This window comes from Salmo trutta, chromosome 37, assembly GCF_901001165.1.
Source record: "Salmo trutta chromosome 37, fSalTru1.1, whole genome shotgun sequence".
NCBI classification, from domain to species: domain Eukaryota; kingdom Metazoa; phylum Chordata; class Actinopteri; order Salmoniformes; family Salmonidae; genus Salmo; species Salmo trutta.
Window position 1 is genome coordinate 21725012 of NC_042993.1, and position 70289 is coordinate 21795300.

Below are 70289 nucleotides of genomic sequence, written 5' to 3' on the forward strand. Positions count from 1 at the left end.
AGCCGAACCACCTAGCCTCCACTCTCCATCGAATCGTGGTATCTACACTGTTTCATTCCTACGCTGTGAGCTCTGAGCACCAGAGCTGTCTGTCCTCAGAAGACCCCTTCCAGAGCAAGGGCGAGGAATCAGACCACTAAGCCAAAAAGGACACTGACATCGTGAGGACAACCAGAGAGTTGCGCCGGAGAAGTGCATCGTTGAGAAGCCTAAACGACCCACGCGGAGCTTCCCATCTGAGACCTCCAACACGTAATTACATCATTATATTCTGACCCATAAGAGCGGCAGTTCGGGGCAAGGCTAGGGTTAAAATAAGCCTAGCTGACAAATGCACCCAAATGTATATTTCTCTCGTGTACTTTCTCTTTTTCGCTCTCTTTTAAATCCCCATTTTGGGTAACACGCGCCATAGTGTGTTGGCCCGTTATACTAAGTTCTAATCAATAGCCTAGACTGTGTTTTGTGTGTGTGTATCTTTTATCATCATTTTAGCTTTCTAGTAAATAAATAATCAACTAAAATTGGTGTGGTACGAACTCATTGGTGGGACACGGGTCCGTGCAGATTCCCGGATTATGCGACGTTCAGAATGAGATTGTAGAGGAAATTGATTAATTAGCACAAAAAAAATCGATATTCTGATATTCTTTGAGTTAATTTGGGAAATAGAAACTCAATAAAACTAATTTTCCCATGGTGCCCCAGGTTAATTAGTTAATAATTGCTTGATTCATTTAATCACGCAATTAGAAACCTTTAATCATTCGATGAGCAACAGTCGTCACATTAACTAATACAACGTCACGACAAGAATGTCGTCGATATACACCACTACACCCTGCCCATGCAGGTCCCGGAAAATCTCGTCAACAAAGGCCTGGAAGACTGATGGAGCATTCATCAACCCGTACGACATGACGAGGTACTCATAGTGCCCTGAGGTGGTACTAAATGCCATCTTCCACTCGTCCCCCTCCCGGATACGCACCAGGTTGTAAGCGCTCCTGAGATCCAATTGTGTGAAGAAGCGCGCCCCGTGCATTGACTCGATCGCACTGGCGATAAGAGGCAGCGGGTAGCTGTACCTCACAGTGATCTGATTGATACCCCGATAGTCAATACACGGGCGCAGACCTCCGTCCTTCTTCTTCACAAAAAATAAACTCGAGGAGGCAGGTGAAGTGGAGGGCCGAATTTATTCCTGCCCCAGGGATTCGGAGACATATGTTTCCATAGCCGCCGTCTCCTCCTGTGACAGAGGATACACGTGACTCCTGGGAAGTGCTGCGTCTACCAGGAGATTTATCGCACAATCCCCCCGTCGATGGGGTGGTAATTGAGTCGCCTTCTTCTTACAGAAGGCGAGAGACAAATCGGCATATTCTGAGGGGATGCACACGGTGGAGACCAGGTCCACCAGCTGGTCCAACGTGAGGGTGGTGTCTCAGCAGGCCAACTCCTGACGGATGTCCTCGCGCAGTCTGCACCGGTAGTGATCGATCAGGGCCCTGTCGTTCCATCCCGCGCTGGCGGCCAGGGTCCGGAAGTCCAATGCAAAATCCTGCACGCTCCTCGTCCCCTGCCTCAGGTGGAACAGTCGTTCACCCGACGTGGGTGAACTCTGTGTAATGGTCCAACGCCGCGTCTCCTTCACTCCATACGGCGTTGACCCACTCCAGGGCTTTGCCTGAGAGGCAGGAGACGAGGGCGGACATGCTCTCACGTCCCGAAGGAGCCGGGTGGACGGTCGCCAGGTAGAGCTCCAGCTGTAGTAGGAATCCCTGGCATCCGGCAGCCGTCCCATCATACTCCCTTGGGAGTGCGAGCCGAATCCCACTGGGACTGGGTGAAGGAGGGGTGGACAGTGGGGTCGACGGTAGTGGGGCTGGTGGAGGCGCTGGAAATTCTCCTTCTCTCTCCCAACGATCCATCGTCTGCAGCACGCGATCCATAGCGGTGCCCAGACGTTGCAACACGGTTGCGTGCTGCTGGACGCACTCTTCTAGCGCCACAGGGAAGGCGTCTGCTCCTGCTGACTCCATTCGTTTTGGTGAGTGATTCTGTAATCGGCCTGTGTGTAGCTGGTGTGGAGGAGTCAGGCGCAGGACAGCAGAAATGAGTAAGGAACGTAATTTACTCAAGGAATCAAAGAATATAACACAATAAACTAGCCCACAATAACGGACCGTATACATACAAACAATCACTCACAAAAAACCATGGGGGAACAGAGGGTTAAATAATGAACAAGTAATTGGGGAATTGAAACCAGGTGTGTAAAACAAAGACAAAACAAATGGAAAATGAAAAGTGCATCGGCGATGGCTAGAAGGCCGGTGACGTCGACTGCCAAACGCCGCCCGAACAAGGAGAGGGACCAACTTTGGCGGAAGTCGTGACAGATACTGGGGTGCAAAGGAGCAAGATAAATAAATAAATACAGTATGGGGATGAGGTAGATAAATGGGCTGTTTACAGATGGGCTATGTACAGGTGCAGTGAACTGTGAGCTGCTCTGACAGCTGGTGCTTAAAGCTAGTGAGGGAGATATGAGTCTCCAGCTTCAGTGATTTTTGCAGTTCGTTCCAGTCATTGGCAGCAGAGAACTGGAAGGAAAGGCAACCAAAGGAGGAATTAGCTTTGGGGGTGACCAGTGAGATATACCTGCTGCAGCGCGTGCTACGAATGGGTGCTGCTATGGTGACCAGTGAGCTGAGATAAGGCGGGGCTTTACCTAGCAGAGACTTGTAGATAACCTGTAGCCAGTGGGTTTGGCGACGAGTATAAAGCGAGGGCCAACCAACGAGAGTGTACAGGTCGCAGTGGTGGGTAGTGTATGGGGCTTTTGTGACAATACGGAAAGCACTGTGATAGACTGCAGCCAATTTGTTGAGTAAAGTGTTGGAGGCTATTTTGTAAATGACATCGCCGAAGTCGAGGATCGGTAGGATGGTCAGTTTTACGAAGGTATGCTTGGCAGCATGAGTGAAGGATGCTTTGTTGCGATATAAGAAGCCAATTCTAGATTTAATTTTGGATTGGAGATGCTTAATGTGAGTCTGGAAGGAGAGTTTACAGTCTAACCAGACACCTAGGTATTTGTAGTTGTCCTCGTATTCTAAGTCAGAGCCGTCCAGAGTAGTGATGCTGGACGGGCGGGCAGGTGTGGGCAGTGATCGAATGAATAGCATGCATTTAGTTTTACTTGCATTTTAGAGCAGTTGGAGGCCACGGAAGGAGAGTTGTATGGCATTGAAGCTTGTCTGGAGGTTAGTTAACACAGTGTCCAAAGAGGGGTCAGAAGTATGTGTCGTCTGCGTAGAGGTGGATCAGAGAATCACCAGCAGCAAGAGCGACATCATTGATGTATACAGAGAAGAGAGTCGGCCCGAGAATTGAACCCTGTGGCACCCCCATAGAGACTGCCAGAGGTCCGGACAACAGGCCCTCCGATTTGACACACTGAACTCTATCAGAGAAGTAGTTGGTAAACCAGGCGAGGCAGTCATTTGAGAAACCAAGGCTGTCGAGTCTGCCAATAAGAATGTGGTGATTGACAGAGTCGAAAGCCTTGGCCAGGTCGATGAATACGGCTGCACAGTAATGTCTCTTATCGATGGCGGTTATGATGTCGTTTAGGACCTTGAGCGTGGCTGAGGTGCACCCATGACCAGCTCTGAAACCAGATTGCATAGCGGAGAAGGTACGGTGGGATTCGAAATGGTCGGTAATCTGTTTGTTAACTTGGCTTTCGAAGACCTTAGAAAGACAGGGTAGGATAGATATAGGCCTGTAGCAGTTTGGGTCGATTGATTCACTATGAAAGTGACTGAAATCAACCACACACAGTGCATAAATCACATTTCACACTTTATCTTAACAATATGGTAATGGTGTTGTTGTGTGAATGATTTATGACAGACACACACAGACACACATGCTGCAAGCAAAGCGGCAGGCATGCAGTAGACATTCTCTTTTACACACACTCAATGCTGATAAAGCGGATTCAGCAGTAGTGGGCTTTTACCTCACATACTCAATCACACACACACACACACACACACACACACACACACACACACACACACACACACACACACACACACACACACACACACACACACACACACACACACACACACACACACACACACAATTCCTTCGCATGCCTTCACACAGAGATAAGCCTCTCAAGTGAAAAAGACTGAGCTGATCAAACACCTCACAAACTCACAAACACACACACACCCTGCCTGTCGCTTCGCCATGACCTCCTCTCAGATTACTGCTTTCTGATGCAATTATCTCCCATACAGTGGGGATTATGTGTTCACTTTTGTTTCCCAGTGATCTGTGTCTGCCATCATCTAATGTGTCCTCTCTGTGCACCCTATTCTCAGGAGAATCCTAACAAAGACTAGCTGACCTTGTCTCTATTTAGCTGCTTCCACTCTCTGATGCTAACCCACAGGCGTTACCGGACAGGGAATGGATTGAAACATGGGGAAATGATTCCCATCAGATATAAAGGAATACGAATGGGAGATTATGGTTCACTGCTGTGGAAAGTGGTGAGAGTGAGGAAGGGGCATTATCAGTTTTGCACAGTTTGGACTGTTTTTCCAGTCTTTGAATTATGGATAAATCATTAAAAGTACTAGATTAATAGCACAATAACTGCCCAGTTCAACATTTGCTGAAGTGCCAAGAGTGCCAAGAGTGTGCAACGCTGTCATCAAGGCAAAAGGTGGCTACTTTGAAGAATCTCAAATATAAAATATATTTTGATTTGTTTAACACTTTTTTGGTTACTACATGACTCCATATGTGTTATTTCATCATTTTGCAATGTAGAAAAATAGCAAAAATAAAGAAAAACCCTGGAATGAGTAGGTATGTTCAAACTTTTGACTGGTACTGTATACTATATACACTGCTCAAAAAAATAAAGGGAACACTTAAACAACACAATGTAACTCCAAGTCAATCACACTTCTGTGAAATCAAACTGTCCACTTAGGAAGCAACACTGATTGACAATAAATTTCACATGCTGTTGTGCAAATGGAATAGACAACAGGTGGAAATTATAGGCAATTAGCAAGACACCACCAATAAAGGAGTGGTTCTGCAGGTGGGGACCACAGACCACTTCTCAATTCCTATGCTTCCTGGCTGATGTTTTGGTCACTTTTGAATGCTGGCGGTGCTTTCACTCTAGTGGTAGCATGAGACGGAGTCTACAACCCACACAAGTGGCTCAGGTAGTGCAGCTCATCCAGGATGGCACATCAATGCGAGCTGTGGCAAGAAGGTTTGCTGTGTCTGTCAGCGTAGTGTCCAGAGCTTGGAGGCGCTACCAGGAGACAGGCCAGTACATCAGGAGACGTGGAGGAGGCCGTAGGAGGGCAACAACCCAGCAGCAGGACCGCTACCTCCGCCTTTGTGCAAGGAGGAGCAGGAGGAGCACTGCCAGAGCCCTGCAAAATGACCTCCAGCAGGCCACAAATGTGCATGTGTCTGCTCAAACGGTCAGAAACAGACTCCATGAGGGTGGTATGAGGGCCCGACGTCCACAGGTGGGGGTTGTGCTTACAGCCCAACACCGTGCAGGACGTTTGGCATTTGCCAGAGAACACCAAGATTGGCAAATTCGCCACTGGCGCCCTGTGCTCTTCACAGATGAAAGCAGGTTCACACTGAGCACATGTGACAGACGTGACAGAGTCTGGAGACGCCGTGGAGAACGTTCTGCTGCCTGCAACATCCTCCAGCATGACCGGTTTGGCGGTGGGTCAGTCATGGTGTGGGGTGGCATTTCTTTGGGGGGCCGCACAGCCCTCCATGTGCTCGCCAGAGGTAGCCTGACTGCCATTATGTACCGAGATGAGATCCTCAGACCCCTTGTGAGACCATATACTGGTGCGGATGGCCCTGGGTTCCTCCTAATGCAAGACAATGCTAGACCTCATGTGGCTGGAGTGTGTCAGCAGTTCCTGCAAGAGGAAGGCATTGATGCTATGGACTGGCCCGCCCGTTCCCCAGACCTGAATCCAATTGAGCACATCTGGGACATCATGTCTCGCTCCATCCACCAATGCCACGTTGCACCGCAGACTGTCCAGGAATTGGCGGATGCTTTAGTCCAGGTCTGGGAGGAGATCCCTCAGGAGACCATCCACCACCTCATCAGGAGCATGCCCAGGCGTTGTAGGGAGGTCATACAGGCACGTGGAGGCCACACACACTACTGAGCCTCAATTTGACTTGTTTTAAGGACATTACATCAAAGTTGGATCAGCCTGTAGTGTGGTTTTCCACTTTAATTTTGAGTGTGACTCCAAATCCAGACCTCCATGGGTTGATAAATTGATTGATTATTTTTGTGTGATTTTGTTGTCAGCACATTCAACTATGTAAAGAAAAAAGCATTTAATAAGATTATTTCATTCATTCAGATTTGGATGTGTGTCACGCCCTGACCAGGGGAACTCTGCTATTTTGGTCAGGGTGTGGTATTTCTATGGTTTATTTTCTATGTTTTGTTATAGCCTTTCTTTGTGGTTTATTTCTATGTTGGGCTCGGGGTGATTTCCAATCAGACAGCTGTCGCTAGTTATGTCTGGTTGGGAATCACATTTAAGTTCCTTTCCCCCCACGATGTTTGTGGGTTGTTGTCTGTTTGGTTTTGAGCAGCTAACGTATCGGTATTTTCTTGATTTTGTGTACGTGTTTATTTCGGTGTAAAAGAATAAACGTGTTCGCTCCCAGCTGCGTTTTGGTCCGCTTCCTCATCACCCGACGCCAATCGTTACAGAACAACCCACCAAACCAGGACCAAGCAGCAGAGGAACGAGGAGTTGAGGAAACTCGAGAGGCCTCCCCAAGAATTTTTTTGGGGGGGGCACAAGGGGAGTTTTGCGGGGCAAGTTTGGAGCCCCAGGCCAAATCCCCGGACTGTTTCTGGGAGGCCAGTTAATGGACAGGGCTTACGCTTCGGGGTAATGGGTGTTATGGCGAGGCCAAGTGTTTTTAGGCCAGTACGCGCTATACCAGCGCCCTGCAGTTACCAGGGGGTAGTAGGCATTCAGCCAGAAAGGGCGATGCCAGGGTTAAGCTCGAGACCGCCAGTAAGCCTCCATGGTCCTATATATCCGGTACCAGCACGGGACGGGCCGGACTGGCCTGGGGACACGCACCACCGGCTTGGGGCGTGTCCCCAGTCCTGTCCGGCCCATTCCTGCTCCCCGCACCAGGTTAGTGGTGCGTGTCCACAGTCCTGTCCGGCCCATCCCGGCTCCCCGCACCAAGCTGGTGGTGCGTGTCCCCAGGCCAGTCCGGCCCGTCCCTGCTCCCCGCACCAGGTTGGTGGTGCGTGTCCCCGGTCCTGTCCGGCCCGTCCCTGTTCCCCGCACCAGGCCCACGGCGCGTGTCCACAGTCCGGCACGGCCTGTGTCCGGTCCACCGGTGACCAGTCCTGTTCCGGTCGGCGGCTCCGCTCCGGAGCCTGAGCATGCCGCTCCACCGTGGTCCAGTCCGGGCCAGAGGGGTAGGGCTAGGGTGGAGGCAGGGGGAGAAACACGCCCGGGGCCAGAGCCTCCACCGAGGGTGAGGCGCCCACCCGGGTCCCCCCCCTAATAGACTTTAGGTTGGTGCGCCGGGAGTACGCACCGTTGGAGGGGGGGGGTACTGTCACGCCCTGACCAGGGGAACTCTGCTATTTTGGTCAGGGTGTGGTATTTCTATGGTTTATTTTCTATGTTTTGTTATAACCTTTCTTTGTGGTTTATTTCTATGTTGGGCTCGGGGGTGATTTCCAATCAGACAGCTGTCGCTAGTTATGTCTGATTGGGAATCACATTTAAGTTCCTTTCCCCCCACGATGTTTGTGGGTTGTTGTCTCTTTGGTTTTGAGCAGCTAACGTATCGGTATTTTCTTGATTTTGTGTACGTGTTTATTTTGGTGTAAAAGAATAAACATGTGTTCGCTCCCAGCTGCGTTTTGGTCCGCTTCCTCATCACCCGACGCCAATCGTTACAATGTGTTATTTTTAATGTTCCCTTTATTTTTTTGAGCAGTGTATTTTACTGCTCTAGGGATATAATTACTGCTTGGATAACATTATTTACTAATATGTATTGATTTATTTGTTCACTCTTTATGCGGTGCGCACTGCAGAAAACAATGGAAGAATTATCACTGAATTATCAAGGTGAATTATTGTAATGTTTGTTTATGTGTCAAATCCCATAAGGGATGGGTTGACAACTCGCCATTTGAAACTAAAATAAAATATAATTTATTAATTCAGTCGTTCAGATAGGACGATGGGGAAATCGTAATGTTAACAATGCTGTGTGTGTGTGTGTGTGTGTGTGTGTGTGTGTGTGTGTCTGTGAATGAACAGAATGAACAGGGAGGGGGGAATCAGTATACAAAACCATGCTAGAGCTGTCACAAGCCAAGTCAAAATTGGATTAGTGTCACCCTTGATAAGGAGAAGGGCAAAAAAAGGAAGAGGGAAAAATTGGAAAAAGGAAACGGCTACTTTTTTTCTCCCCCTTGCAATAATTTCATTTCAAATTCAGGGCACTGAACGCATAAACACACTGTTATAGAGCCGGGTAAAATTAATGGAATATTTATATGCAGACTCCAGAATATTTCTTTCTTTTTCTCAGCAGTCAGTTTTTTCCTTCGTTTTACAAATGCCTTTGTTAGGCTTTGACACCATTTCTGCACTTCCAAGAGGACTGTGTTTCCATTGGCGCCTGTTGAAAAGGCCTTGTAGAGAGCGAGGGAATGGGAGCTGTGATTTGTCAGGGACTATTAGCTTCTCACCACACCGACTCACATAGAAATCAATGCAAAGGAATAACGGACCGCCCCACACCATGCTTTCTAAACTGCGCTGGAAGATTCAATAAACTAATGCAGAGAGGGTGGGAAGATAAGAGTATTAAGTATTAGTGCGACCCGTAACAATATAGCTAGCTACAGTACATCATCACTGCAGGGATGGGGGAGGAGAGAGAGGTGAATGTATGGAGACTGGGACAGATGATTGAGTGAAAAAATAGTGTAGAAAGTGGGGAAAAGGAGAGAGAAGGGGAAAATGGGGAAAAGACAGACAGACAGACAGACATGCAGACAGACAGACATGCAGACAGACAGACATGCAGACGTAAGAAAGAAGCAAAAACTCAGAACTTAAAGGAGGGTGGAGAGAAGGGGGGAGAGGAAGGGAGAGTGGGAGGACCTAGGAGGATAAAGCCACACAATTCGCCCCATCGCCATTGTTGTTAACATTCAGCTAGAGTAGCTGCTACCTCTGCCGCTGTGTATACAGTAAAACCAATAAGAGGCTGGTATCATGGGATTGAGGGAGAGAAATATGGCACATTGTTGTGCTGGGAAAGCGATAAGGGAGGAGATTGAGAGATGGGAGCCGGATAGACTCCTATTAAGTATTCAACTACAGGGCACAATAGTTACAGCACATACAGCACCGTACCTGAGATTTCCATTTGCCCCATCCTGTGAATCATCCATACAGCTATTGTGCAGTCACGGCCCAGTTTTACTACAGGATTTACAAATGTATCACTCTATCAACGGAGCAGACCATTTACGCAGCCAACTTGGGTGTGCTGAATCAGGTATGCACTATGCATGGTCTCTTCCACCTGGCACCCTTGTGATCAAATCATCCACCAGTTAAGCTGGTTGAGGCTGATAACTCCTAACATAACAAGCTAGAAATGGGGGGGGGGGCTGTGGAAAGTAGCATTGAGTGCAGATGACAGGATCAGCGTGAGGTGTTGCACACTACCATTTCAGATATCATTTGAATGGACTGGACTGCATTCAGAAACTACAGTCCCTTTACAGAGGTACTACCTGATGTAATATAGCTGAAATCAGAGCAAAATCACATGAGTCATTTCCCCTTTAAAATAATTGTCTTTAGGCATCTGTGTGGAGAGATACTTCTTGGCACCAACAGCACATTGTTATCTTCCTCCATTTACCAGCTTAGAGGCAGCAACAGACCTCCTGGGTCGCCCCTGCACAGTTGTAGAGAGGCCATTAAATAAGACAGTAACACCTGGAAGAAAGGAAGAGGTGGCGAGAGAGAGAAAGGGAGGAAATCCAGCTCTGGCAGGAAATGTGGTAGAGGATGCTAATTATCACACCAAATAAAAGAACTACCCCTGGTTCACCACACACCTGTCATATTGTGGTAGAGTGGGGGAGGAGGGGCCATTTGTGGTTGGAATAGATTAAAGTAATCTTGTTGAAGAAGTATCACCACATACAGGAGGACCTGACTGGCATTATAAGGGCTAGTTTCTGTCATTGATTCAGTAAACAATTTGTTAGCCTACATTTGGTTACAGTGCATGAATAATACATAGTCTCCTCTTTGTAACAATAGATAGGCCTAGGCAGTGGCAGTTCTAGACCATTTCAACTGGGGGGGGGGGGGGGGCAAGCTGGGGCCAGTTGTACTGTTAGAGGAGCCAGTTACATTAGACGTTATTGTTGTCATATTGTTTTCTTCACTGCATTGCAGGCATTAGCAGGCAAAACACCATGTTCATAATCATTAGTGTTCCGCGTTGCCACTGTCTAATAACAGAACCCACCAGAACCGCTAGTGGGCCTAGGCCTTGAAGAGCTGTAGGTTATGATGAGAATGGTGGGCAGAGCAGACAGAACTTCCATGGTCAAACAAGTTGTTCTAAGATTATCATAGACACTCACAGGAGCATTAAGGATGTGAAGTAATTAGGTGCAGCTACTACGAAAAAGTGTGCAAGCAATGCCGACTGTAGCTTCACTTACAGCGGTGGTAGTTAGTGATGGGTCTTTCGCGAACGAATGGCTCTTTTTGAACAGATCTTTTTGGTGAACGTCGGGAACCGAATCGCTTCGGAGAAAGAGCCGTTCATTTGGCTTCCTGATTTGCATACTGCACTGCTTTTTGATTCTGTAAATTACAAAATTATTCTCTTAAGAGGGTGACTCCAGACTGCAGAAACACATAGTGGGGAAAGTGCGTCAATTTGGTCGACACTTCGTTTTTTTGCAGGCTATATAATAATCTGGCCAGGTAAATATGTATTTGAACGCGCATTTCACGATCTGACATTATAGTAGCCTACATTTTTGGGATTTGTAATGGATATTTGCTATTTGTTTCATGGTTCTACGTAGATTTTAAAGCATTTTAAAAGAAGAGACGTTTGGGAACCAAATGAGCCGGCTCTTTTACGCGAACGGAGCCAATGAGCCGGCTCACCGAAGAGACTCCGAATGCCCATCACTAGTGGTAGTGTCGTTTCTCTCTCTGGTGACGTCTATTGATGTTTTCATTTGAATGGAGAGCGTTGTAACGGTGCCCCCTAGCGAATATTTAGAGAAAAGTAGATGAGCGCATGAAAACCAAGTCAGTTGTCGGTCGAGCTTATTCTGTCTGTGTGTTGTTACAGGCGTGAGGTCGAGCCTATTCTGTCTGTGTGTTGTGTTACAGGCGTGAGTCTGTAACACAACACACAGACAGAATAGGTTCGACCGACACCTGAGTGAGTTTTAATGCGCTCATCTACTTTTCTCTAAATATTCACTAAGGGGCACCGTCACACTACTTTACAACAGAACTAAAGCTTTGAAAATTAAGTGTTTATAGTTTTATAATTGGCTTGCTTTTGCGCGCGGGATGCAGGAAGGCTGGTGGGGAGATCAGACAGCTTAGGCCAAAAGTGGTAAGGCTGGTGCACCATATCTGTGAATACATTTTTTTAAATGAACTAAATAAAACTAAAAGTTGTAGTAGTTATTCAAACCAACTTGTTCTCAATCCCAACGGATTTGGCTTTTGGAAACAGGCTACGGATAGATTTGGCCTACTTGGACAATATACCTATAGCCTGCCCTACAGGCTAACAACATAGTTGATATATTCAGTGTTGCCAACTAATTTTCAGGGTAAATTGCTCGAGGCAGGTTGATTTGTTGCTAAATAACGTTGTGACGTCATTGCGTCATTACGTAGAATACACAATAACGTTACTCAAATTGACTGTCCATCTCGGCAAAACACATGATTTGACATTTGTTCTGGTACAGATTCCCACTATTTTCTGTACAATTTTGATTGAGACATGTTGATTGATGTTGTAAATTCTGTTCAAGATCAAACATTCGTGACCAACTATATTCATTGGGTTTGGCTCGTCGAACCCGTACTACTGCTGCTGCAGTCAGCCAACAATTATTTGCAATTTTCTGAAATTGCTGCTGGCCTGCTGCTGCCTGTGCACGAGCTGAGCGCCTGCTGGTAACTTCACTCACAATGCACTTTTGCAGCCAAGCACGTGTGTTGTGACTGAGTGTGTGACAGGAAAATCGTTTTTGTGTCATTTAGAGGAAAAATGCGTGCATTTTAGCTTTCGAGTCACTTTTCAAAAGTTCCAAATACATTTTTAAAAGTAGCTAAATTTGTTGCTAGGTGCTGTTTGAAAAAAATAGTTGCCAGGGTAGTCTGAAAAGTTGCTAAATCTAGCAGCTAAATTGCCATCACTGGATATATACTCTCCCCTTCAGAGTTTACAGAACAGGCAAAACCATTGCCTCAATAAGCAGGGCTGCTCGTAACCAATTTACATTACCTGAGGTCTATAGAAACGTTTTAAAGGTAAGCATACTATTACCATCAAGAACATGTTCACACTCACAGGGCTTTCTCAATCCATCCGTACTTGCAACACGAGAGAACACCTTATTAAACAAATTAAATTGACACAATTTCCCCGCGGGTTCTGAAAACGGGTGGGTTTAGCATAGGATTATAATAGAGCGCTTCACAAGCATCTGTAGCCAAGGCTATACCAATGCTCCAACACAATACCTTTTTTTAAATTTTGGATTAAAAAACGACTACAGGTTACACTTGCACTTCTAAAACCTGGTAGATACATATTTATATATTTAAATATTAAATATCTTCAATTTGTCCAGCCAGCAATTGACTTTGTTTTTTTAATGTACAAATCAACCCCCCCCAAAATCCTTTGAAGGGCTGCTCCAGATGTTGCCCATCCCATGACCTAGGCCTTTAGAGCCTACTGATTTTATATTTGTCACAATGCACTTCATAGTCCACAGCCCTATATTTACAACTAGACAGTATATTGATGTATTTAAAACATTTAGAGTTATATCACAGGGGGGCATGCCCCTCTTGAGAGATTCCCCACAATAAGCCCACACACTTTTAAGCACATAAGCCCACACACTTTTCCTTTTGGCATTCATAACCAAGATCCAAACACAGACTTACAGTACACACACACATTGGCCTGCTATGTCTTCAGCGAGCTAGAAAGTCACCACTATTACCTTTTCTTTGGTACCTGCCAGAAACATGCCCTGGCGCTCTTATTTTAGGTCCTGCCACCCATTGACTTGACAGAGAAGTGTTTGAAGAGGGCCAGTGTCACGAGCAGGTGTTTGGCCAGTCAGAGCAGGGAGCAGCATTTTGGCGTTCGCTCCCGCAGTTGGACCAGCGAATTACATACCACTGAGGGACTGCAGGTAAGGGACCCATATTTTCCCCCTCTTCTTCTGCTTTTTCTTTTGGAAAACCTTTAATATACTATGAGGAAACATTTGTGTTAGCTGGCTAAATGCTGTGGAACATAGATTCCGGACAATTTTAGGTCTGAGGTGCCATAGACTAGAGGCAATACTGTGCAGTGTAGTGTTTATTTAAAGATGAGTCTTTAAAGGATAATCTTCTGCTATTGTAAAAGTCTTTTGATTGACACTGACAAATGAGTATTGTGTAACAGTGTGCAGAGGTAGACCTCAGGGTAAGAGTGTAAAGTAACTCATTGTGCCTGTATATGTATGCATGATGTGTGTGCATGTGAAAATGTGTTTGTGATATAGGTGTGAGATTGATTTTCTTTTTACTCATTGGTTAAATACTACATGTGAAGTGCAAGTACTGCACATGTGCTAGTCCTAGAATAGAGCTGTGAGTAGAGCAAGATTTCAAAGGGGAGAATCTTGCTCTGTCTGAAAACTTCATTCATATTGTTTCATGTCAATCCTATTCAAGATACCCAAAAGGGATGATTCATTGTTTTTGGAAACATTTTGTGACAATGAATAATGAGGGACTTCAAAGTTTTTAACATCTAGTTCATCCTATATGCAAAATGACTCAGACTGCAGGTGTTTTACACTTCTTCTTGCCTTACCATTCCTCAGTAAAGCAGTTAAACTTGGCAGAAATCTGGAGGTTCCCAACCCCCTTAAGATGTACGGCCTGTACTTGGAAGCGGTGAATGATTATATCAACGAGTCGTACGGAGAGGATGTATGGAGACTGATAGAGGCCCGGGCAGAGATACCGCATCTCAAGTTTGTCCGCCATCAGATGTACAAGTACGGCCATATCCCATCTAACTGTCGGGGCTAACTACTTCTCTGTACCCATCATATGTGTCATATTTACTTTATATTCTAACTTTACCAGGAAGGGAAGTCACTTGAGGTTTCACTTGAATCTCTTTCCTGACAGAGTTGGCAAAAGCACATCAAGTTTACATAGACCATCAATACATAACACACACATAGACAACAGGTCACTAATTGGAAGTCACTCTGGATAAGAGCATCTGCTAAATGACTAAAATGTCCATGTAAATGTCATATCTAGGTATCCTCCTTCTTCCCCTGCAGTGACAACCTGATCCTGCGGCTGGCCAAGGCAGCAGGCGAGGTCCTGGGGAAGACCCATGATGAGCTCATGTATGCCTTCGGGGTTTACATGGTGAAGAGGATCGGGAACTACGGCTATGAGAGGATTCTCAAGGTGACCAAGTGCCTAGTGGCCCTCCTCAAGTGTCTGAGTTAACACTAGGCATAATTGTCCCTAATCAATGATCAATACACTGGTGTGTGTAATATCATTATTAATCCCTTATCCATTCATCCAGGTGTTGGGGCGTAATGTGCGTGACTTCATCAATGAGCTGGACAACCTGCACGAGTACTTCCGCTTCTCCTTTCCCAAGGTGCAGCCTCCCAGCTTCTGTGTGGAGGAGGAGTGTGAGACCAGCCTCACCCTGCACTACCGCAGCACCCGCAAGGGCTTCACCCAGTTTGTCAAAGGTAGGTAGGGAGCACCACAGAGGACAAACATAGCAAAAACAATTTTTCTGGAAGCACTATATTTGGTATACTATACATAGGGTTCATGTTACACATTCCCAATCTGTAAAAATACTTGTTCTCACTTCCCATACTGTAGGCCAGCTGTCTCAAGTGGGAAGGCAGTTCTACAACACAGACATTGAAGTTGAGATCCTGTCCAAAGAGGAGACTGAGAAGATGACATATGTGGTATGTACTGTACTGTGGGCATCTACCTATCTGAAGCTACTTCTTTTGAACAATGTTATGTACACCCCAGCGCACGTGCAAGTAACTCCTCCGACCTAGACCTAGGAGTGCGTCACTTTCCAAGTGCTACTGTTTGCCCCATTGTCAAACAACTTCAGTGTCTGGCCCCATTGTCAAACAACTGTAGTGTCTGGCCCCATTGTCAAACAACTTTAGTGTCTGGCCCCATTGTCAAACAACTTTAGTGTCTGGCCCCATTGTCAAACAACTTTAGTGTCTGGCCCCATTGTCAAACAACTTTAGTGTCTGGCCCCATTGTCAAACAACTTTAGTGTCTGGCCCCATTGTCAAGATCTTTACAACCTTAAGATCCTCACAGCTGTGTCGCCATGATTACCTTCGATGTCTCTTTGTCGCAGATCTACAAGATGAACTTTGACAACGCTGCCTTCAAGCACCGCATGCCCCAGCAGAAGACGGCCCCGGGGTACGAGAAGCTACCCATGAAGAGGGGCATCTTTTTTGACATGTTTCCCTTTAGCGTGATCTTCCGCCGGGACATGACCATGTACCGCATCGGGGACGGTCTAAAGGAGGTCTTCTCCGACCTGCAGGGCAAGAAGGTCAACGAAGAGTTCACCCTGGTGCGGCCCATGCTGGAGTTCAGCTGGGACAACGTGAGTACAGGAGAGAAGAGAGGGGGGTGAGGGTTCTGTTACATTTTGTATGGTTTTTCCACTTACCTAGGCTACTGTTGTCAATCCAGAGTTTTTTTGTGGATATTTGGATTATTTAGTTACATTCAACAAAACCCCCTTTAATGGTCCAAACAGTGGAAATCGGGTTTTTCATCACATTGGATGATATTTGGATGAAACCAATACAAAGTAGGGTAACTCAAGTATGAAAAATGACTGTAGCTGGCACACTGATAAAGTTTGATAATAAAGTTACTGGTCCCCTTCCCCATGTCAAACGCTTGGATTCAGACAGGCATTACTAAGGATTTACTTCCTGCTTTATCCAACGTCACATAAAGCCTGGAAATGTAATACACCAATGGTAGCGTCTTATGATCTCAACTAATTTAAATATGTACCGCCTTAAAAGCGTAATTGCATGTGTTCCTACGCCTTGCTTTGGCTTTGTTTACAAACTGTAGGCAAGGCACTAGTAGCTAGCTCAAGCAGAACGCGTGACCAAATAATATATATATTTTAAATATACTGGTAGCCTTTTATCTGTGGTGTGACTGTTAGCTATCATGCTACTTACCCGCATGCCGGCAAAAAGCACATTGTGACAGGATGCAATAGTGTACATTTAACGTTGCACTATTTTCCGAAGAATGAAGATATCCGACAGCAATGTCTCATTTTCATTTTGGGAGGACAGGCTGCACAAAATGCTTTATCAATTGTGGAGAATATTCGATTGGTCTTGCCAGGAAGCTAATCCTAAAGACGGATGCAATACCATCATTGACATTGGAACAGTGGATCTTACAAGCGCTGACCATAATGTAAGTATCATTATTATTTTCACTTTCCATCTACTTTTGTCTTTTCACTATCATCAAGCTGTAATGATAGACATTTTTGAAAATTCAACATCTATTTTGTCTGCACAGCTTCCCAGGCAACCATCACAGCAGGAATGCTGTGATACAAAATCGTCTTTCAAAAGGCAAAGAAGGGGGGGGGGGGGGAGATATGCTGTGAAATGTGAAGACAGACCAAAAATACTGTAAGCCATTTATTCATTTCCAGTGGTGGAAAAAGTACCCAATTGTCATACTTGAGTAAAAGTAAAGATATGTTTATAGAAAATTACTCAAGTAAAAGTGAAAGTCGCCCAGTAAAATACTACTTGACTAACCGTCTAAAAGTATTTCATTTAAATATACTTAAGTCTCAAAAGTAAAAGTATAAATAATTTCAAATTACTTATTAAGCAAACCAGAAGGCACAGTTTTCTTGTGATTTTATTTACTAATAGCCAGGGGCACACTCTAACACTCAGACAATTTACAAACGAAGCATTTGTGTTTAGTGAGTCTGCCAGATCAGAGGCAGATGAGATGACCAGGGATGTTCTCTTCATAAGTTTGTAAATTGGACCATTTTCCTGTTCTGCTAAGCATTCGAAATGTAAAGATAACTTTTGGGTGTCAGGGAAAATGAATGGAGTAAAAAGTACATTATTTTCTTTAGGAATGTAGTGAAGTAAAAATTTCACAAATATAGATAGTGTAAGTACAGTTACACCAAAAAACAACTTAAGTAGTACTTAAGTACTTTACACCACTGTTCATTTCAAATCTGCACCAATTGAGCATTTCAGGCAGCCAAAAATTTTAAATACAAACATTGAAAAGTTTCACAAAAAAGTGCACAACCAGATATTGCATATTTCAAATTGAGTACTTCAAAAACACCAGAAAACACATTGTAGAATTAACAGATCACTACATCAACGAATTGATAGCATCGTAACTCAGAACAGTAAATAAAAGGAAAATAAATTCACTACCCATTTAACAAACATTTCCCTTTTCAAAAACATTACAGGCTACGTAGACAGGTTCCTGGATCTCCTCTTCAACAAGGTCACCCTTGATCCAGCATGTTACAGTATGTGGGGAAGCTGTGTGAGCTGTCCATCCCAGGACCCCAGTTTGCCCAGTGTGAGAGGCCTGACAAGGAGGAGGCCATAGCTGGATTTGTGTCCCGCTTCAATCTTGGGTGTGACTGAAGCCAAGTGGGTGACTGAAGTCTGCTTGATTGAAGCAGGGTACTTGGGTCCCCATCCTTTTTTTTTTCACCTTTATTTAACCAGGTAGGCCAGTTGAGAACAAGTTCTCATTTACAACTGTGACCTGGCCAAGATAAAGCAAAGCAGTGCGACAAAAACAACAACACAGAGTTACACATAAACAAACATACAGTCAATAACACAAAAGAAAAATAGAAAAATCTATGTACAGTGTGTGCAAATGTAGAAGAGTAGGGAGGTAGGCTATAAATAGGCCATAGAGGCTGGAGTGATAGATGTGCAAGTAGAGATACTGGGGAGCAAAAGGGTAAGTAATAATATGGGGATGAGGTAGTTGGGTGTGCTATTTACAGATTGGCTGTGTACAGGTACAGTGATCGGTAAGCTGCTCTGACAGCTGATGCTTAAAGTTAGAGAGGGCGATATAAGTCTCCAGCTTCAGAGATTTTTTTCAATTCGTTCCAGTCATTGGCAGCAGAGAACTGGAAGGAAATGCGGCCAAAGTAAGTGTTAGCTTTGGGGATGACCAATGAAATATACCTGCTGGAGCGCGTGCTACGGGTGGGTGTTGCTATGGTGACCAGTGAGCTGAGATAAGGCGGGGCTTTACCTAGCAAAGACTTATAGCTGACCTGGAGCCAGTGGGTTTGGCGACAGATATGTAGTGAGGGCCAGCCAATGAGAGCATTCAGGTCGCAGTGGTGAGTAGTGTATGGGGCTTTGGTGATAAAACAGATGGCACTGTGATAGACTACATCCAGTTTGCTGAGTAGAGTGTTGGGGGCTATTTTCTAAATGACATCGCCAAAGTCAAGGATCGGTAGGATAGTCAGTTTTACCAGGGTATGTTTGGCGGCATGAGTGAAGGAGGATTTGTTGTGAAATAGGAAGCAGATTCTAAATTTAATATTGGATTGGAGATGCTTAATGTGAGTCTGGAAGGAGAGTTTACAGTCTAACCAGACACCTAGGTATTTGTAGTTGTCCACATGTTCTAGGTCCAAACCGTCCAAAGTGGTTATGCTAGTCGGGCGGGCGAGTGCAGGCAGCAATCAGTTGAAGAGCATGAAGAGTTTTACTAGCATTTAAAAGCAGTTGGAGGCCACAGAAGGAGTGTTGTATGGCGTTGAAGCTCCTCTCCCGCTCCCCTCCCCATCAATCTCTGTGGTTAGTTGCATTACCTAAAGCCAAAGTAATTAGCTTTTACATGATATCACATTTTGTTAATTTGTATGTTTTTTTTCTCAAGCATTTAGATAGGAGATCAGTGTTACAAATTGTACGAATCAATGGGGTCCTGGACACTAGGGTGGCTGGGTGCCTATATTAGGCTTATGACTCTAATATTTCTTTTTTTTATATGAAATGATGTCTCAAAACTTTCTCACCATTATTCTTCATGAGTGTTCATGTTGATCAATATTTTGGGCTATGCTGTCCTATTGTAAATGATCAAATAAATGTCTGATCAATACATACAATTCTGAACATATTGTTATTTATAATGCAATCATTTCGCTACACCCTCAAGAACATCTGCTAAATATGTGTATGTGACCAATAAAATGTTATTTGATTTAATGCTGAGGCACCAATAAATTGTCCAGTACACATATTATATGCTGTTTGTACATTCTTTTATGTGTAAGCTTCTAAGGTGACTCAGGCTTTACTAATTCTTGTGAGAAGTATATCAGGTTACTGTATACTGTAATTAGTTATAAAACAATAGAAATGCAATTGTGTATTGCTGCTGTTTGTCTGATATCCAACAGTTCTGTTGACTATGAGAGCATTTTGCAGAGGAAATGGGTTGAGCTTACAATATAGGCTCGGAATGACATGTGGCCCATTGTTTACCTGGTCATCTATGACGTGGTACCATTGTTTACCTTGTTACAACGACCACAAAGGCATTTTCAAAGAGCTGTCAGTCAAGGCGAGCTCATGAATATAAGCTCCCCGCACTCCCAGCCTGTTCTTTCAGGCTTCCTGATAGTTAGAAATGAGAGAAAGGGTAACATTTCTCAGTTCTGAGCATTTTAATAGTGTACAAATATTATGGGTGATGTTTTTGTCATTCAAAGGCTATTTTTACTTGGGAAATAGGATGACTGTGTGGGGTCTTTAAGCATCACTATGTCTGCATGTATCAGGGCCAGTCTCAGAATAAAGAATCACAGAGTAGGAGTGCTGATCTAGGATCAATGTTGCCTTCATAGTCACAATAAATAAGGTGAATATGGGCCCTGGACTTGACTGAAATGATCTGTTCCCATGCTTTCCCTCAGATCTACACCCACCTTAACAATGTGTTTGAGCTACTGTCCAAAGCTGTGGTGGAGAGCAAGCAGAAGGTGAATGTCCCTAAGCTGAGCAAGGAAAAGGAAGATGAGGGAAAAGAGGAGAGCGAGAAACCCAAGAGAGAGGAAGAGAGAAGTACAGAGAAGTCAAGGGTCCGCCCGTCGCCACAGTCAACCGACAGGAGAGGGGAGTACTTTGTCCCTAACAATCTCTAGCACATGTCTAATGTTTAAGTGATTTTGATTAATTAAGGTCCAATGCAGCTGTTTTTATCTCAATATCAAATCATATCTTGGTAACAATTAAGTAAGTTACTGTGATTGTTTCAACTAAAATGAAAAATAGCTTCTTGACGAAGAGCAATTTCTTAAGCAAGAATTTTGCTAAGACTGTCTGGGAGTGGAAAACTGAAAACTAGCTGTTATTTGCAGAGAGGTTTGGAACTCTCTTTCTTATTGGTCTATTTACTTAACTTCCTGCCTGGTGATGTCAACAGGCAGGCCAAAACTCCATCCAACCAAAAAGGCTGAAATTTCAAGCAGTCCTTTCAAACAGCTCTTACACTAAAATGGTATTATCATAATTTTCATAATTTCACAGTATTATTCCAATCTCATAGTGTGGAAATGTATATAAAACACAGGAAAATCTCATTTTTGACTGCACTGGGCTTTTAAAATCTTCCAATATGTGTAACAATAAAACATCTCTCTGTCAGTGCTGTTATAAGCATGAGTGAAATGCATAAAACAAATGTCACTCACTCACTCACTCAGCCACCCATCCTCCCTCCCTCCGTCATTCATTCCCTCCTTTCCTCTGGCCCATTAGATGTGAAGTCTGTGGAGGAGATGAAGGGGGACCAGGAGTTCAGCAGTGCTCTGACTCAGTACAACAGCTCAGCCAACTCAGGGGGAGAGGACATTGAGCTGCTCGCCTTCCAGACTGTCACCGGTGAGAACACCTTCTTCCTCGGCCTTCACACTTCTTTTTATCTATCTTCCCACCTGTCCAGCTTACCAAAATAAGTTTACATGCTACATAGCTTTGTTCTCCTAAATTTGAAAGGGGTACAGAAATCCAACACAATGTCAGAATCAGTGATTGCCCTGTCTATTTTGAATGAAGCATTAACTATACCATTTTGAATAACTAGAGTGTAAATGGTCTTGGAATTGTTGGTGACAATATGGCACAGATGACAATTCTACATTTCAAACCAATTTTTCCAAATTCTATGTCTGTGGATGACCCCACGCTGCTCTTCGTCATACCCAGGGAAGTGCAGTGAAACCATCTTCGAGGATATGAGGGAACCTCCCAAGAAGCCCCTCCACCTGAAGGGTCAAATGAAGTACGTCCCCCAGTGGGACTCGCTCATCTTCCTCAGTACGCCCATGTAAGACCACCCACAACATCCTTACAGTACCTAGTCCTTATCTGACTATAAAGGCAATATGTAATCCTATTCAAAACTTGCCTTGAGGCTACAGCTATGTGATGCCACAGTCAGACGCGTTTACAAAGCAACCAAAAAAGGAGAATCCAAAGCTTTGATAGTATAAAAACCAAACCAAAAAATGTAATCTACTATAGACCATCCAGACCTACCTGAGCCATAATACCAAACCACAAAATAGGTATAGGGATGGGGAACATGGGAAGAAGGGGGTGTGCCCAGGTGAGGCTCCATTTGGCAAATCTGATCATAATTCTATCCTCCTGATTCCTGCTTACAAGCAAAAACTAAAGCAGGAAGTACCGGTGACTCGCTCAATACGGCAGTGGTCAGATGACGCGGATGCTGCGCTACAGGACTGTTTTGCTAGCACAGACTGGAATATGTTCTCGGGATTCATCCAATGGCATTGAGGAGTATACCACCTCAGTCATCGGCTTCATCAATAAGTGCATCGACGAAGTACATATCCCAACCAGAAGCCATGGATTACAGGCAACATCCACATCGAGCTAAAGGCTAGAGATGCCACTTTCAAGGAGTGGGACACTAATCCGGACGCTTATAAGAAATCCTGCTACGCCCTCAGACGAACCATCAAACAGGCAAAGTGTCAATACAGGATTAAGATTGAGTACTGGCTCTGACGCTCGTAGGATGTGGCAGGGCTTGAAAACTATTACGGACTACAAAGGGATTCCCAGCCGCGAGCTGCCCAGTGACGCAAGCCTACCAGATGAGCTAAATGCCTTTTATGCTCGCTTCCAGGCAAGCAACACTGAAGCATGCATGAGAGCTCCAGCTGTTCTGGACAACTGTGTGATAACGCTCTCGGTAGCCGATGTGAGCAAGACCTATAAACAGGTCAACATTCACAAAGCCACGGGGCCAGACGGATTACCAGGACGTGTACTCTCAAAGCATGCGCGGACCAACTGGCAAGTGTCTTCACTGACATTTTCAACCTCTCCCTGACCGAGTCTGTAATACCTACATGTTTCAAGCAGACCACCATAGTCCCTGTGCCCAAGGAAGCAAAGGTAACCTGCATAAATGATTACCGCCCCAGAGCACTCATGTTGGTAGCCATGAAGTGCTTTAAAAGGCTGGTCATGGCTCACATCAACAGCATAATCCCGGATACCCTAGACCCTCAATGTGAGCAAGACAAAGGAGCTGATTGTGGACTACAGGAAAATGTGGGCCGAACAGGCCCCAATTAACATCGACCTGGCTGTAGTGGAAAGTTTCAAGTTCCTTGATGTCCACATCACCAACGAACTATCATGGTCCAAACACACCAAGACAGTCGTGAAGAGGGCACGACAACACCTTTTCCCCCTCAGGAGATTTGGCATTGGTCCCCAGATCCTCAAAATGTTCTACAGCTACACCATCGAGAACATCCTGACTGGTTGCATCACTGCTCGGCATCTGTCCGTAAGGTGCTACAGAGGGTAGTGCGTACGGCCCAGTACATCACTGGGGCCAAGCCTCCTGCTATCCAGGACCTATATACTAGGCGGTGTCAGAGGAAAGCCCAAAAAATTGCGAAGACTCCAGTCACTCAAGTCATAGACTGTTCTCTCTGCTACCGCACGGTAAGCAGTACCGGAGCGCCAAGTCTAGGACCACAAGACTCCTTAACAGCTTCTACCCCCAAGCCATAAGACTGCTGAACAATTAATTATATGGCCACCCGGACCATTTACATTGACACCCCCCCCCCCCCCATTTGTTTTTACATTGCTGCTACTCGCTGTTTATTATCTATGCATATTCACTTTACCCCTACCTACATGCACAAATTACCTCAACTAACCTGTACCCCCGCACATTGACTCAGTATCGGTACCCCCTGCATATAGCCTCGTTATTGTTACTTTGTGTTACTTTTAATATTTTTTTTACAATTATTTTTTTTACTAAATATTTATTAACTCTTTCTTGAACTGCATTGTTGGTTAAGGGCTTGTAAGTAAACATTTCACGGTAAGGTCTACACCTGTTGTATTCGGCGCATGTGACAAATAAAGTTTGATTCGATTGCTTTCAAATACCCATGATAACCATAATAGAAATCCCAAAACATGACTTCTGTAAGGACAGACGCTGGGAGACGAGAAGCAAGTACAGGGAGTTAATATTTAATACATAACCGACATGAAACAAAACACAGACCGCGTCTAGACAAGGGAAACATAATAACATTAATGCTGACTCGGGAAAGAAACTGAGGAAGTAACAGATATAGGGGAGGTAATTAATAACGTGATGGAGTCCAGGTGAGTCCAATGAAGCGCTGATGTGCGTAATGATGGTGACAGGTGTGCGTAATGATAAGCAACCTGGCAACCTCGAGCAGACGTGACAGATTTCAATGAATCTATATTTTACGATTCTAATAAGACAAACCATAAACGTTCATAATGAGACTGAACGTTAGTATATTTGGCTCCAACATTTACCTTAGTCCTTACCTTTTTTTTATCCGTTATTTTACTAGGTAAGTTGACTGAGAACACGTTCTTATTTGCAGCAACAACATGGAGGAATAGTTACAGGGAGAGGAGGGGGATGAATGAGCCAATTGGAAACTGGAGATTATTAGGTGACCATGATGGTTTGAGGGCCAGATTGGGAATTTAACCAGGACACAGGGGTTAACACCCCTACTCTTACAATAAGTGACATGGGATCTTTATTGACCTCAGAGAGTCAGGACACCCATTTAACGTCCCATCCGAAAGACAGCACCCTACACAGGGCAATGTCCCCAATCACTGCCCTGGGGAATTGGGATATTTTGTATTTTTTAGACCAGAGGAAAGAGTGCCTCCTACTGGCCCTCCAACACCACTTCCAGCAGCATCTGGTCTCCCATCCAGGGACTGACCAGGACCAACCCTGGTTAGTTTCAGAAGCAAGCCAGTAGTGGGATGCAGGGTGGTATGCTGCTGGCTAACCTTATGGTGTGTCTGTGTTTATTAGCATATGAAAATAATAAAAACGCTATACAATATTTATAATATTACTGTATGCCTCTAAATATGTGCAGTATGCATAATATAATATATTTGATTCCATGTTTCATGAGCTGAAATAAAAGATCAGAGAAATGTTCCATATGCACAAAAAGCTTATTTCTCTCCAATGTTGTGCAGAAGATTGTTTTCATTCCTGTTAGTGAGTATTTCTCCTTTGTCAAGATAATCCATCCACCTGACAGGTCTGGTATATCAAGAAGCTGATTAAACAGCATGATCATTACACAGGTGCACCTTGTGCTAGGGACAATAAAAGGCCACTCTAAAATGTGCAGTTTTGTCACACAACCCAATGGCACAGATGTCTTAAGTTTTGAGCGAGCTTGCAATTGGCATGTTGACTGCATAAATGTCCACCAAAGCTGTTGCCAGAGAATTGAATGTTAATTTCTCTACTATAAGCCACTTCCAACGTTGTTTTAGAGAATTTGTCAGTACATCCAGCCTCACAACCGCAGACCACATGTAACCACACAAGCCCAGGAGCTCCACATCCAGCTTCTGTGAGGGAAAAACTCATTCTGATTGGCTGGGCCTGGCTCCCAATTGGGTGGGCCTATGCTAGTTATGATCTGTAACTCAGTAAAATCATTGAAATTGTTGCATGTTCCATTTATCCACTTCCCTCTACCTTTCCAATCCCTTCTTATCTCCCTTTCAGCCACTCACCCCATCCTTGCTGTCTCTCTCATTCCTCTTCCACTTTTTTCTTCCTCTTCCAGTATAGAGACAGTGGAGGACATGATTAAAATGGGCGTCTATGTGAACGATCTGAACCTCCACGACTCCAGCCGAGAGCTCATCTTAGCCGGAACACAGCAGTCGGCTGAACTTCAGCTGGCTCTTGACCAGGTAAGTCATACACATTTCATATATACGACATACCACCCTTTAGAATTGCACACAACCGTACTTTGGTACATCGTTAACGTTATCAGATAACTGCTCTACTAACTGGGCCAAGTTTGCCTCATCTAAGAATGCAAGACATGCTACTATACCCACACACAGTCCTGCTCATAGGCAGCTTCATTTTCAAAGTTACAAATAGACATATGCAGTGTATAGTTTACACTGAAAGGCAGAGGCAAAGACCATCTCAAGGGCGGGGCTGGATAGGCCTTTGAAGGAGGATGAGGAGGAGTTAGTTGACTGACAGCTCTCTCTCTCTGGTGGCTCCTCCCACTCCAGGAGCAGCAGAAGTACGCCCAGCTTCAGGAGATCATCAAGAAGCTTGACGAGGAGAAGAAGAGAGGAGACTCCCTCCTCTACGCCATGATCCCCAAAGCTGTGGCTGACCGGCTCAGGAAGGGTATCACGGCCCTGGAGACATGCCAGGTACTAACCCACAGCCGTAAATTTACAGATACATATACAGATATACAGGGTGCATCCAAAATGGCACCCCATTCCATATATAGTGCACTATATAGGGCCCAGGCTCTGGTCAAAAGTAGTGCAGTATATAGGCAATAGGGTGCAATTTCAGACACAGCCATAGAGTTTGTAGAGGAAACTATCCTCCATGTTGGCTCAAAACATTCAATGACGTTAAGGCTCAATTGGATTCTGGAGCCAACTAGCCACCTCATTTCTATCAAGCCAGAAGAAACACCACAGTAAAATGTCAAGCATTTAAGTGTGCTGGTATTTCCTTTCCATTTCCCAGGTGTTCCCGGACGTGACCATACTATTCAGCGACGTGGTGAAGTTCAACGAGATCTGCATCCACATCACGCCCATGCAGGTGGTGGACATGCTCAACGAGATCTACATCGTCTTCGACACGCTCAGCGAGAAGCACAACGTCTACAAGGTGAATGACTGGGACAATACAAAACAAGGGCCTCTGTGGGAACAATATGCCTGAATACTCAACCAAGGTTGGCTGGACCAAAAAGGAGAACAGACTCTTATCATGCATTGAGTGGCTGTAGCAATGTTTTACAGAGTGGAATGTTTAGTTTATTTCATTGGTAGGATATAATGTATACAGTAATGCATCTAAACATACTACTTGACTCTTATTCCCCTGGGTTCAGGTGGAGACCATCCGAGATGCCTACATGGTGGTGGCAGGCGTGCCCAATAAGACAACCTTCCATGCCCACCACATATGTGACATGGCCCTGGACATGCTGAGCTCCATCGACCACCTCAAAGACCCCTCCACTGGAGACAACATCCAGATCAGAGTCGGTGAGCAGAGACCATTGAAATACAATCTAGTCACTCTATTTCTATGGCACAGACAGTGTAGACAGGAGTGGGCCTTACCATAGAAATATAATTATTACATGTAATCTGATTACAAAAAACTGTACCTGTAATACATTACTAGCAAAAATATTGTAATCAGATTACAGATACCTTTGAAAAACTAGATGATTACTTCTTGGATTACTTTTAAAGAATACATTAAATACATTACTTTTAAAAAATACATTATGTCACCTTTCTGTTTTCTCAATGACATTCAATTCAGCCTTGAAAAACGGCGAAAGTTTAAGTTTGTTCCACAAGTCAGAGACCACTATGATGACACATGAAAATGTGTTTGATGGATCCTTTTTGTCTTCCTTTAATGCCTCTTAAGGGGAAAGTAATTAAAAAGTAACCAGATTACGTAACTGAGTTTGGGTAATACAAAAGTTACATTACTGATTACAATTTTGGTCATGTAACTAATAACTGAAACAGATTGCATTTATATAGTAACCTACCCAACCCTGCATATGACAGACATAAAGCATACACATACTGTACGGTGTGTCTTTATAATCCGGTCAAAAGGAAGTCAAAGGCTTGATATTGTCTAGCCATGTCCTGACTGTGCTCCTCAGTTAATGCTGCCAGATGTATACTCCTTAAGGCACCCTGAATCTAGAGCCACTGATCCAGGTTCAGTAAAGCAGTTTAACTTCATTGTGTGTTGTTTCCCTTCAGGGATCCACTCAGGGATGGTGGTGGCTGGGGTGGTGGGGCTGAAGATGCCTCGCTACTGTCTGTTTGGAGACACCGTCAACACTGCCTCCCGCATGGAGAGCAATGGGGTGGTGAGTTCTGACATTAGAACATAACCTCACTATAGGGTAAATCCATTTGAATTTAATCACTTTTTGACAGCATTCCTTTTGATTTAAACAAAAGGTTCCATACATGTTAGATATCTATGATTGACACCCACTCTGTATTCAAGAGCATGTTGTGTCTCAACCAATGGTGGTCACAACCAAAGTTCCCTCAAAAAAATGTAGGCACTGAGCAAATTTCAGGTCTGCTGAGCACAAACCTAAACGTTGTGAAAATTCTGTGCAACTACCCAGTTTAAGTTTGTTTTAACAGTGGTCAAGTAGGCCACTGTGGCTATTTGATCATAATGTAGGCCTACCAGAGTGGCCTACCATCAAAAACAATAGAGAAAATGCATCCCATAAAATGTTTACATGGAAATAGTAGCAGCCAATGTGTGATGTTCAATATAGGCCTACATTCCATGAGACTTTAGAAAAAAATCATGCAGGGCTTGACATTAACCTTTTTATCCACTTGTCCTTCAGACAAGGTCACTGAAAATGATGTTGTGTTTGATGCAAGAAACCACTTTAAAAAATAAAATACATTATTATTCCCATACAATTATTACAGAGAATCAGACAAATTATGCTACCCTCTGCCTATTGGCTACTTAGGTTATTCATCCCTATCTCAAAATACAAAACTGCCTCTTTAAGACAAAAACAAATCTCTTTACCTGACTCGCTTTTCAAAGATGTCTAGAAATGTACACATTTTGTGCTCTTGTAGGAAGCAATCACTCCTCTATTGCTGACTACAAATGATCTATAACTGGGCTAATAACTCACTAACTAGCAAAGGTTATGAACACAGAAATCTGCACATGTCGCTACATATAGCTCTTGATTTGATCTCAAAACAAGCGCATCTACTCACAACTGCTCATGCTGTAAACACAGTCCAGTTCAAAGTGAATGGCACAGATCCATATATGGCAATGGTCTATTTGCATATATGCCTACTGCAGCTCTGATTGGTTATGGCGCACTGGTCTGTGTAGAGTAAGGGACTGAGTTGTGCCTGTCATTGCAATAGAAACCTACTCCAATGTGTTCTGCCTACAACATCTCTTGCATAGTTAGTTTTGTTTCAGTATATTGCCTTGAATGTGGCTAATATTGCATTGATTCAATCACAATTCCCACAGTAAAGGGGAAACGTTAATAGTGTTAACTAATGGGGAAAACTCTAGATAGTTGAGTGAAGGTCAATCACTTCTCTGCGCAGGCTGATATTTCTTCTGAGTGGCAGTCCCAGGGAGCTGCGTGCCCAAGCGCTGCTTAGAGGGAACATTGGTCACAACACAAAAACCTCAGATGTCAAATAGGGTCTAAGCTACAATGTATGTGAATATTTTTTTTAAATATATGAGTTAATGCATTTTTTGATAATTGACGTTTAAGGTTAAAGAATTACATACTTAAAAAAAAGAAATTCTCAAATAGTTTGACAACCCTGTTTGTAAGCTTTTAAATTATACCAATTATCAACCGTTTATATTTTCCATTTCCATTTTCCATTTTAGTCATTTAGCAGACGCTCTTATCCAGAGCGACTTACAGTAGTGAATGCATACATTTCATACATTTTTTTCTCCGTACTGGTCCCCCGTGGGAAGCGAACCCACAACCCTGGTGTTGCAAACACCATGCTCTACCAACTGAGCCACACAGGACCCAGTGATGAAGACATGGATGTCTCATGGTATGGTGGGGTATGCAGAATAGGTCAACTTTGAGCAACTTTATCTCTTGAATGTTTTGTCATTCAGGTCCAAAGGTCACTTCTACAATGGACACAATTTTATGGAAAAATTTGTTCAAACGAAAAGGGTGGTGTCAAAAACGGATTGATTTCAAATGGATTTACCCAACAGACATGATCAATTAGCACTGTGTAGCAAATCATTTGTTTTGTAAGTAGGCCGCAAGTAGGTTAATGCGACATTGTGAGCTGAATAGTTAGCACTATGTCAGCCATCAACCTCTGTGTGTCTGTCTGTACAGGGCATGCAGATCCACATAAGCCAGACCACCAAAGACCACTTGGAACATGAGCCCTACATAATTGAGGAGAGGGGAAAGATCTTTGTGAAGGTATGTGTACGATGTTCCATCATGGCACCGTGTGACGCACCACCTGCCAAACAGACAAAAATGCACCACACTAAATCAAATTTTTAAATCTATCTATTATAATAGATTTTGATCTCTTCAGGAGTTTTATCAAACTTCAAAAGTCTTGAAATGGTCATTTGCAGCCCATCCATTGGCTGAGTTATGACAGGTATTGAACATAAGGATCATGAACACGGTACTATTTCTGCCTAAATTCTGTCCAATCACAGGGTAAAGGCTACATGAAGACATATTGGCTGAAGGGGAAGAAGGACCTGTCGTTTAAGACTCCAGCAGAGCTCCGCTACAGCAGTGAACAGAAGGACTCAGAGGACAGGAGCTCCAATGGGTAAGTGGAGCAGGGGAGGAGGCAACACCAATCTCTTCTGTAGGGGTATACTGCAAGATGCCCTGTAACATATGACTGGGAACTGTTCATTGAATTTCACTGCTGTATAGTTAGTAAGGTTCCAACATCAGCCTGTTTGTGGAGCGAAGGGCTTGCATAAGAATAACACACCTGCTACTAATTTGCTTTGCTTTTGTACATACTGTTTGTGGTCATTTGTTTTATACGTTCCAACACACAGGTCCACCTGCACCAACACCAAGCGCTCCACCTCCAACCTGAACATTCCCAACGAGGAACAGGCAGAGGGCAAGCCCACCCCCACAGAGCTGCCTGCAGAGCCCTTACCTTCACTAGAGGGCGCCCCCGAAGACCCCACAGACCCCACCGAGCCCCAGGAGAAGAAAGTAAAAAAGAACAGTAAGAACAACAACAAAGGGGGTGCGGCAAAGCCCGAAGCTCCTCCCCAGCAGGTCAATGTGGTGCAGGAGAGTGCAGTGCCTCCTGCTGCTGCCCAGGAGACCCCCACGGCCCCCCCGGCCACCGCCGCTCCAGTGCTCAACAACAAGAGGAACAGCTTCAGGCAGCACACCAAGCTGCCTGCCCACCTTCCCATGCGCAGCACTTCCTGTTGCCTACTGTGAGTGTAGAGGCTAAAAAATGTGACTGGCGTGCATCTTATTGACTGTCCTGTGAAGGCAAACCCTGAAACTGACCCTAACCTTGAACCTTAACCAATTAGAAAATTCAACATGGTTTCGCTGGTCAGTCACGTCCCTTTCGTTTTACCCTGCTGTGAGATGGACCAGGCCAAAGTTCAAGACCTCTCATCTCAGATTATTGGCCAGCCTTCATGTTCAATATATTGTATGACGCCCTGTTGTTTATCCTATGTTTTTCCTTAGGCAGGACCTGAGGGTCCCCACAGCAACATTCAGGGCAGCCCACACCTAATGTAATGTATTCATCCATTAATTCAAGGTGGAGTTACAGAGGTAGACAGGGCAGACCACCTCACTTAAGTTTTAATAGAGGAAACATTGATGCCCCTAAAATTAAACAAATGTGACATTGCTGAAAAGGGAAAAAACTATTATCTTCCAACAAATATGTACCGATACTCATGTCTTGATGACGTGTTAAACAGTGGGCCTCTTTTGGTAATACAAGCACCTGGCTAATGTCATGGATTTGTGCATGTTGTTGAAAGGACAGGTCAATAAATGTACAGTTCATGTACTATTTATTAAGTTATTACTGTCATTGAAAACACCTTTTTCGAATTACAGGATCACAATGGATTGGTATACAGAGTAAGATGAGATGTCAAGAGATGGTTGTATTTTATTTGCATTAACTAGTTCTGAGAAGTCTGACCCAAGTTACAGTTCTGTTACTGTGTTTAATGATGGAATAATATTGACTTTAATAATAATTTATATAATAGCGCTTTTTCTAATGCTGTAAGTGCTTTACCTTTCTGTTTTGTATTAGTAATTTGTTGCACGTTTACTGAATGTTAGCATATCTTTGTCCATAAAAACTGTACAGATAAGCACGTCACGTGTTCATTTCCTTGTTGATATCTTTAAATGTTTTGCTTAATAGTGAATTGTGATTCGCTCACAATGTCAGAGGGACAGATGAAGGCAAAGAAAAAAGGGAAACTATAGCTCTATAAAACAAGGGATAGTAACTTTTTTCTGTAACACGCTCATCAGTGCACGTGATGGGGAAAAGGCTAGTCACAGTCAGCTGCAGACATATAAGATTAAATCAATGATCTTCTCTGAACCGACACACTCTTATCTAGATGTTACCTGGCCCCATATCAGATAACACAGCTAGCGGAGATTATGTGTGCTCAGAAAACAGCTAAGCACCAGTCAGAAAATACAAAAGACTTTAGGCCTACACTGAGCTCAATTAATGTCCAAATAGAAATCACATCATGACAATTATTTAATATACTTATTCTAGATTATGAATTTCTTCACTAAGGTGGGAAGCCCAATGTCCTTTATCTTTTAACTAAGAAGGTAACATATTATACATAAGCCGTCCTCAAAGAAAAGGTACAGTGCCTTCAGAAAGTATTCATACCCCTTGACTTATTCCATATTTTGTTGTTACAGCCTGAATTGAAATCACCCATCTACACACACTATCTCATAATAAAAGTGAAAACATGTTTTGAGAAATGTTTGCAAATTGATTGAAAATTAAATGTTTACACCCGAGTCAATAGTTTATAGAGGCACCTTTGGCGGTGATTACAGCTTATGGTCGTCTTGGGTATGTGTGTATCAGCTTTGCATATCTCGATTTGGGGAGCAGCGGTGAACAGCAATCTTCAAGTCTTTCCACAAGTCTGGGCTTTGGCTGGGCCACTCAAGGACATTCACATTGTTCTGAAGCCATTCCAGCATGGCTTTGGCTGTATGCTTGGGGTCATCTAAGGTCGTTTGCACTCTGAAGCAGGTTCTCATCAAGGATATGTCTGTATTTGGCTCCATTTATTGTTTCCTCTATCCTTACCAGTCTCCCAGATCCTGCCGCTGAAAAGCATCACCATAGCATGATGCTGCCACCACCATGCATCATGGTAGGGATGCTGTTAGATGGGTGATGAGCTGTGACTGGTTTCTCCAGCCAAAGAGTTCAGTTTGTGTCTTATCAGACCAAATAATCTTTTGCCTTATGCTTTGTCTTTCATGTGCCTTTTTGCAAACTCCAGGCATGCTGTCATGTGCCTTTTTCTCAGGAGTTGCTTTCGTCTGGCCACTCTCCCATAAAGCCCAGATTGGTGAAGTGCTGTGAGACTGGTGAAACGCTGTGGAGACTTGTTCAGTCAGAGTAGTCAATGGGTTCTTGGTCACCTCCCTTCCAATGATGGAGACCATTGTGCTCTTGGAAACTTTCAACACTCTAGAAACTGTTTTATACCCTTCCCCAGATATATGCCAAATCACAAGTCTCTCTCTTTCTATTCTGGTTAGAGCCAGTTTCTGTTCTGTGAAGGTAGTACACTGCGTTGTATGAGATCTTCAGTTTCTTGGCAATTTCTCACATGGAATAGCCTTCATTTTTCAGAACAAGAATAGACTGACGAGTTTCAGAAGAAGGTTCTTTTTTTCTGGACATTTTGAGCCTGTAATCGAACCCACAAATGTTGACGCTCCAGATACTCAACTAGCCTAAAGAAGGCCAGGTTTATTGCTTCTTTAATCAGGACAACCATTTTCAGCTGTGCTAACATAATTGCAAAAGGGTTTTCTAAAGATCAATTAGCCTTTTAAAATGATAAACTTGGATTAGCTAACACAACTTGCCATTGGAACACAGGAGTGATGGTTGCTGATAATGGGCCTCTGTCCTATGTAGATATTCCATAAAAAATCGGCCATTTCCAGCTACAATAGTCATTTACAACATTAACAATGTCTACACTGTATTTCTGATCAATTTTATGTTATTTTAAGGGACCAAAAAATGTGCTTTTCTTTCAAAAACAAGGAAATGTCTAAGCCTTTGAACGGCAGTGTATGTAAATTAGATATTTCTGTACTTCATTTTAAGTAAATGTGCTAAAAAAAAAAAAATCACTTTGTCAAATTTCGAAAAACATGTTTTCACTTTGTCATTATGCGGTGCAGATGGGTAAAAAAAAAGATTGAATCCATTTTAAATTCAGGCTGTAACAAAATGTGGAACAAGTCAAGGGGTATGAATACTTAGCAGTTAGTGAGTGCTACAGGCCTATCTACCACACACACATCTGAACTCTCCTTGTAGCCATTTCTGAGGGAGATGTCATTACATGATTAAGAGGAAGCCGTCAGGAAACCGCTTAAGCCCTATTTCCTGTCTGTTGCCATGGTGACAGGCCCACTTTTACAGTTGACTATCTCTAGTCAGTTAATTTCTTGCTGGAGGAAAGAGAAAATAAACACAAAGGTGCAGGTGTCTTTGAATCCCCACTGCACACTATGGGCTTTTATCTGTTCAGACTCTCCCTTCAGTTCAGCTGGGCCTTGGTCTGACCTCTCACCCTGACACCTGAAAACAATAATTGGCTCAAACGCCTTGGCCCCATTGGATGGAGCTTTTGTTTATGGGTTGAGCCTCAGCAGGCTGGTCCAGCTGGATGTCGTTCACATAAACCTACAGATAAACAGAGCTTTTGAATCAGGAAATGGCCAAGCCTGTTAGCCTGTCAGTGTAAACACACAACACACTTCCCTTAGTAGGAATTGTTGAGATTTATCAAATGCACCCCCTATATAACTCAAGATCTGAGACTAGGATATCTGGAATATACAGCTGCTAGCGCGCGCGCGGGGGGGGGTAAAATAAAAAGGGGGTAAAATAAAACTTTTGGGGGGGCTTCACTTGGATCATCACGCTCTAGCGACTCCTTGTGGCAGGCCAGTCGTCAGTTGAACTGTGTTTTCTGTGACACGCGGGTGTTAAGAAGTGCAGTTTGACGGGTCATGTTTCGGAGGACGTATGACTCTACCTTCGCCTCCCGAGCCCGTTGGGGAGTTGCAGTGATGAGACGATCGATATTTGGAGAGAAAAAGGGGGTCAAATAAAATGTTTTGGGAAAACCTGCCTAACCCTGGGATAGAGTTTTACTTTTCAGAGGAACAATTACACAAATGTTAATGACAAAATGTTGAGTGTTTCTGAGTGGCCCAATGTCAGTTCTGACTTAAATTTGCTTGAAAGTCAGAGACAAGATTTGAATATTGCTGTCCATCAATGATTCCAAAACAAATTTACTGGGCTTGAGCAATTGTGACAAAAACAATGGATATACCTTAGACTAAGTTGTGCAAGGTTGGTAGACTCTTATGATTCACAGCTGTAAGGTCTGCCAAAGGTGTTTCCACCAAGTATTAACTCTGGGGTGTGAAGACATACACAATCAAAACAGATTTGGTATTTTTACTTATTTTTATTCATTTGGGAAAAATCCTATAATTTTCTTTCACTTGAAAATCAAATGTAATGCCTTTTTTGAATGTATTTTAAGGCAGCAAAATGTGAAGAATGTACAAGGGATGTGTAGACTTTCACTATGCACTGTATTATTTTACCTCAGTCTACCTATGTCTATGTATTTGCTTTTCACAAATTCAACATCAATTGAAACTAAGACAACACAAGGAGAGATAAAATCTATTGCTACCAATGCAAACAAAGCTGGTAAATAGGTCTTATATAGCCATCAGTCTTTACTGACTTCCCTCCATTTCAAACCATGCCAATGTAGTTATAATACAGTATACACTCCATACGGTATAATCCCTTAATACTGTACTATGTCACCAGTGTCAAAATTACAATGACAAAAGTAAAGCAGTGAAAATGTTAAAGGTTTAGGATGAACAGATGCACTATATGAATTTATACATTGCTGGAGAGCAGAGGTGACATGGAGTCCATTGCTGACAGAAGCTGCATTCCTGCAATGATGAACACAAAAAGGGTTAAGCCGCTCCCCTTTCAAATGACCGCGTTACTGGATTATTGCTAAATTCTTTCTGGGGTTTTCACTTGTAAGGACAAGCAGAGGCCCACTGTCAGCAGATAGAGAGAGAGAGAGAGAGAGAGAGATAGAGAGAGAGAGAGAGAGAGAGATAGAGAGAGAGATAGAGAGAGAGAGAGAGAGAGAGAGAGAGAGATAGAGAGAGATAGAGAGAGAGAGATAGAGAGAGAGATAGAGAGAGAGAGAGAGAGAGAGAGAAAAGAAACAGGGAGACTGATAAAGTATGAAGAGGGATGAAAGCAAGAGAGAGATACTGTAGTTTGAAGAGGAACAACATTTTTCATTTGAATTTTAGAAGGAAATACAAGAGAGAGAAGGAGAGAGATAGAAACACACTAAGGGGTGTGTCATAGCAATTTAGTTCCTCAAGGAAGTACAACTGAAATGTATCTTGAGACGGTGGCGAGCAGCACAGATAGATGCGACACAGAGGGATTTTATTTTCTTTTCACCTGGTAAGATGAAGGGATTCCATTAACGAGTGCTCAATACTGACAACCTGAGCCACGTGCCCTGGGGACTGAGACGTTTGACACGAAGGAGGGAGGGGGACTCTCTCACACACACACACACACAGGTAAGAAGACTCTCAGGGCTTTCTCTATCTGATAACAACTCAACCATGTCTTTTCTATGCACAGATAGCTCTACCTTTGACAGAAATAACGTACACTCTTGCAAATATAACACTGGTGTTATTATTATAGCGAGCTTGTCGTTTTTTGTTACATCTTTAGAAACAGTTTAGACCTATTTGGATAAAGTGAGAAGGAAGGTGGTACTGAAGGACCAAATAAGATCATGTGTGAATTCCTCTTCGATACTTTTCTAAGTTACACTTGACTTCGGAGACGTATATGTACGTACACTCAGAGTCATGCTGGAACAGGTACAAACGGAACCCAGTCCTGACAAACAGCTGTATAACTGAGGAGAGAAACTATCTGTGCCTGGTGGAGCTTGCACAATCAAACGAGCTGTGGACTTTCTTTTCCTCTACTAGCCTACACAAATTGCGAGTGCCAGAGAGCCAGTCAGAGCGAATGACAAAGACATGGAAATGACACATCAATGTGTTGGACAGACAGTAAGGAGTAAAAATAAAAATTGGTCACCACAAACCAACTGCTCTGTTTCGCTTCCCTAACAAGCCAGCAGAGTTGTGTGTCAGTCTTGAACAACAACTCCTCAAAGACTTTGAGAAATGTTACAAGACTGACAAAACATGTGCAAAAATCATACTGTATGAACACTTTTGAATGAGAAACTGCCAGCATCAAACAGCAAGCATTCAGTCCAACACCATTGTTAATGAAGCAATACCGTTGTGATGCCAGTGTTTGGTCCATTATTGTGCCACATGCTGAACCTGCACACACACGGGACACAGCCTGATTTAGAAACCCATACCAACTAAATGCTGAGAGAAAAACTGGAAAGTTCCGCACTTTGTGAGGTCCTCTATTGAAAAGAAAGGCCTGGACCTGAGCTCAGGATAATGGCACCAGGAGTGTGTTCAATGAGGTGGTAGAACTGCACATATTCTCTGTTTCATATGATTAAAAGTCATGTCCATCCTATATGATAAATTTCTATCTGAAATACCCTGAACATTTCGCCCTTCTGAATAGACACTATAGGAACTGGGAGGCCTCAATGCCCCATAATACCACTCAAGTCTGGTGACATAAGCCTATAGGGCTAGTGTTAGTGGAACATGTCTGCTTGACCTGGTGTTTTATAATAGCAGCAGTAGAAGTCACGTTCTGTCTAGGGAAGTGGAAGGGACTCCCCAATTCCCCTGCTAAGCCCTGTGGGTACACACACACTCGTACACACACACCCTCAGCAGTCATCTACGGAATGCTAAATATTTACCTCTCCCACCCCGCGCATAATCTTCCAATCAGCGATCACTATCTCCAAGTCAGTCAGCACAGCTCTTCTTGATCCACACAACCTGCCCTCTTAACACTGGAGTCATGGAAGGCCCGCATTGCTTGGCTTTTCCAATTCCTGAAAATGTACTAATGTCTGGTTTCATAAAATTGGTTCCTTTTGTTATAGGAGAAGTTAGTGCCCTTCCATCCATAGCCTAATGGATAGCAACTCAAATTAACCTTCTTGAGTGCTCTCTAAATGTGTACATAGTCATTGTTGCTGTACTCCACATGAACTGTGTAAACATAAAAAGCATTATCAGTCTGCCCTGTGCTGTCCATTACAGGAGAGTGTTTTTTATTGTACTCTGGGCTATCGCATGAAGACAACCCAAAATTCGTATTTATTACTGTAAACAAGTGACCCTTAGCAGACTAGTTAAATAAACAGAGTGAACTTTCCTTTAAGCCCAGCCAAAGAGCCAGCTGTCTCCAGCTGTGGCTCCATATTTCTGGAGGGAGGCTACATGGCTGATGGGTGTGCACGTCTCTCAATCCACACTGGGCTTTTCTGCACTGGAATGAGATTGAGAGTGAATCTGAAATAGCTATCATGCTGTTCCACTTCCATTATCATCGTTAAGGGAAATGAATCTAATGAATGTTCCCGCAGAGAGCGGAGGCTTTGTACTAGAGCGTACCATTACAAATGTGACACTGGATATGCATGTAATAAAAACCCAGTGGGATGTCATATGGGAGATGTGTGTTTGCTGATTATGGAACATAGGCTATTATCGAGGTATGCCTATTAGTACGTCAGGGTCATTTGATTTATTGGTGGAAAAGTCATTGGCATTCAGTGCTTACTGCATCAATTGTGAGTCAGATAGACGACTGTCATTTGGATCACGCACGCATGCACGAGTACACACACACCTGGACCCGTATTCATAAAGCCTTTCAGAATAGGAGTGCTGATGTAGGACCATTTCCTGTCTGTCAATATAATATTTTTCATTATTATCCAAAAGCTTAAACTGATCCTAGATCAGGACTCTGAGACTCTTTGTGAATAAAGGCCCTGAAGCAATTTAAAAAGACCCATATGTGTGAAGGCCTTGTTGCCACTTAAAGAATACCTCAATGTAAGACCTTTTGCCTAAGGGAGGATTCCAAGACAGTAAATATACACTCTTGGGAAAAAAAGTTTTCTATAACCTAAAAGGGCTCTTCGGCTGCCCCTATAGGAGAACCCTTTGAAGAACCATTTTTGGTTCCAGGTAGAACCCTTTTCACAGAGGGTTCTACATGGAACGCCAAAGGGTTCTACCTGTAACCAAAAATATTTTTTCCTATGGGATAGCCATTGGGTCTAGGGCCACGACTTGCTCCATTCCCCTGTTCTGATGCAATCTAGGAGCACTTGTAGAAACCTGCCTGAGCTATGCAGTCTACCTGCCTCTCACACATACTTGTCCACACAGGCCTTAAGTGGGGATTCAGCCCTGAAATGATCACCACAGGATGATTGTGTATGCTCTCAACATGTAACAGAAACCAATGGTAGGAATTGCGTAACCTTTTATACATAGTTCATACCCATTTTTACAATGTTGAAAATGATGTCGAAATGATGTGGCCACAATGTAAAGATACACAAATAATTATCTATTTCATCCATGTATAAAGGCTTATACTAAAAACTGGTACCTTCTGAGCATTAGACTATGTGTTACATGTAGGTTAGGCCCAATTCCATAGGTGTACCATGGAACCTACTGTGTTAATATGATATTGAATACATCAAATGAACCTGCAACACAGCTGCAGGACAAAGCTGCTGGTGTGTGGTGCAACAGTTGTGTGTGTTTACGTGATGTAGGTACACTCATGTCCTCCCATGAGGGTTAGCTCTCTGTATCTTCACTCCCCTGACAGGGACAGTGTGGGGAGAGGCTGTAGCCTCGGTGGGTATTACCCAGTGGTGTAAAGTACTTAAGTAAAAATACTTGAAAGTACTACTTAAGTAGTTTTTTGTGCTACCTGTACTTTACTAGTAATATTTTTGACAAGTTTTATTTCACTACAATCCTAAATAAAATTATGTACATTTTACTCCATATATTTTCCCTGACAACCAAAAGTACTCATTACATTTTGAATGCTTAGCAGGACAGGAAAATTGTCTAATTCACACACTTATCAAGAGAACATCCCTGGTAATCCCTACTGCCTCTGATTTGGTGGACTCCCCAAAATACATGCTTAGTTTGTAAATTATGTTTGAGTGTTGGACCATGCCCCTGGCTAGCTGTAAATTAAAAAAACAAGAAAATGATGCCGTCTGGTTAGCTTTATATAAGGAATTTAAAATGATTTATACTTTTACTTTTGATACTTAAGTATATTTTAGCAATTCCATTTACTTTTGATACTTTTGAAAACCAAATACTTGTAGACTTTTACTCAAGTAGTATTTTACTGGGTGACTTTCACTTGAGTCATTTTCTATTAAGGTATCTTTACTTTTACTCAAGTATGAAAATTGGGTACTTTTTCCACCATGGGTATTACCCATGGAACATCCCCTGGGCCTAATGTATGTCTCAGTTGGATGCTCTGTGATACGAAAACAAAAAACCCAGAAAACTGAACTGAGGGAGCTCCTGTGGCACAGCTGAGCTATGAGTTAGAAATAACATAAGCTATCTCTGCTCACTTCTCTCTCCCAACCCCCAGGTAAGGATGGAGTCGTTCAACTCCAAGGATATGGCCATGCAGGCCCAGAAGAAGATCCTCAGCCACATGGCCAACAAGTCTGTGGTCCATATGTTCATAGATGACACCAGCAGTGAGATCCTGGACGAGCTCTACCGTGTTTCCAAAGAGTATTCAGGCAACCGCTCAGAGGCCCAGAAGGTGGTGAAGGACCTGATCAAGATAGCATTGAAGATTGGCATGCTGTTCAGACACAACCGTTTCAGCCCAGAGGAGCTGAGTCTGGCCCAGGACTTCAAGAAGAAACTACATCAAGGAGCCATGACAGCCATCAGCTTCTATGAGGTAAACATGCCGGCATCTTGCATAACTCTATAATGATTCAGTGAGTTAATTGATCATAGACCTCTATGCATTAACGGCTCATCATTCTCTATGAAAACAGATAAGACAATGACAACATAACAACATTGTTATCCGATCTCTATTTCCCACACCTTCTTGTTCAGGTGGAGTTCACCTTTGACAAGACAGTAATGTCGGAGATCCTGACAGGATGCAGAGATCTGTTGTTGAAGCTAGTCGACTCCCACCTCACGGCCAAATCCCATGGTCGCATCAACCACGTATTCAACCATTACTCCGATCCACAGCTTCTGACCCAGCTGTACAACCCTGATGGACCATTTAAACCCAACCTCAACAAAATCTGCACCGGCCTCAACCGTCTGCTAGAGGAGGGGACGTTATGAGAGTGTGAGCAAGTCTATGACTGTGAGAGAGACACTGGGAGATCTGCTTGAAGGGGTCTGCTTAGAACTCAAGAGAGGACTGTGTAAGGACAGGAAGTGTCCATGCTCCAAATGAGAACTGCCGAGATTTGTGACCCAAGATTTACTTGATGTAGTCACTCACTGATCTGTTATTTTCCAAAAAGGGTACTGCCCAGAGTGAAAAAATATGAGAATATGCAGGATGATGTAAAGTTAATGTCTCCTGATGAATTGTGTCTCCACGAATGGAGTTCCTGGAAAGTCAGGATTAGGTTAAGATTGTGTCAACCACCTGATTTTATACAGTGGAATTTCCGTCCAAGGTTTCACATACTCATTTACTATTCTAATTATGTATTTTTTTCTCTCTCACTCGCCATATTATGTACTGTATAGGGAAAGATAAACCTCAAGGATTGCACAATACTGACTGACAGAATGAAAACAAGGGTTAAAAGCAAGCGGTGAAATATAAGAATAGAGTACTACCATCTAGTGGTCTAGCTGGCAATGACTCAGTACTGCATGTATCGAAGAAAATATTAAAGCTTATTTACAAAAACAGTGCACATTTATTGTGGAGATACAAGACAGTCATTTTATAAGGCCTAAAGAGAAACTGGATTGGAATATTGAAGAACTGGCGAAAAAATCATTTGGGCCTTGTACATCATAGGATTGGAAAAAAATAAACACCTTGTAAATTAGTGCCTTTTTTATTGTCTATTTGTGAATATATTGACTTCACATCTTTAGTTAATGTTATTAAATGTACAATATCTGCAATTTATCAATACATTGACAGCAATGTGTACATACAGTACCAGTAAAAGGTTTGGACACACCTACTTATTCAAGGGTTTTTCTTTATTTTTACTATTTTCTACATTGTAGAATAATATTGAAGGCATCACAACTATGAAATAATACATATGGAATCAAAAACAAGTGTTAAACAAATTATATATTTTAGATTCTTCAAAGTAGCCACCCTTTGCACACTCTTGGCATTCTCTCAACCAGCTTCCTGAGGAATGATTTTCCAACAGTCTTGAAGGAGTTCCCACATATGCTGAGCACTTGTTTTCTGCTTTTCCTTCACTCTGCGGTCCAACTCATCACAAACCATCTCAATTGGGTTGAGGTCAGGTGATTGTGGAGGCCAGGTCATCTGAGGTAGCACTCCATCACTCTCCTTCTTGGTCAAATAGTCCGTACACAGCCTGGAGGTCTGTTGGGTCATGGTCCTGTTGAAAAACAAATGATAGTCCCACTAAGCGGAAACCAGATGGGATGGTGTATCGCTACAGAATGCTGGTTAAGTGTGCCTTGAATTCTAAATAAATCACGACAGTGTCACCAGCAAAGCACCCCCACACCATCACACCACCCCCGATATGCTACACGGTGGGAACCACACATGCGGAGATCATCCGCTCAGCTACTCTGCATCTCACAAAGACATGGCAGTAGGAAGCAAAAATCTCAAATTTGGACTTATCAGACCAAAGGACAGATTTCCACCAGTCTATGTCCATTGACTGGCTCAAACGCATTAAGGAAAGAAATTCCATAAATACATTTTTAACAGGTACACCTGTTAATTGAAATGCATTCCAGTTGACTACCTCATGAAGCTGGTTGAGAGAATGCCAAGAGTGTGCAACGCTGTCATCAAGGCAAAGGGTGGCTACTTTGAAGAATCTCAAATATAGAATATATTTTGATTTGTTTAACTCTTTTTTGGTTACTACATGATTCCATGTGTGTTCTTTCATAGTTTTTATGTCTTCACTATTATTCCACAATGTAAAAAATATAATAAATAATGAAAAACCCTGGAATGAGTAGATGTGTCCAATCTTTTGACTGGTACTGTAGGTGGTTAGCTAAAAGGAAATACCTGGGTAAAAAAGGGACAAACTAGTGAATTAACAGTAACATCACATATAAAAACCAGTAACCAGGCCAGATGCTTCTGAAATAACTAAGGCAAAATAAAATATATATTGTACTTCGAAACTACACCTTTGGATTTATTTATACAGCAGAAAAGTTTACAGTGTGAAACAAAAAGGAAACCATACCAGAGGAATATAATTTTGCCTTTCGTTGAAATAGCAAGGAGAAACAACAAGTTCCTCACTTTGATTGAGTATGGCTAATTCAGTACTGTAACAATACAGTTGGTTGGCAAAATTAAATGAAATACCAAGGCAACCTTACCACTGACTACAACCTAGTGCCAAGATTAGAAAATGAAATTGCAATGCTCAGTATTCTTCTAAAAATAAATATGTACATCATTGCATAATTGTAACAAACACCCAATGAAGACTAGGCTATACCAACTCACATTGGTTTCAATAATAAATACATTTTTTAGAGTCAACTTCTATTGTTCTCCAAGACTTGCATATTTTTCACATTTCTGAAATTGCATAAGACACTACAAGGTAGCATAACTCACATGATCTAGCGCCTGTGACCAAACATAACTTGGATAGTTACATGATCACACTAACATACAAACACAACTCAAAGTACCACATTCTGACTCTCGTTTTATGTACTAAACGGACAACCAGACAGTGCTGTTCTGGACATGGCAAATATATAATACGTAATCAATGTACTACAACTTTAAATAACTTGGTAGAAGTAAATTACTTGCCTAATAAGAAGTATTCTTATATGTCAAAATGAAACTCACCCTCCCAGCAAAACAATTATATCAACAGTGCTAATGACCAACTTTCAACTACCAAGTCCATAGAGCAGCAAGTTACTCATCAGTGAAAATAAGAACTTGCCTAAATCTGTAATGCCAGATTAGCTTGGACGTCAATCCCTTTGATTTTTGCATTAGTACCATGTGTCCCATGATCTGCCTGACAGAAGCAATGAAATCACAACTCAAAGATCTCATCCTCTCTTTCTCTCAGTTTCTTGGTGCATTTGGTGATGGTGAGCGGCACTGCACCAAGTATGGCTTGCTGATGCATTCTGGGAGAGGTGACGACCGTGGCACTGTTTGACCTTGTAAATCGACGGTCTGTTGTCTTGCTGGTAGAAGCTGCTTCCAAAGATGTCAAACTGTGATGGAAAACCCCAACAGGTGAAATAAACAGAACCTTGACAAAATCAAGCATTATATGAAGAGCTAAGCACATAATACAGTGTTTCCCAAACTATGGGGTCGCGAGAAAAAAGCAAACATTTGTTTAAATTGTGGTTGCCACTTGATGCAATAAACAGAACAATTTCTATTTTCTTCCTACAAATATGTCTCCATCTTTTGAACAGTTTAAGCTTCAAAATGTTATGACCTCATCACTCAAAGACAAGACTTTGTTTCCTTCTAGAATGACCACAAAGCTGCATTGGAATAATTAATAGAGTGGACAAGACCAGGAACTAAATCATACTTTTTTTATACAGAAGATCATACAAAAATATTGCCTGATCATCTTCTGAACTTCCCAATACCTTTCTGTTGCATTTCTGTCACTTCAAACCATACTTCCTTCAGATTGAAATACTGTCAAAAGTACTGTCAGACTGATTTGTAATAGACTGTCTTAGCCACAATTTAAAAGGGAAACATTGGCCGTTGATTAGCCTTCCCTGTAGCTCAGTTGGTAGAGCATGGTGTTTGCAACACCAGGGTTGTGGGTTCAATTCCCACGGGGGGCCAGCACAGAAAAAAAAAATGTATGATATGTATGAAATTGTATGAAATATATGCATTCACTACTGTAAGTCGCTCTGGATAAGAGCGTCTGCTAAATGACTAAAATGTAAAAATGTAATGTAATGATTACCTACCCTTTTTTTACATGGTGATGTGGCACAATTTTTTTTCTTTTCAAAATGGGGTCGAGGGCCAAAAACGTTTCGGAACCCTTGACATAATAACATGCTACTGATGTCATGACATCATCACATTGACACCCTACTTGTTTAAATGGATATTAGCATTTCATCAAAGTTAAAGCTGCAATATGTAATTTTTGGGCGACCGACCAATTACACATAGAAATGTGTGTTATTGATCTGTCATTCTCATTGAAAGCAAGTCTAAAAAGCTGTATATGTGTTATATGTGAGATATTTCTATGCTTCCTTTTCTTAAGTTAGTTTTTGCATATTTTGTCTTTCGGTTTTGTACACCATCTTCAAACAGCTGAAAACAATATTTTGGGTTATCAAAAAGGCATTTCACAGCGGTTTAGATGGTACATTGATTCTCCACACAACCTTTTAGATTTTTTGCAACTAGAAAATGATGGAGCGATTTTTGCATAGTGCATCATAAACTAGACTGACCACTAGTTTATAACAGGCCAGAATAATATGGTATGAAGTTATCTGGGTGAATTTACCGTTTCTCTCCCTCTTGGCATCTTTTCACAGCTGCTTGCTTGGACTGGCTGATCATACGATCCATTCTTTTCAAGAAATTCATTGGAGAAATTTCTGATGTGCCTTCTTCTTGTGTCTTTTCAGAGTTGTTCACTGGCTTCCCATTTTGAGTAGAGCCTTTTTTGATTGTACTGTCCTGTACCTGGCCTGAGTACTCCTCAGTCACATCTACCCCAATATTAGCATCACTGTTGTAGTCTGACAGCACAGGGATAGAAAGATACTTCTTTAGGAATATTGAGTCATTCGTGTACAGTCTATTTGCTCTTTTGATTTGTTCCATCTGTTAAAAAGAGAAAATTGCAGAAGATGTGGGTTTATGAAGGTAAACAAAGTTATCACCATAGCATAAGTCCACAAATTGCCCATTTAAGTTGTCATGCAGTAAAAACTCGTCCTTGACAGGTTGTCTGCTGGAGCAACATTTCAAATACTCAAACATTTTGGAAGAATGGCAATGCCAATGTCTAGCTACTCACAGATACTCCATATTTCAACGCGAGTCCTTGCAACGTCTCTCCTGGCTGAACTTGGTGTTCAATTCGTCTCTGTCGTACCGGAGAAAGGTTGGATTGTACAAGACTGCCGTATGACCTCGTGCGGTTAACGGGGAGAAGACCGGCTCCACCCGTTGAAAGAGGAGCCCGTTCCCCGTGGAACATGGTTGAGCTTACAACTGGTAAGCTAACTGCTGTTAGTTATCTAGCCCCCCTCTTGACTTGCTAAGTTAGCAATAACGTTAGCTAGCGTAAACCAGTTTACGTTACTGGCTATAGTAGTTACTATAGTTTGCCAGCTAGCTAAATTGCCTACCATGCGATTATACAGCTAGAAAACCTGTATCATCGTTATTGTAGGGAGGTGGTAGCTAGCTAATAATAACATGAGTTTAAGTGCATGTAGCTAGTTAGTTAGCTTCTAAACAAAAACTTGCCATAGGAAAAATGGATTCAGTCAGCTGTCAGTTTCCATGGCTGCCGTGGTATGACCAAGTCCCATAATTCCTCACTGAAAGCAGGAAGTAGCTAGATTACAAACGGTTTCGAAGATGTTTCCAGTAGCTAGCAATTCGCAAATAAGGACCTTAAACTAACAAATATATTTAGCTAAACCTATTAATCTAAATGTCGTTTAATATAGAGAGGGCAATGATCAGAGTCAATTGAATATCCTCAAGGCGAGCCGTCTTACTAGTTGTTACTTACACAGAAATCTATTTGTACTTTAGCTTGCTAGCTACATGCGAAAGGGGCACGTTTGTCATTTTAACTGTTTCTTATTAACTAGCTAGTTAGTTAACGTAGCTAGCTAACGTTAATTGTTTATTTCCCAGAAACGGCGTGTTGAAGATATCCTGTCCAATTTCATTCCAGAGGATGAGGCAGCCTTGGTGAAGTACCTGTTGTGCCGAAAATCACTCCCCTGTCAGAACTCTCCCCCCCTCCCAAAATTCCATCATTTTTGGCTAGAGTCAAATCGTTTCTGTGGCACACATCTGAGTCAAATACTTTATATAGAACAAACTTCAGGTCAGGATAGGCAACTGAAATGAACAATTAATGTATGTGTGTTATATTCAAATAGAGGAGGGAGGAAAATGTAGGCAAGCAATAAACATTAAAATAAGACATGGGAGAGATTACGAATTTTGGCAAAGAGATTTATTTATAGACTAATACGCTTGAAACAAATAGCCAAACCGAAAACTGCAGATATTACTATTTTTATTTCACCTTTATTTAACCAGGTAGGCCAGTTGAGAACAAGTTCTCATTTACAACTGTGACCTGGCCAAGATTACATTTACATTACATTTAAGTCATTTAGCAGACGCTCTTATCCAGAGCGACTTACAAATTGGTGCATTCACCTTATGATATCCAGTGGAACAACCACTTTACAATAGTGCATCTAAATCTTTTAAGGGGGGGGGGTTAGAAGGATTACTTTATCCTATCCCAGGTATTCCTTAAAGAGGTGGGGTTTCAGGTGTCTCCGGAAGGTGGTGATTGACTCCGCTGTCCTGGCGTCGTGAGGGAGCTTGTTCCACCATTGGGGTGCCAGAGCAGCGAACAGTTTGGACTGGGCTGAGCGGGAACCGTGCTTCCTCAGAGGTAGGGGGGCCAGCAGGCCAGAGGTGGATGAACGCAGTGCCCTTGTTTGGGTGTAGGGCCTGATCAGAGCCTGAAGGTATGGAGGTGCCGTTCCCCTCACAGCTCCGTAGGCAAGCACCATGGTCTTGTAGCGGATGCGAGCTTCAACTGGAAGCCAGTGGAGAGAGCGGAGGAGCGGGGTGACGTGAGAGAACTTGGGAAGGTTGAACACCAGACGGGCTGCGGCGTTCTGGATGAGTTGTAGGGATTTAATGGCACAGGCAGGGAGCCCAGCCAACAGCGAGTTGCAGTAATCCAGACGGGAGATGACAAGTGCCTGGATTAGGACCTGCGTCGCTTCCTGTGTGAGGCAGGGTCGTACTCTGCGAATGTTGTACAGCATGAACCTACAGGATCGGGTCACCGCCTTGATGTTAGTGGACGACAGGGTGTTGTCCAGGATCACGCCAAGGTTCTTAGCACTCTGGGAGGAGGACACAAGGGAGTTGTCAACCGTGATGGCGAGATCATGGAACGGGCAGTCCTTCCCCGGGAGGAAGAGCAGCTCCGTCTTGCCGAGGTTCAGCTTGAGGTGGTGATAAAGCAAAGCAGTGCGACAAAAACAACAACACAGAGTTACACATAAACAAACGTACAGTCACTAACACAATCACTGCCTCATTGCCTGCACCCGTAATGGGTCAGCGGTCAAACGACCTCCACTCATCACTGTCAAACGCTCCCTAAAACATTTCAACGAGCAAGCCTTTCTAATCGACCTGGCCCTGGTATCCTGGAAGGATATTGACCTCAACCCGTCAGTAGAGGACGCCTGGTTATATTTTAAAAATGCCTTCCTCTCCATCTTAAATAAGCATGCCCATTTCAAGAAATTTAGAACCAGGAACAGATATAGCCCTTGGTTCTCCCCAGACCTGACTGCCCTTAACCAACACAAAAATATCCTGTGGCGTTCTGCATTAACATCGAACTGCCCCCGCGATATGCAACTTTTTAGGGAAGTTAGAAACCAATACACACAGGCAGTTAGAAACGCCAAGGCTAGCTTTTTCAAACAAAAATTTGCTTCGTGCAACTCCAACTCTAAAAAGTTCTGGGACATTGTAAAGTCCATGGAGAATAAGAACACCTCCTCCCAACTGCCCACTGCACTGAGGATAGGAAACTCTGTCACCACCGATAAGCCCACTATAATTGAGAATTTCAATAAGCATTTTTCTACGGCTGGCCATGCTTTCCACCTAACTACCCCTACTGCATTCAACAGCACTGCACCCCCCACAGCTACTCGCCCAAACCTCCCCCATTTCTCCTTCTCCCAAATCCATTCAGCTGATGTTCTGAAAGAGCTGCAAAATCTGGACCCCTACAAATCAGCTGGGCTTGACAATCTGGACCCTTTCTTTCTAAAATTATCTGCCGAAATTATTGCAACCCCTATTACTAGCCTGTTCAACCTCTCTTTCGTGTCGTCTGAGATTCCCATAGATTGGAAAGCAGCTGCTGTCATCCCCCTCTTCAAAGGAGGTGACACTCTTGACCCAAATTGCTACAGACCTATATCCATCCTACCCTGCCTTTCTAAGGTCTTCGAAAGCCAAGTCAACAAACAGATTACCGACTATTTCGAATCCCACCGCACCCTCTCCGCTATGCAATCTGGTTTCAGAGCTGGTCATGGGTGCACCTCAGCCACGCTCAAGGTCCTAAACGACATCGTAACCGCCATCGATAAGAAACAATACTGTGCTGCCGTATTCATTGACCTGGCCAAAGCTTTCGACTCTGTTAATCACCACATCCTCATCGGCAGACTTAGTAGCCTTGGTTTCTCAAACGATTGCGTCGCCTGGTTCACCAACTACTTCTCTGACAGAGTTCAGTGTGTCAAATCGGAGGGCCTACTGTCTGGACCTCTGGCAGTCTCTATGGGGGTACCACAGGGTTCAATTCTTGGGCCAACTCTTTTCTCTGTATACATAAATGATGTCGCTCTTGCTGCTGGTGAATCTCTGATCCACCTCTACGCAGACATCACCATTCTGTATACTTCTGGCCCTTCTTTGGACACTGTGTTAACAACACTCCAGACGAGCTTCAATGCCATTCAACTCTCCTTCCGTGGCCTCCAACTGTTCCTAAACACAAGTAAAACTAAATGCATGCTCTTCAACCAATCGCTGCCTGCACCTGCCTGCCCATCCAGCATAACTTCTCTGGACGGTTCTAACTTAGAATTTGTGGACAACTACAAATACCTAGGTGTCTGGTTAGACTGTAAACTCTCCTTCCAGACTCACATCAATCATCTCCAATCCAAAGTGAAATCTAGAATTGGCTTCCTATTTCGCAACAAAGCATCCTTCACTCATGCTGCCAAACATACCCTCGTAAAACTGACCATCCTACCAATCCTCGACTTCGGCGATGTCATTTACAAAATAGCCTCCAATACCCTACTCAACAAGCTGGATGCAGTCTATCACAGTGCCATCCGTTTTGTCACCAAAGCCCCATATACAACCCACCACTGCGATCTGTATGCTCTCGTTGGCTGGCCTTCACTTCATAATCGTCGCCAAACACATTGGCTCCAGGTCATCTACAAGACCCTGCTAGGTAAAGTCCCCCCTTATCTCCGCTCACTGGTCACCATAGCAGCACCCACCTGTAGCACGCGCTCCAGCAGGTATATCTCTCTGGTCACCCCTAAAGCCAACTCCTCCTTTGGTCGTCTCTCCTTCCAGTTCTCTGCTGCCAACGACTGGAACGAACTACAAAAATCTCTGAAATTGGAAACACTTATCTCCCTCACTAGCTTTAAGCACCAGCTGTCAGAGCAGCTCACAGATCACTGCACCTGTACATAGCCCATCTATAATTTAGCCCAAACTACTACCTCTTCCCCTACTGTATTTATTTATTTTATTTATTTTGCTCATTTGCACCATATTATTTATATTTGAACTTTGAACTTTCTTCAAACTACAAATCTACCATTCCAGTGTTTTTCTTGCTATACTTTATTTACTTTGCCACCATGGCATTTTTTTTGCTTTTACCTCCCTTATCTCACATCATTTGCTCACATTGTATATAGTCTTATTTTTTTTCTACTGTATTATTGACTGTATGTTGTTTACTCCATGTGTAACTCTGTGTTGTTGTATGTTGTCGAACTGCTTTGCTTTATCTTGGCCAGGTCGCAATTGTAAATGAGAACTTGTTCTCAACTTGCCTACCTGGTTAAATAAAGGTGAAATAAAAAAAATAAATAAATAAAAAATAGGAAAATCTATGTACAGTGTGTGCAAATGTGGAAGATTAGGGCGGTAAGGCAATAAATAGGCCATAGAGGTGAAATAATTACAATTTAGCATTAACACTGGAGTGATAGATGTGCAAGTAGAGATACTGGGGTGCAAAAGAACAAGAAGATAACATTTACATTTAAGTCATTTAGCAGACGCTCTTATCCAGAGCGACTTACAAATTGGTGCATTCACCTATAATATCCAGTAGAACAACCACTTTACAATGGTGCATCTAAATCTTTTAAAGGGGGGGGGGGGTTTAGAAGGATTACTTTATCCTATCCCAGGTATTCCTTAAAGAGGTGGGGTTTCAGGTGTCTCCGGAAGGTGGTGATTGACTCCGCTGTCCTGGCATCGTGAGGGAGCTTGTTCCACCATTGGGGTGCCAGAGCAGCGAACAGTTTTGGGTGTGCTAAGGTAGTTGGGTGTGCTATTTGGGTGTGCTATTTACAGATTGGCTGTGTACAGGTACAGTGATCGGTAAGCTGATCTGACAGCTGATGCTTGAAGTTAGAGAGGGAGATATAAGTCTCCAGCTTCAGTGATTTTTGCAATTCGTTCCAGTCATTGGCAGCAGAGAACTGGAAGGAAAGGCGGCCAAAGGAAGTGTTGGCTTTGGGGATGACCAGTGAAATATACCTGCTGGTGTGTGCTATGGTGACCAGTGAGCTGAGATAAGGCAGGGCTTTACCTAGCAAAGACTTATAGATGACCTGTAGCCTGTGGGTTTGGTGATGAATATGAAGGGAGGTCCAGCCGACGAGAGCATACAGGTCGCAGTGGTGGGTAGTATATGGGGGCTTTGGTGACAAAATGGATGGCACTGCGATAGACTACATCCAGTTTGCTGAGTAGTGTGTTGGAGGCTATTTTCGAAATGACATCACCAAAGTCAAGGATCGGTAGGATAGTCAGTTTTACCAGGGTATGTTTGGCAGCATGAGTGAAGGAGGCTTTGTTGCGAAATAGGATGCCGATTCTAGATTTAATTTTGGATTGGAGATGCTTAATTTGAGTCTGGAAGGAGAGTTTACAGTCTAACCAGACACCTAGGTATTTGTAGTTGTGCACATATTCTAGGTCAGAACCGTCCAGAGTAGTGATGTTAGTCGGGCGGGCAGGTGCAGGCAGCAATCAGTTGAAGAGCGTGCATTTAGTTTTACTTGCATTTAAGAGCAGTTGGAGGCCACGGAAGGAGTGTTGTATGGCATTGAAGCTCGTTTGGAGGTTTGTTATCAGTGTCCAAAGAAAGGCCAGATGTATACAGAATGGTGTCATCTGCGTAGAGGTGGATCAGAGAATCACCAGCATCTAGCGACGTCATTGATATATACAGAGGAAAGAGTCGGCCCGAGAATTGAACCCTGTGGCACCCCCATAGAGACTGCCAGAGGTCCGGACAACAGGCCCTCCGATTTGACACACTGAACTCTATCTGAGAAGTAGTTGGTGAACCAGGCGAGGCAGTCATTTGAGAAACCAAGGCTATTGAGTCTGCCGATAAGAATGCGGTGATTGACAGAGTCGAAAGTCTTGGCCAGGTCGATGAAGACGGCAGCACAGTACTGTCTTTTATCGATGGCGGTTATGATATTGTTTAGGACCTTGAGCGTGGCTGAGGTGCACCCATGACCAGCTCGGAAACCAGATTGCATAGTGAAGAAGGTACGGTGGGATTCGAAATGGTCGGTGATCTGTTTGTTAACTTGGCTTTTGAAGATTTTAGAAAGGCAGGGCAGGATGGATATAGGTCAATAACAGTTTGGGTCTAGAGTGTCTCCCCCTTTGAAGAGGGGGATGACTGCGGCAGCTTTCCAGTCTTTGGGGATCTCAGACAATACGAAAGAGAGGTTGAACAGGCTAGTAATAGGGGTTGCAACAATTTCAGCAAATAATTTTAGAAAGAGAGGGTCCAGATTATCTAGCCCAGCTGATTTGTAGGGATCCAGATTTTGCAGCTGTCTGGATTTGGGTGAAGGAGAAGCGGGGGGGGTGCAGAGCTGTTTGCCGGGGTAGGGGTAGCCAGGTGGAAAGCATGGCCAGCCGTAGAATAATACTAATTGAAATGATAAATTATCGTAGATTTATCGGTGGTGACAGTGTTTCCTAGCCTCAGTGCAGTGGGCAGCTGGGAGGAGGTGCTCTTATTCTCCATGGACTTTAGTGTCCCAAAATGTTTTGGAATTATTGCTACAGGATGCAAATTTCTGTTTGAAAAAGCTAGCCTTAGCTTTCCTAACTGACTGTATATTGGTTCCTGACTTCCCTGAAAAGTTGCATATCGCGGGGGCTATTCAATGCTAATGCAGAACACAGGATGTTTTTGTGCTGGTCAAGGGCAGTCAAGTCTGGGGTGAACCAAGGGCTATATCTGTTCTTAGTTCTACATTTTTTGAATGGGCATGCTTATTTAAGATGGTGAGGAAAGCACTTTTAAAGAGCAACCAGGCATCCTCTACTGATGGAATGAGGTCAATATCCTTCCAGAATACCTGGGCCAGGTCAATTTGAAAGGCCTGCTCGCATGAAGTGTTTTAGGGAGCGTTTGAAAGTGATGAGGGGTGGTCGTTTGAGGGGTGGTCGTTGTACCTGGTAGGTTCCTTGATTATTTGTGTGAAATTGAGGGCATCTAGCTTAGAATGTAGGATGGCCGGGGTGTTAAGCATATCCCAGTTTAGGTCACCTAACAGTACGAACTCTGAAGATAGATGGGGGGGGGCAATTAATTCACATATGGTGTCCAGGGCACAGCTGGGAGCTGAGGGGGGTCTATAACAAGCGGCAACGGTGAGAGACTTGTTTCTGAAAAGGTGGATTTTTAAAAGTAGAAGCTCGAATTGTTTGGGCACAGACCTGGATAGTATGACAGAACTCTGCAGGCTATCTCTGCAGTAGATTGCAACTCCGCCACCTTTGGCAGTTCTATCTTGTCGGAAAATGTTGTAGTTCGGAATGGAAATTTCAGGATTTTTGATGGCCTTAAGCCAGAATTCAGACACGGTTAGGACATTAGGGTTGGCGGAGTGTGCTAAAGCAGTGAATAAAAAAAACTTAGGAAGGAGGCTTCTGATGTTAACATGCATGAAACCAAGGCTTTTACGGTTACAGAAGTCAACAGATGAGAGAGCCTGGGGAATGGGAGTGTTGCTGGGGGCTGCAGGGCCTGGGTTAACCTCTACATCCCCAGAGGAACAGAGTACGGCTAAAGGCTATAAGAACTGGTCGTCTAGTGCGTTCATAAGGCATAATCTACAGACAAGGGTATGGTAGGATGTGAGTACAGTCGAGGTAAACCTAGGCATTGAGTGAAAATGAGAGGTTTTCTCTCTAGCGGCACCAGTTAAGCCAGGTGAGGTCACCACATGTGTGGGGGGTGAGACAAAAGGGCTATCTAAGGCATATTGGGCAGAGCTGGGGGCTCTACAGTGAAATAAGACAATAATCACTAACCAAAACAGCAATAGACAACGCATATTGACATTAGGGAGAGGCATGTGTAGCCGAGTGATCATAGGGTCCAATGAGTAGCAATAGGTGAGTCTAGTGCCTACCCCAAGATCAAACCGACATAAAAAATCTAATGCAACGCAGCCTAACGTGATCAGAAATCTCAGCTAGCAAGCAAGTCTGGCAGGGGGGAGATTTTCGGCACAACACCATTATCATTGCTGTCAATTGGAATGAATACTTACCCAGATCTTACTGTTGTTTTCATTTGGCAGAGCAAGCACTTCTCATGAGCATCTGTATTTTTCCTAATTCCCTTTCAAGATACACCTGCCTTGTGTGTTCATACCGCCCTGTTTTTGATACAGTTGACATGCTGACATTACACATAAAGGGGAAAAGACATCTTGAAGGTGGTACATATGAATGATCAATTATTTTCCCAAGCAGGAAGCTATATCAAAACCATCTGTGAAGGATGAATGTGCCTACACTAATCCTTTCTGTGCCAGGGATGAAGTGGTTTTATGGAAAGAAAACTCAACTGAAAAATGAGATATCTAAACGAAACCATGAAAACTATGTTCAAGCTGAAGATAGCCGACAGGTAAAGCTATATAACTAGCTAAGTTACTCAGTGAAATATTTTGTCTTTGTAAACCTGAGGCTTTAGACTAGTGTAAACTGGAGTGTGGACTATGCGTCATGTTGTTTTTTGTTTTCCCCACAGGAACCCTCTAGTTCTGCCCCCCTGTTGACACAGACACGTAAACTCACCCACCACGCCTTACTGAAGACTGTGCCATACAACAGTTGGCACAAAAAGACCAGGTACTCTATGCTGAAAGTGATATGTTATTGTGAGTAGTACCCTACACATTATTACAATCACATTTTCATTGATCTTTTTAAAAATGTATTTCCAGTACTAAGTACTAGTTCCGGACTGTGTTCCATTCCGGACTGTGTTCCATTCCAGACTGTGTTCCATTCCAGACTGTGTTCCATTCCAGATTGTGTTCCATTCCAGATTGTGTTCCATTCCAGATTGTGTTCCATTCCAGATTGTGATCCATTCCAGACTGTGTTCCATTCCAGACTGTGTTCCATTCCAGTGACATCAGCCCTCCAGCACAAGACTATCACCACCACATCAAATGTCAGTGGAGACGATGATAAGACATCATGTCATTACCCAGTTCCAACAGTAATACCGCAGGTAAAGTCTAGATTTATTGTAAATAACATTATCATATTACAAATCTATAATGATTGGTCTCCACCGCTAACCCTTTTGTTCATTGCCATTCATCCTCACTAGTCAATCGGGGATCGTGTCCAATCGGGAGAAATAAGGAAGTGTGTAAGAAGGAGTCTCAGCCAACGTCGACACAGGAGTCGGAACCTATGACAGCTCAAAGGAGGAGCATTACCTTAAATTGAAAAGGTACTGTGTACCTAGAAAGTCTTGACTCTCATTCAGCGTCCCCGCTAATCTGCATTTGTCAGTTGATTCAAATTTCTCACTGGCTTCATGCATATTTTAAGTGTTGTTTTGAATAGTTTATTAAACTTGCCTTTCCCCATGTGAACATTAGCAGGGTAGTGTGACATCGTTATTCAATTGAGTTGTTTTTCAAATGTGAAGGCTGCAGTAATTTAAGTCCACCACGGCATCTTAACTTTTCTACCACCTCGCTCTTTCACTTTCTGCCTCAGTGCGGGATGGCTCCAGGACAGGAGTGGCCAGTGGGTAAAGGATGAGAATGTGGAGTTTGAATCAGATGAAGAGGAACCCTCTTCTATCCCATCCTCTCCCCCCACTGACTCAACAGAGGGCTGACCAGATGAGCAGCAGTGACCAGACCTCAACACCACCACCTTCCCACAATCCCTAGCCCTTTCCTCAAACCCTGCCGCTGACACAAAGATCCCATTTGAACATACGTCTGTTGACTCAACAATTATGAATGGCACTCTGTTGCGGTAATGACAACACTATAAGAGCAGCACTAGAACATCTTGAACTGCCTCCATGCTTCCTTTGTTTACCCTATCTCAGGGTAGACGCATTGGTGCTTGAGACAATGCTTTGACTGTTGTCACCCTACGAGGGGTGGGAAGGGGGATGATTCTCTGCACCCTTTGTGTTATTCCGTTCGCCCATTTTATTTAGGTCCAACACCTCCCCTGTTAAGGCTAAGCTGTGAGCTTACCATTAATCATCAGCAGATAGGACAATATTACTGCTAATCTTGGTAGTGTAACCACCGGAGCATGTGGACTTAACGTGGGTTACTTTAAAATGAGGCAAACTGAGTACCTGATCATTATTTGTGAGCTCATTGCGTGACTGCCACAAGACGTTTGGAATGTTTGTTGACTGCATCGACACAGGAGCTCAACTGTCTGATGTGTCATCAAGACTGATGATGTTATGGAGTTAAATTGTTAATGCAATAAGTCATGTTGATTCTATCATGTTACTTGTACTTTTAGATGACTAAACAAAACAACTGTCCTCCAGTGCTAACAATGTCTGTTTGAATAACCCAGATACAAGGGAGTAAAATAAAGCATCACTTAACTTAGAACTTTATACCAGGTCAGTCACTAAATACCTTGCGTGGTACCCTACATAACTATAAATACACATGTATTTTACTGTGGCTGAATGATCAAAGGGGAATAAATAACCCCAGGAAAAAACATGTATGGAAATACTGACCTTAAGTCATCACAAGCCTGGTCCCTGTGCCATTTCTTTACAAGAAATTCTGAAGGTTGCTTAAATTGAACATGATAATCAAAACGCATTGCTTAATACAGGTATAAAATGAATGTGTACATGGAAAATGGAGCCACTCCAATGCTGTGAAAGTCCTCAGAGGTTAGCAGCTGTTTGGTGAGGGTTCATGAATCTCCTTGGGTGCATATGGGTGCCCCCTCCCCTTCAGACCCTTTAAAAGTTGGTATATTCTGAGCAGGGTAACTCAAGCCCAGAGGACTAGGTTACATACCCTATAGAGGGGGGTAAAAATAGGTTGGGGTTGGGGGGATCCGGCGGGCTCAATGAGGTATTGAGTAGTTATGATTCTCATGATCTCGGTGCACACAGTGTACTCTTGTATCTGCCTTTATCTTGTACCTTGTGTCAGCTCTGAATTTTGAACCATAGACATTATGAATATTATGTATGCTCACATGATGTGATGAAATGGCAAAAATATCACATTCAGCCCATTAAAACAATTAATTATTTAAATGTTTATTGAAAGTATTTACAGATTTTCTTTTCCTAGATATAGCACCACTACCATGTAGGAGTTTTATCACCTCCATTTTCTGAGTATTATCATGGCGTATTCTAGAAGCATAAACAACACTTTACAACGATGTGACCTATGTATTCTTTTATGATGAATTCAATGGTCTACAAAAAGCTGTGGTAAATGAAATGCTTGGACACAGAAATGAACACCCGGACTTGTGATGAGGCACAGAGGGGTTGTAAAGGTTTGTTGCGCACCATTGACAAAGCTAGCGCAAAGCTGTCAATGGCAGTTTTTAGAGTTGTTAGGTCCAAGGGGCTGAGTTGATTGTGCTCTCAAGACGTGAGCCTATCTTGTTTCTCCACTCTCGTCTCATCTTACTCTCTGTTGACGAACTGGATAGAGAAAGAAAAGGAACGATATGAGTCAGCCAGAGTACATTATCAATGGTCAACCGAAAGCTGAACTACGTCAGTAACAGTTAGAACATGCAGAACACCTAGAACAACTAAACATGAACTCAAATGTAATCTGTCATTATCTCAGAATTATAGCCACTTTGAGGGTATTATGACAGCCTCGTCACAAAAACCCTAACAGGAAGAATGTCAAGCGCTTTAACATTGACGATGTCAGATGAAGCACAACTGAAATAAAATTATTGACAGTATGCATGCGTTCTCCAGACACTCACTCATGTCGTTGTTCCTGGTGATGGCGATGGCTGCTCTAGCCCGAGGCCCCTGCTGGGTGAAGTGGTAGCCGATCTTTACGATGCTGGAGTTGTTCTCCAACATGGTGGCAATCTCCATCTCACAGGAGTCCCCCAGTTTCTGTCTCTAGAAGTGGGGTGGGTTAAAGGATGAAAAGGACTCCAATAACCCCATAACCACACAATACAATCACAGCATTATCTTGTTATAAGTTTATCATAGTTTTTTCTCTCTCCAAAGTCTTTTCATGTCTCTTGAGGAACTCATAAGGAATTTGTTTTATATTCAGTTGTTTATACAGCATACAGTATGTAGCACTATCCAAATGTATGTATTCATACTACAGCATACTTTCTGTATGGGTGTCTGACCTGGTTGTCGATCTTGATCTCGGTCAATGTGTTGTTGTTGGCCATGGCCTTGACGATGGCATTCATGCCCTCGCAGGTGATGAAGTTGGACTCGATGTTAAGACTCTGCAGAGTGGTGTTCTCCTGGAGCATCTCAGCAACAGCCTGGTTCACACACATCCACACTTATGTTACTAGAGTCACATTCATTAGTAACAGGTGAAAATTACAATAAGGATGTGAAAATGAGGATTCTTTGTGGCTAGTCTGCGGGAGAAGGATGTACTCACATAGGCCACGGGGTCGTTGCTACGGGTAGCGGCAATGCTCAGAAACTCCACGTGAGTGTTGCCCTTCATCGCCTCAAAGATCTCTTTCAGTGTTGGGATGGGAATGTCCTACAGGACAGACAGACGCCAATCACTTTATGCTGATTCAGTATGCCATAACACACGAGGCTACACGCTACCATCAAGGGATCTCATCCTCCATTGTAGAATTGGTCACTGTACGTTCAGACCATAGGATCTAAAGCCCACTGGCTTCACCTTGATGTTGTTGAGGTTGACATCAAACAGGCTGCTGTCGTTTTTCTGGATCAGCTGGAGGGTTTCCTCCACGTTTGTGGGGTTGGGGGGCTCTTCTGGGAAGATCTTGAATGCATCTGGTTTTACTACACCTAAAAGCACCAGAGTATCACAGGTTAGTGTAAGAATTTCCTAAACATGTAATATACTGAATACCATAGTAGGTATGTTCTGCTCTGCTGGTCAACCTCTTCATACGTACTGTTGATGCCCTCTGTGTTGGCGATGGTACCAGTGGTGCCCAAGGCGTCATAGTACTGCTTGTTGCTCATCAGTGTGTACATTCCCAGAATAGCTGCAAAGAAATGGGACTGATTTATATATCTGTAACTCTCATTCACCATCCAGTAATCTTTCCTCAGTTCAACATAATTAATGGTAGCTATCAGCTGAGACCTTTAGCATGTTATTGTCCCAGTAAGTAATCACAAGGCCTTCATTATAACTAAACTGAGAGGGTATGTGACCGCAATTATTTATGAGGGCATTGTTTTGACAGGCAGGTCTACCAATCTCAATTATACTTTACATATCTTCACGTCGAGATGTGTATCTATTTCAACAACTGAATTGTACGTTTACAGTATACACCCAACACTGTGCAGTACATTGTATCATGAGAATACTAGGTACAGTATTTACCATGTTATGCACATGCCTACTCTGTGTGTCTGCTTGACCAGATAAGGACATTGTAGCCTTTCCTCAGTTCTTACAGAGAGAGCTGCAGTCCCTGTCTCTAATCTCAGTGCCTCCAGGCCCTAAGGACGTTATGACACCAAACATTAATGCGAGCCATGCAGACACACCAAGCCCAATGTTATTCTAACTGAAAATGGACCAACACGTAATGAATGGTTATTCGGCCTCTCATTCGTCCCCTGGGGACGAGTACTTTGAATTCCAAATATGCGGGTGAGTTAGGTCAGCACTGCTAATCTTACAAGATGGGACATAGGACGTAGAACGATGGGCTCCTAAAAATATAGACTGGTGCTGCTGTGGCTTTGCTCAAATCTCCAGTAGAGGGCAGCACTTTGAATGCCTCTCCCAGTCTCATTACAGACGGCCCCTCGCCACCAAACTGTGTCACACACCAACTGCTGTGACAGCAAACCCCCACCGGCCCCTGCCCCCGGGCTCTGACCTGGGGCAGGCTGGGAATTATGGGAGGGAAGGCCTTGTGAGGAGAGAGGGATCCAGAGACAGCTGGTCTAGTGCTTGACTCTACAGTAGCTTTACAGTACAACCCAGCCTCTCAATAATAACAACTATTCCCAAAATACCATGAGTATTATTAAGAGTAAAAAGCATCAATGAAATATCTACTGACTGAGGTCTCCCTCCCTTGCTGCTGGTGGAGCCGGCCAGGGAGCTATACTATTGTGGAATCAGATCCAGCCCCAAACAAAAGAGTGACAGAGGCTAACGAAAGTTTAATCCTCATCTGGACTCCCTCCAGGGTCAAAACTGTGTTCTCAATGAGGGGGTTAATGACAGGCTAATCTATGTGGACATACAGTTCCACTGTCACTTTCCAGACGCCTATGCTCTGTGGCTGTGGCTCTGCCATTAAAGGAAAAGCAGTTAGGAGGCCTGCCCCTCGGACTGAGGCAGGCCTGGATCCCCTGCACAGTGGGTGGATACGGATGGGGGATTTAACTATTGTGATAAACACTGTTTGTTCTGGGCCATACTATGAATGATATATGCATAAAGGTGTTATGGTCTCATATGGTTGTGTAGCTTAAAAGAGGCTGAGGTGTGAATTCTCATCGAATTAGATATCATTTGGAAACAAAAAATGTACTGTGTGTTTTTTGGGTGAAAATCGCCTATATCAAATTGAACCATAAATAACTGTTGTTTTGAAACAATGTCAGAGAGCACAGATGCAGTAAATGATGAAGTCCTTGTTAGGCGTTGTTATGAAGTAAGCACAGTGTGAGTGTAAAACAACCAACAAATCGGGTTGGTACTGTAAGTGTTGACCGCATGAGACCAAAATATCTGTGGAACGCATGTTCAAGCTGAACTGAACTCATTTCACATCTCCATTGGGGTAAACATGAAAAAATAAATTAATTACCTTTAAAACAAGGTTACCTCTTGTTTGGTATAAATTGATATAGTAGCTTTACCCAACAGACAAGTCTTTGACTCCCTCCCCCCATTCCTCCCTTCTTTTGGTGGCTCTTGGCCAGCTTATTTTCATGTTGCTGCTGAGCGCATGGAATTGGAGCCCCCCCATGCCATGTCCCACATCCCATGTCTACATGTCTCTATGTGTGGGAGTGGGTCTGTGAAGCACTGGAACAATAATACTATGGATCAATGAGCAATGGAATAATATGGGTCTATGACAAAATAATAAAATAGGCCAGGGTCACTGTAAACAATTGGGTCCCAATACACAGGGCTGGCTGTGAGCCAATGGGGTAACCAAGGTAACCATGGGCTGTTTTCCCCTAAGGTGGGCGGGGCCACAATGTTCTATCTAATACCGGCTGGGAGTATTGGGCAACATCACATTGTTTCAATGTGAAGGACAGAGAGGGATAGGGCGGCAGGTAGCCTAGCGGTTGGGCCAGGTAACCGAAGGGTAGCTGGTTGGAATCCCTGAGCTGAATAGGTGAAAAATCTGATGATGTGCCTTTGAGCAAGGCACTTAACCCTAAATGCTCCTGTAAATCACTCTGGACAAGAGCATCTGCTAAATGACAAACAATGTTAAAAAAAATGATAGATTCTCACCTGCGATGTCACACATCTCAGCGTCTGTGGCATTCTTCAGAGCCTCCTCCAGCTCAGGCTCCAGGGTGATCTGCTCATGGTCGGGGATCTTTCCATGGCCCTCCTTAGGAACAAACGCTCTCCCTGGAGAGGGACAGAGAGAGAGAGAGAAGAAGGAGAGAGAAAGGCACACATACAAAGGGACTGTCAGGGCAACTAGTATCCAAGGGGTCATTAGCAGGCTGTATAGCACACGTGTTTGTTTGGTACAGTCGAGGGGAAAATCTTTGTTCTCTCAGTATGTATCTTGTATCATATAACATTCTTTGAGACTATAAAAAATGCCATGACTGTAATATGCCCCTTACAGTGGATTTGTCTGTGTTTTGGTAAAAAAAATATTTGGATTGTTTCTGAAAACACTAAGAAAACCCTGGTTTATATGGGCTTTGTGAATAAAATCCAATAAACTACATTTTCTATTGTATAAATCTAATTTCCACATCAATGTTACACAAACCGCTAAAATTACACTTTTAAGTCATCACTTACCATTACTTATTTATGAAGTTCAAAACATTGGATTGTTTTTCAGTTTAAAGCAGTGGTTCTGAAACTGTGGGTCGGGGCCCAAAAGCCACTCATGTAAGAGCCCACCCGGTGTAGTGTGGAGTAGTGGAGTCAATAGTGTTGTTCAGTAGTGTAGTGTACCGTACCTTTCTTCTCGCCAGTAAAGGGCACCAGGTCGTCTCTGTCCTCGTGCTCCAGAGCTGTTTTCTCTAAGTGATCCAGCAGGGCGTCACGGTCAAACACCCCCGTTGGGCTCTTCTTGGTCTGGTCACGCTGGCGGTACCCGGCTGGCAGGATGGCATTCTGGGACAGAAACAGTAGGGGTCAGAGGGCATGTGGACATTGTACAAAGCGTTCTGAATCCTCTGGGGTTCTAGTAACTGGTTGTGTGAGACTGTGTTTTTTTAGATGTTGGAAAATGGATTTATACCATTTATGACTACAGTATAAAGCTACGTAATCCCCAGGAAATTCCTAAGTAAGTCTTACAATGTCAGAGAACAAGATAACATGGGGATTGTGTTCTGTGTGTATCAGTGAATCTGTTGTGCAAGGTACGCCAGGATTGTGGTTTTGGTTCCAGGGCCACCCACATGTAAAATGTATGCATGGATGACTGTAAGTCGCGTTTGGATGGAAAGCGTCTGCTAAATGGCATATTATTATTATTATTATTATTATACTATGAGCCTTGTGCATTCCTCAGTCTTTGAGTCCTAAAGGCTTCCCCCATGCCCATATATTGTGTGCTGGAGGTATCTTTTCTACAATTAATTCTCTTTTTTGGCACCAGGGGCCCTCTGGGGCCCTCAGTACCTCTGGGTCCATCTCCAGCAGCTCATACTCCAGCGCATCTATCTCCTCAGGGCTCATCCCTTTGAGGATGGCATCCTCGTCGATGTCCCGGGGGTCGCTTTTCGACATGTCTGCAGGCTGGCTGGGCTCCTAGCTAGGGTCACAAACACACCACACACCCCTGGGGTTGAGCAGGGAACTGTCTGTGGGGAGAGGCAAGAGAAAGGAGAGGATGCACTTGTGAGACAGGGAAACAGATTGGACAGCTCTTGACAGATTTGGCCTCTCAGATAATAATAGTGAAGGATACTGTGTGTTGGTGTCCTGTTAGGACTAGCCAGTGTGACAGAACCTGGGTAGCTAGGACTTAAGCACACCAACTATTTTCATGGACTGTGTCTCATGAGCAACGTACGATCTCCATTGAGTATTATTGTTGCCAGTCCCAAGTGTTGCCTCTGTGAGGGTATGATGGTAATAATAACTGTATTTCCAGTGATCAACACTCTTTTCACTGGAGAACCCTGCAGTACACATGAATGCACAAATAAGTACTGCTACAATGCACAAACACTGCAACATTTTAACTGAGCACTCCTTTTTCCTCCGGAAACTGAACTGAAATGAACACACTCCTATAGAACTGAAGCTATGGATTCAAAGGGGAGAGGGGGAGAGCGAGGGAGAAGGAAAGAAAACATGAAGGAGAGGGAGAGAGAGTGCAGGTTCTTTGCTATTCTTAGTTCCAATGTGGTGAACTTGGGGGTTTAGAGTTACAGAGGCGAGGATAGCGGAGCAGAGGGGTGTGTTCCCTTATTTATCACTGGCTGACACCCGCTAGCGGCCCCACCCGTTTTCCCTCTACACCCACTGGTGGACAAGCCCAGATAGAGACAACACAGATCGGAGGTCAGTTCCAAGCGAGAGATGAGCTCAACCATGAAACAAACACAAAGCCTTGGCACTCAGTGGAAGAAATACAACAGCAATATCATACTGTATATACCTCTGGCAAAACAGGTGACTCATAGATATGAGTAACGCACCTATCAAGAGTAGGGTCAAAGCCCTTTATATTTTCAATTTTAAATCCACATTCCATTTCATATTAGTCTTTTTAGGAAATGTTTTCAGAATTGACCCTGACCGCTTACATGGTAAATAAAACACAAAATTGGACCTTTATGTGAGGAACCGTAAGTCTACCATTGAAACCGAAACAGTTCTATGAGAGCTATTCAAGGGTTACTGACAAGCTCAAGTCAGTGATTGGCAATTTAACACCCCAAGTCAATAACAGAAAACCTAATTCATCCATCAATAGGAAATCACTGTCCTGAGTGTTGAACAAGTCCATTAGCAGCTGATTGTTATGGTGTCTAACCTTGCTCCTTTCTGCAAAGGTAACAGTGGTGTGCTTTGCAGCCCTAGATCAAGTTACAATGTCAAACGTTATTAGTGGCCACACACACATCTTGTGACTAACGAATAGACTGCATTCACAGAATGCTTAGTCTACCTGTAAATATTGCTCTGGTGATGACAATACCCTTTGTGTGTGTGTGTGTGTGTGTGTGTGTGTGTGTGTGTGTGTGTGTGTGTGTGTGTGTGTGTGCGTGCATGTGTGCCTGTGTGTGCATGTGTGTGTTGCCATGTCGTCATAGAATTGCCAGTAAAACATACCATTACCACAGAAATACTGTAAAGTGTGTGTATAATAACTTCAAGTGTGTGAAGTGTTTTCGTGTGTGACGACGGCATGTGCCCATGCATGCTTGTGTTCAGTGGAGGGGACACCTCGTCAGCACAGTGCAGCTCTAATGTGTTAAGCCAATGACACAAACACTGGATCAAACAGCTGAGTGTGTAAAAAGATGGAAGTAATTATGGAGCAAACAACTGTATGTACCATTAAAATGCATGTATTTCCCTGATGAAGACGTAGTGCCGAGAAGCATTGGCATTTTGTTTGTTCTCTTGCACATTGCAGGAACAACTTGGACTTGACTGGATGCAAAAGCAGCACAGCTTTCTCCTTTTCTCATTTGTATGGACAGATGAGGACAAACTTACACCTGAATGTAGCTCAATAAAGTTGTAACACAATGGGGCAAACATGATCCAAACATGAAGCCCATGAGGTTTGTTTGGATAAATAGGCTGCATAAACTACCACTCTGAGTTTTACAACGTCCTTGCCTCAGTATACAACACTACCAAGTGCACAGGTTTTACTGTGTATGAATGAGACTATACCATTTCAGCACAACAAGTGTTCTATCAGAAACCTTAAAAAGCCTTCTGACAAATGTGCTTGATAAGTGTTCAAGAGGCAGAATGCCATGTTTTGATTCATTGTGCCATTTTAATTAGCTTTTGACAAATCAGCATTCAGGATTTAATGAGCATGTTTCATATTCCGGGAGACGTCAGACTGGAAAGTAGTGCGCACACACCTGTCCATAGTATTCTCATTGGGTTCCTATGGGAACCAACCAACCTAGTATCTGAGGAAACCTGTCAAAGCCAGCTGGACATTTCTTTCAATCTGGAGTCTCAACCATTCCCTGCACCTGGGTTATGCCTGGCTAAGAGATTCTCTTGGTAAAGATAGTTATTTAATCGCTACACACTACTAAACAACATACCACTTCAAGCAGCTTTATCTTAGATGTGGCCGCTAACCATCTGAGGAGTTGGTTAGCAAAATCCCAGCGACCTGTGCCGCTCCGTGGACCTCTGGTTCAGCCAATCAAAACTTCAGAAAATTGACACCTGGCTGCACAGATAGCCACTCAGAGCACATCTGTTGAGAGGAGTGGGGACCACCAAACTGGTGCATCCCCCTATATTCATCATGGCTTTATGTTACTTTCCCATCAACTGCATGGCATGGTGGCCATGATGTCACATGCTGTTGTGTTGGAGAGGCTCTGCTTTTTCCACTAGTGTCACCTGGTTCTGACAACGCTCACTCCCACTTTGTAATCTCAGCTACTTTGTGCAGGTCCACTAAAAGCTTGTGGAGCCTTGGGAACAAATTAAGCATCCATAAGCTGTATGGTGATGTCCACTCCAAGTTCAATATCCTACAAAGTCCAAGTCTCTGAGAGGTACAAAGTTACACCAACTCATACAAAACAACTGTCTTGTTGTACAGTCAAAAGTGACTGTTCGTACAGTGTGCAGACAAGCCACATGACTTGGGTGATACTGGAAAGATCGTTAGAGAGAAGGCCCAAAGTGTCAAAGCAGTGAGTCACTCCTCCGGTTGACAGGTCAAAATATTTCACATTATATTGTGTAAAATTCCAAATCAACCGCAGCTTAATTTTAGCTTCACAGGTCAGCTACTTCCAACGGTGTAAATCTTTCCCGACTTTGATTGCGGCCTTCACCCCACACTGGAGTTCCACTTGGAGGACTTAAAGCAACGTGTCTGAGAATATCGTCTACTGTCCAACATGGAAGGGTTGTTGTTCCACTGAATTGTAGGAGGAAAAAAGAGGCAAAGGTACCTGAAAAATGTTAATGCTCATATTTTTATTTAGCTGAGGAAACTGTACTCATCGACATTGTATGAACATATGTTCTTAGCTTCCATGGTATTTGCCATTCACCATAACTACAATGTTTTGATGACAACACATCAATATGGAAGTTTTCATAGCCTGAATGCAAGTGGAATTGCTTTTCAAGTACAAGCAACTGTTCAGAAAATAGTAAGAACTATCTAATAGGTGGGAAAATACACTGCTCAAAAAAATAAAGGGAACACTTAAACAACACAATGTAACTCCAAGTCAATCACACTTCTGTGAAATCAAACTGTCCACTTAGGAAGCAACACTGATTAACAATAAATTTAACATGCTGTTGTGCAAATGGAATAGACAACAGGTGGAAATTATAGGCAATTAGCAAGACACCCCCAATAAAGGTGTGGTTCTGCAGGTGGAGACCACAGACCACTTCTCAGTTCCTATGCTTCCTGGCTGATGTTTTGGTCACTTTTGAATGCTGGCTGTGCTTTCACTCTAGTGGTAGCATGAGACGGAGTCTACAACACACACAAGTGGCCCAGGTAGTGCAGCTCATCCAGGATGGCACATCAATGCGAGCTGTGGCAAGAAGGTTTGCTGTGTCTGTCAGCGTAGTGTCCAGAGCATGGAGGCGCTACCAGGAGACAGGCCAGTACATCAGGAGACGTGGAGGAGGCCGTAGGAGGGCAACAACCCAGCAGCAGGACCGCTACCTCCGCCTTTGTGCAAGGAGGAGCAGGAGGAGCACTGCCAGAGCCCTGCAAAATGACCTCCAGCAGGTCACAAATGTGCATGTGTCTGCTCAAACGGTCAGAAACAGACTCCATGAGGGTGGTATGAGGGCCCGACATCCACAGGTGGGGGTTGTGCTTACAGCCCAACACCGTGCAGGACGTTTGGCATTTGCCAGAGAACACCAAGATTGGCAAATTCGCCACTGGCGCCCTGTGCTCTTCACAGATGAAGCAGGTTCACACTGAGCACGTGACAGACGTGACAGAGTCTGGAGACGCCGTGGAGAACGTTCTGCTGCCTGCAACATCCTCCAGCATGACCGGTTTGGCGGTGGGTCAGTCATGGTGTGGGGTGGCATTTCTTTGGGGGGCCGCACAGCCCTCCATGTGCTCGCCAGAGGTAGCCTGACTGCCATTAGGTACCGAGATGAGATCCTCAGACCCCTTGTGAGACCATATGCTGGTGCGGTTGGCCCTGGGTTCCTCCTAATGCAAGACAATGCTAGACCTCATGTGGCTAGAGTGTGTCAGCAGTTCCTGCAAGAGGAAGGCATTGATACTATGGACTGTCCCGCCCGTTCCCCAGACCTGAATCCAATTGAGCACATCTGGGACATCATGTCTCGCTCCATCCACCAACGCCACGTTGCACCACAGACTGTCCAGGAGTTGGCGGATGCTTTAGTCCAGGTCTGGGAGGAGATCCCTCAGGCGACCATCCGCCACCTCATCAGGAGCATGCCCAGGCGTTGTAGGGAGGTCATACAGGCACGTGGAGGCCACACACACTACTGAGCCCCATTTTGACTTGTTTTAAGGACATTACATCAAAGTTGGATCAGCCTGTAGTGTGGTTTTCCACTTTAATTTTGAGTGTGACTCCAAATCCAGACCTCCATGGGTTGATAAATTGGATTTCCATTGATTATTTTTGTGTGATTTTGTTGTCAGCACATTCAACTATGTAAAGAAAAAAGTATTTAATACGATTATTTCATTCATTTAGATCTAGGATGTGTTATTTTAGTGTTCCCTTTATTTTTTGAGCAGTATATCTTTACAGCAATACAAGGACATTGTAATTCAGCTCCATGCGTCTCTAAGCTGCCGTAACTCCACATCGTTAGCCACGGTGAATACACACATTTTGTGCCTGTTTTAAAGACTTTTGCACAAATCAGCTGCAACTGGCCCTAAAGACGACTTGATCCAGCCAACACAGCTATTCAAACATCATGTGTTGCAGTGAAGTTAGTTGGGAGTGGGGGTGGGGGTGAGGGACGCCCCCTTAAATCTACCATCCCCTGAGACAACACCACAAAATTGTAGAGCGATGGACAGCTATGAGATGACTTAACCCCAGCATACCAAAAAAATATCTTCAATTGAGTGACAATACTTTAGCTTAGGGTTTCACTGGACTCCCATAGGAGAAACAGGAAAAAGTCTCTGCATACTTCCAGTCAGATGCAAATGTATTTAATTGTGGCTGAGCTTTCGGTCAGTCAACCTTCATCAGAGCACTGAACCCCCATTAGAAATGCCCAATTGTCAACTGTTAAAGTCGTGGCCAAAATAATCCAAGGCAATTAGAAGACCAACACACCAACTCCTACAGTCAAAGTTAAGTATTCAAGCAATACCAACATAAACCCAATGATGGATGAAATGAACCTGCTATAAAGTTGTTCAATTCTAATGCTGTCAAACTATATTCGCAACTCATCTCCCTAACTTTTCTGTCCCTGACACAGTCTCTCACACACAGACACATGCACATTGGGTAAAGCTTAGCACCAAGCAGACACAGAGAGAGAGAGAGAGATTAGAGAAAGGGCCACCCTCATGCCAAAGGTATCCCCACAGTTGAGAGAGAAGCAGCCTCCAACCTACCTTCACAGAGTTGCAGTGCTGGAGCCCTCTACAAGGCAAAGCCTGCTGTTGGAACCTGAGAATGGCGTTTCTCTTTTTTCTATCCCCTCCCACCAGTTCTTTTTTCTATAACCCCCTCCCCTCCACTCCCTTCTCCTATCTCCCCCTCCCCTCTCTTCTCTTCTCTTGCTGTCCAGCCTTCTATGCTGAAACAGGGATACTGGCAGCACTTTGAGAGGTCAGCATTTTCTTACTCTGGCTCTGCAAGAGTGACTGTGAATCACTAAGCAGAGAGAGAGAGAGAGAGAGAGGGAGAGAGGGAGAGAGAGAGAGAGAGAGA

At 43.5% G+C, this 70289-nt stretch overlaps 5 protein-coding genes and 1 long non-coding RNA gene across 10 annotated transcripts; 4 read left to right on the forward strand and 2 right to left on the reverse strand.

Annotated features, from left to right (window-relative positions):
- Positions 1-12577: 12577 nt before the first annotated feature.
- On the forward strand, positions 12578-32111 carry LOC115177019 (soluble guanylate cyclase gcy-31). Of its 2 annotated transcripts, none has more exons than XM_029737464.1 (18): positions 12578-12707; positions 13433-13606; positions 14288-14464; positions 14762-14894; positions 15019-15193; positions 15333-15424; positions 15844-16101; positions 20491-20689; positions 21335-21457; positions 21782-21902; positions 25732-25861; positions 26201-26347; positions 26679-26825; positions 27052-27208; positions 27956-28065; positions 30094-30183; positions 30435-30553; positions 30795-32111. In XM_029737464.1, exons 3-18 carry the CDS (start codon positions 14337-14339, stop codon positions 31195-31197), a joined length of 2532 nt encoding a protein of 843 aa, XP_029593324.1. In that variant the 5' UTR covers positions 12578-12707; positions 13433-13606; positions 14288-14336; the 3' UTR covers positions 31198-32111. The 2 variants fall into 2 exon arrangements, with proteins under 2 accessions (XP_029593324.1, XP_029593325.1); XM_029737465.1 differs by having other exon boundaries at positions 12580-12707; positions 13460-13606.
- A 4157-nt stretch (positions 32112-36268) lies between these two features.
- Positions 36269-42188, forward strand: LOC115176767 (tumor necrosis factor, alpha-induced protein 8-like protein 2 B). Of its 2 annotated transcripts, none has more exons than XM_029737044.1 (3): positions 36269-36679; positions 40727-41053; positions 41218-42188. In XM_029737044.1, exons 2-3 carry the CDS (start codon positions 40736-40738, stop codon positions 41458-41460), a joined length of 561 nt encoding a protein of 186 aa, XP_029592904.1. In that variant the 5' UTR covers positions 36269-36679; positions 40727-40735; the 3' UTR covers positions 41461-42188. The 2 variants fall into 2 exon arrangements, with proteins under 2 accessions (XP_029592904.1, XP_029592903.1); XM_029737043.1 differs by having other exon boundaries at positions 36273-36684; positions 40730-41053.
- A 1300-nt stretch (positions 42189-43488) lies between these two features.
- On the reverse strand, positions 43489-47243 carry LOC115176769 (lysM and putative peptidoglycan-binding domain-containing protein 1). Its single transcript, XM_029737046.1, has 3 exons — positions 46386-47243; positions 45867-46189; positions 43489-44577 (listed from the first exon to the last, which is right to left on the reverse strand). Exons 1-3 carry the CDS (start codon positions 46566-46568, stop codon positions 44391-44393), a joined length of 693 nt encoding a protein of 230 aa, XP_029592906.1. The 5' UTR covers positions 46569-47243; the 3' UTR covers positions 43489-44390.
- On the forward strand, positions 46461-47521 carry LOC115176772 (uncharacterized). The gene is made up of 2 exons (XR_003872279.1): positions 46461-46585; positions 47240-47521. It is a non-coding gene; the product is annotated as an uncharacterized LOC115176772 (long non-coding RNA).
- A 7269-nt stretch (positions 47522-54790) lies between these two features.
- Positions 54791-56220, forward strand: LOC115176770 (sodium channel modifier 1). 3 transcript variants are annotated; one of them, XM_029737047.1, is made up of 5 exons: positions 54791-55194; positions 55294-55388; positions 55512-55641; positions 55846-56000; positions 56103-56220. In XM_029737047.1, the coding sequence occupies exons 1-5, from the start codon at positions 55071-55073 to the stop codon at positions 56190-56192; spliced, it is 594 nt and encodes a 197-aa protein (XP_029592907.1). In that variant the 5' UTR covers positions 54791-55070; the 3' UTR covers positions 56193-56220. The 3 variants fall into 3 exon arrangements, with proteins under 3 accessions (XP_029592907.1, XP_029592908.1, XP_029592909.1); XM_029737048.1 differs by having other exon boundaries at positions 55512-55612; positions 55880-56000; XM_029737049.1 differs by having other exon boundaries at positions 55071-55388.
- A 1808-nt stretch (positions 56221-58028) lies between these two features.
- Positions 58029-70077, reverse strand: LOC115176768 (tropomodulin-4-like). The gene is made up of 10 exons (XM_029737045.1): positions 69971-70077; positions 63823-64004; positions 63153-63309; positions 62458-62580; positions 59906-59998; positions 59665-59795; positions 59407-59514; positions 59138-59281; positions 58748-58892; positions 58029-58448 (listed from the first exon to the last, which is right to left on the reverse strand). The coding sequence occupies exons 2-10, from the start codon at positions 63928-63930 to the stop codon at positions 58426-58428; spliced, it is 1032 nt and encodes a 343-aa protein (XP_029592905.1). The 5' UTR covers positions 63931-64004; positions 69971-70077; the 3' UTR covers positions 58029-58425.
- Positions 70078-70289: the final 212 nt, after the last annotated feature.

Excerpts from the sequence above, each read along its gene's own strand:
- LOC115177019 (XM_029737464.1), top strand. The coding sequence starts at position 14,337 with ATGTACGGCCTGTACTTGGAAGCGGTGAATGATTATATCAACGAGTCG. Across the intron at positions 26,348-26,678 it reads CGGCCCTGGAGACATGCCAG|GTGTTCCCGGACGTGACCAT; the intron begins GTACTAACCCAC and ends TCCATTTCCCAG. Across the intron at positions 27,209-27,955 it reads CAACATCCAGATCAGAGTCG|GGATCCACTCAGGGATGGTG; the intron begins GTGAGCAGAGAC and ends GTTTCCCTTCAG.
- LOC115176768 (XM_029737045.1), bottom strand. The coding sequence starts at position 63,930 with ATGTCGAAAAGCGACCCCCGGGACATCGACGAGGATGCCATCCTCAAA. Across the intron at positions 63,310-63,822 it reads TGCTGGAGATGGACCCAGAG|AATGCCATCCTGCCAGCCGG; the intron begins GTACTGAGGGCC and ends TTTCTGTCCCAG. Across the intron at positions 58,893-59,137 it reads AGATCAAGATCGACAACCAG|AGACAGAAACTGGGGGACTC; the intron begins GTCAGACACCCA and ends CCCCACTTCTAG.
- LOC115176769 (XM_029737046.1), bottom strand. The coding sequence starts at position 46,568 with ATGTTCCACGGGGAACGGGCTCCTCTTTCAACGGGTGGAGCCGGTCTT. Across the intron at positions 46,190-46,385 it reads CGTTGAAATATGGAGTATCT|ATGGAACAAATCAAAAGAGC; the intron begins GTGAGTAGCTAG and ends TCTTTTTAACAG. Across the intron at positions 44,578-45,866 it reads TGCCAAGAGGGAGAGAAACG|TTTGACATCTTTGGAAGCAG; the intron begins GTAAATTCACCC and ends TTTCCATCACAG.
- LOC115176770 (XM_029737047.1), top strand. The coding sequence starts at position 55,071 with ATGAGCATCTGTATTTTTCCTAATTCCCTTTCAAGATACACCTGCCTT. Across the intron at positions 55,389-55,511 it reads AAGCTGAAGATAGCCGACAG|GAACCCTCTAGTTCTGCCCC; the intron begins GTAAAGCTATAT and ends TTTTCCCCACAG. Across the intron at positions 56,001-56,102 it reads TTCCAACAGTAATACCGCAG|TCAATCGGGGATCGTGTCCA; the intron begins GTAAAGTCTAGA and ends CATCCTCACTAG.
- LOC115176767 (XM_029737044.1), top strand. The coding sequence starts at position 40,736 with ATGGAGTCGTTCAACTCCAAGGATATGGCCATGCAGGCCCAGAAGAAG. Across the intron at positions 41,054-41,217 it reads CAGCCATCAGCTTCTATGAG|GTGGAGTTCACCTTTGACAA; the intron begins GTAAACATGCCG and ends CTTCTTGTTCAG.